This window comes from Prunus avium, chromosome 3 (assembly GCF_965620075.1).
Source record: "Prunus avium chromosome 3, drPruAviu1.hap1.1, whole genome shotgun sequence".
In the NCBI taxonomy this organism is placed as follows: Eukaryota; Viridiplantae; Streptophyta; class Magnoliopsida; order Rosales; family Rosaceae; genus Prunus; species Prunus avium.
Window position 1 is genome coordinate 8,497,956 of NC_142286.1, and position 70,253 is coordinate 8,568,208.

At 37.5% G+C, this 70,253-nt stretch overlaps 7 protein-coding genes, 3 long non-coding RNA genes and 1 other non-coding gene across 14 annotated transcripts in view; 8 read left to right on the forward strand and 3 right to left on the reverse strand.

Moving 5' to 3' along the window:
- The window catches only part of LOC110751641 (3-isopropylmalate dehydrogenase, chloroplastic), a 5,726-nt gene extending 2,615 nt beyond the window's left edge, over positions 1-3,111 (forward strand). The window contains exons 6-11 of the mRNA XM_021952145.2: positions 88-174; positions 1,315-1,431; positions 1,565-1,672; positions 1,817-1,870; positions 1,953-2,105; positions 2,678-3,111. Of these exons, the coding sequence (XP_021807837.1) occupies positions 88-174; positions 1,315-1,431; positions 1,565-1,672; positions 1,817-1,870; positions 1,953-2,105; positions 2,678-2,752 (594 nt within the window). The 3' untranslated portion in view covers positions 2,753-3,111. The remainder of the gene's footprint in view (positions 1-87; positions 175-1,314; positions 1,432-1,564; positions 1,673-1,816; positions 1,871-1,952; positions 2,106-2,677) is intronic.
- Positions 3,112-5,117: 2,006 nt separating this feature from the next.
- On the forward strand, positions 5,118-10,911 carry BRIZ2 (zinc finger (C3HC4-type RING finger) family protein). The gene is made up of 12 exons (XM_021952153.2): positions 5,118-5,434; positions 6,084-6,199; positions 6,297-6,405; positions 6,554-6,668; positions 6,777-6,874; positions 8,318-8,424; positions 8,554-8,788; positions 8,889-8,942; positions 9,049-9,186; positions 9,324-9,388; positions 10,088-10,142; positions 10,306-10,911. Exons 1-12 carry the CDS (start codon positions 5,192-5,194, stop codon positions 10,432-10,434), a joined length of 1,464 nt encoding a protein of 487 aa, XP_021807845.2. The 5' UTR covers positions 5,118-5,191; the 3' UTR covers positions 10,435-10,911.
- Positions 10,912-11,058: 147 nt separating this feature from the next.
- LOC110748754 (RNI-like superfamily protein) lies at positions 11,059-13,978 on the forward strand. 3 transcript variants are annotated; one of them, XM_021948700.2, is made up of 3 exons: positions 11,059-11,450; positions 11,582-11,614; positions 12,296-13,978. In XM_021948700.2, exon 3 carries the CDS (start codon positions 12,336-12,338, stop codon positions 13,740-13,742), a length of 1,407 nt encoding a protein of 468 aa, XP_021804392.1. In that variant the 5' UTR covers positions 11,059-11,450; positions 11,582-11,614; positions 12,296-12,335; the 3' UTR covers positions 13,743-13,978. The 3 variants fall into 3 exon arrangements, with proteins under 3 accessions (XP_021804392.1, XP_088107360.1, XP_021804394.1); XM_088251234.1 differs by having other exon boundaries at positions 11,582-13,978; XM_021948702.2 differs by lacking the exon at positions 11,582-11,614.
- A 1,491-nt stretch (positions 13,979-15,469) lies between these two features.
- WIN1 (HOPW1-1-interacting 1) lies at positions 15,470-18,931 on the forward strand. Its single transcript, XM_021952133.2, has 3 exons — positions 15,470-16,184; positions 17,542-17,976; positions 18,258-18,931. Exons 1-3 carry the CDS (start codon positions 15,798-15,800, stop codon positions 18,789-18,791), a joined length of 1,356 nt encoding a protein of 451 aa, XP_021807825.1. The 5' UTR covers positions 15,470-15,797; the 3' UTR covers positions 18,792-18,931.
- A 1,421-nt stretch (positions 18,932-20,352) lies between these two features.
- On the reverse strand, positions 20,353-23,820 carry LOC110751643 (uncharacterized). The gene is made up of 2 exons (XR_002525890.2): positions 22,760-23,820; positions 20,353-22,296 (listed from the first exon to the last, which is right to left on the reverse strand). It is a non-coding gene; the product is annotated as an uncharacterized LOC110751643 (long non-coding RNA).
- A 58-nt stretch (positions 23,821-23,878) lies between these two features.
- On the forward strand, positions 23,879-24,161 carry LOC148295556 (uncharacterized). The gene is made up of 2 exons (XR_015834622.1): positions 23,879-24,016; positions 24,053-24,161. It is a non-coding gene; the product is annotated as an uncharacterized LOC148295556 (long non-coding RNA).
- A 20,386-nt stretch (positions 24,162-44,547) lies between these two features.
- Positions 44,548-44,654, forward strand: LOC148295557 (small nucleolar RNA R71). The gene has a single exon (XR_015834843.1). It is a non-coding gene; the product is annotated as a small nucleolar RNA R71 (small nucleolar RNA).
- Positions 44,655-48,112: 3,458 nt separating this feature from the next.
- On the reverse strand, positions 48,113-49,401 carry LOC148295558 (uncharacterized). Its single transcript, XM_088250518.1, has 3 exons — positions 49,198-49,401; positions 48,883-49,113; positions 48,113-48,763 (listed from the first exon to the last, which is right to left on the reverse strand). Exons 1-3 carry the CDS (start codon positions 49,399-49,401, stop codon positions 48,113-48,115), a joined length of 1,086 nt encoding a protein of 361 aa, XP_088106644.1.
- Positions 49,402-54,778: 5,377 nt separating this feature from the next.
- LOC110751623 (Integrase-type DNA-binding superfamily protein) lies at positions 54,779-55,716 on the forward strand. The gene has a single exon (XM_021952121.2). It carries the CDS (start codon positions 54,788-54,790, stop codon positions 55,670-55,672), a length of 885 nt encoding a protein of 294 aa, XP_021807813.2. The 5' UTR covers positions 54,779-54,787; the 3' UTR covers positions 55,673-55,716.
- Positions 55,717-65,200: 9,484 nt separating this feature from the next.
- LOC148295559 (LOB domain-containing protein 29-like) lies at positions 65,201-66,026 on the reverse strand. Its single transcript, XM_088249748.1, has 2 exons — positions 65,748-66,026; positions 65,201-65,647 (listed from the first exon to the last, which is right to left on the reverse strand). The coding sequence occupies exons 1-2, from the start codon at positions 66,024-66,026 to the stop codon at positions 65,201-65,203; spliced, it is 726 nt and encodes a 241-aa protein (XP_088105874.1).
- Positions 66,027-67,623: 1,597 nt separating this feature from the next.
- The window catches only part of LOC148295560 (uncharacterized), a 4,551-nt gene continuing 1,921 nt past the window's right edge, over positions 67,624-70,253 (forward strand). The window contains exons 1-3 of one of the 2 annotated variants that reach the window (XR_015834793.1): positions 67,624-68,164; positions 68,368-68,447; positions 68,779-68,856. This is a non-coding gene — a long non-coding RNA (uncharacterized LOC148295560). Of the gene's footprint in view, positions 68,165-68,367; positions 68,448-68,778; positions 68,946-70,253 lie in introns of those variants that run through there. The other variant, XR_015834792.1, reaches the window with a different exon arrangement.

The window sequence follows — 70,253 nt, forward strand, 5'->3', positions numbered from 1 at the left end:
TTCGTTAGTTTTTCCTCCTTTTATGACTTTATAATTGCCAGGTCAGTGTGTCAATGGTTATTTAACATGGAGAAATTTTCTTGGCAGATCGATCGCATTGCTCGTGTTGCATTTGAGACTGCTCGGAAGCGGAAGGGAAAGCTCTGCAGTGTTGATAAAGCAAATGTGTTGGAGGTACTTTTTGTTAGAAGAAATATTTTTTTTCTGCTCATTTCAATTTAAGGTTATTTGGGAAAATTGTGAGAATTTGTTTAAGATTTTTCCCAAAGAGAAACATCAAACATTTTGTTGTGTTTATAACGGCATTACATGCTATGAGAGTAGAGAGTCTTCTCTTCAACATCCTGATGCATAACCAGTATGTTGATTGTGTCTGATCTCTCCCCTAGAGATTACAAGAAATTTGGCATCTTGTCAGCAAAGATGACATGGTTTCTACACATGTGCATTAATGATTTTGTGGGTTGAGTATTTCAGCTTAGTTTTTGGCTTGAGTTGTGAAAAGCATATAAAATACCCAGTTGTGCCTCTTCAGTACTGTTTCGGTACTGTAAATAAAATCCTTTCACTTGTAAAAGAAATTTATTGGTGTTTAACCTGGCTTCTATATGCAGATGATTCTTGACCCGTACACTTTTAACCTTCTTTTAACCTGGATGTTTGTTTATTAAGCGGCACCAAATTTTCATAATGATACACCATATATGGTAGCATCTGTGACACGTCTCTCTCTGTATATTGGCATATGTGGTTGCAAAGGAGGCTAAATAAGTTCTTGTGCCAAATTCATGCCAATCTAAAAACAATGAGTACCGGAGATATTAATATATCTTATAATTATCAAATTACTGCTGAAAATGAGTAATCAAGCCAATGGCCTCTGGGCCTGATAACATCTCCTCCATCTGACAGAGGGTAAAGGGCGATGTCCATTTCCTTTTTAGTTTGTGTGACTGAAATAAAAACGAAAGATAAATGATAATGAGTCTACCATGTGTTGCCCTCTTGTATTGTCTTCATTGATTGATCCAATCAAACAGATTATTGCCATCAATCTGATCATAGCATTTCAAGAGTTACTAGCCAAGTATGCTAATTTTTGGTTCATAATGATCCATTGACACTGTGCAGGCTAAATTTGGATTACTACAAATGTTGCCTGTGATATTTTGGGAAAAAATGCTAGCAAATATTGATAGGCTACTTGACATTATTGTTTCTGATGTATGCCTCTTGCTTTTTCTTCCGTGCAGGCATGCTTAAGATATAGTGTATGTTTATAATATTGATATATTTGATTCAATGGATATCCAGGCATCAATGTTTTGGAGGAAAAGAATCATGGCAATAGCCTTGGAATATCCTGACGTTGAACTCTCACACATGTATGTTGATAATGCTGCAATGCAGCTTGTTCGTGATCCAAAACAGGTTTGTCTAAGTCCGTTAATTATCCTCCTTTAATCCTAATAGGATCAAGAATTTTGGACGAGAGGAACAAAATTCTAGAGCATCCTAAATGATAATTGCTAGTCTCATGATCTTTGCCAATGAAAATTTGCAGTTTGATACGATTGTAACAAACAACATATTTGGCGATATATTATCCGATGAGGCGTCGATGATTACTGGAAGTATTGGGATGCTTCCATCTGCTAGTCTTGGGGAATCGGTAATGCAAACTTTTGTCTCTCAGTGGTTCAAGTTAAGCTTTATATGTGTTAGGAATTTCCTTCTGATGGGGATTTCCAGCTGTGCCTTAGGGTAAGTTTGGATTCCTTTTTATCTGACTATATTAAAATTCCCGTTGGCACAGGGTCCTGGACTTTTTGAACCCATACATGGTTCTGCTCCTGATATTGCTGGACAGGTTGGTTTGCCTACATTATCAATTTTTTTCTCCTTGGAGTAACATGCCATTTAATATGTGGAATACAACGGTATAAATGCAGGATAAAGCAAATCCATTAGCAACAATTCTCAGTGCTGCTATGCTTTTAAAGTACGGTCTAGGGGAAGAAAATGCTGCCAAGAGAATTGAGGCTGCAGTTCTAGATACTTTGAATAAGGGGTTTCGAACGGGTGACATATATTCCGCAGGAACTGTATGTACATTTTTTATTTCTCCCTTCTTTATTTGTTTCTCTCGTTGGTTGGAAAACGTGATAACCACAAATATTGCAATGCTCTTCTCTTTTGTGAAAAACAAAAGAAGCTATGGAATATAGCGTAATTTAGTTGTTGGCATCCCTATTTCCTATCTTCTACCTAAGTCCTCGTCAAATTATGATTTGTTCTCTTAATCTCTTTGCATCCTTGTTAAAAGTCTTTGAGTAAGTAACGCAACTTCTCATGTTGTAATATTTTAAGTCATGGTTTAGCCTCTCTTGATGTTTGGTTTGATCATCTTACAATTGGGTGAGAACCGTTGATTTAACTATCCTGGTTGATAAACCAGCATGCCTTGGGTATGGTGTGCAATAGTTCCTTGAGGTGAAAAAGAAGGGAAAAAAGAAGTGAGAATAATATATATTGTATGTAGTTATGGGCTATTTGAAATTCTTGAGTCTAAATTTCTTTTTCATATATTTGTACAGTAATAGTTGCCTACTGTTCATTGTAAGCTTCTCCTATTTTGATTGATTGACCATTGATGGCTAATATTGGCTTTATACAGAAATTGGTAGGGTGCAAAGAAATGGGTGAAGAGGTATTGAAGTCGGTAGATTCGCTAGTTCTTTCTCCAGTATGAAGTGATGCACGCATTGATCAGCACTGACAACAAGGGCTCAATATCGTTCAGTGCATGATATCTGGAGTGAAGATGTCATTTGGTCAGTTGAAAGCAAATCCAAAGATGTCATCCAGTATGATTTTCTTTTGTTCATAATTTGGAGGGCTTCTTGAGGTGAAATAAGACCATTTTTGTAACTGTCCGAGAGATTTTATTTAATTTTAACCTTTTGACTTAGAATTATGTCCTAGACATTATCCTTGTTTAAAATATGCATATCCATCAAGGGATTGTTGTAACTCGGAAACATTGGTGCCTAGAGTGGGGATTGAAAGACATTACATTTTGAAGCTTGTAAGATCATTTCGTTCTCTTCCTGCTGAAGCTATTTATATTCTCGGTTTTGATCTAGGCGTCGGCGGCTGTTCGTGTGGCTTTTTCCCGACTGGCAATACATATAACTTTTTTTTATAAATTTTTATTATCTCCTTTGAATAGTAATTTTACTAAGTTATCACTTGAAAACTATTTAAAGGATTCATTGTTTATCCATAATGAAAATTACTTTGGAAATGCTCTGGTCGACTTTATCATGACTTGAGGGTCATTTCCTAAAACTAAGATTAAAAAAAATTTAACTTTTGGAGAGATGCTAACAAATATAAATGTTATCATTGATGTATAAGAATCCACCCTTTCACTTAGAAATAAATAAATAAAATGAAATAGCCATTATTTCCTTAAACAAGTCAAATTTACATGCCAAACTTGGTCTTTTTGGGCTTCACTTGATGCGGGCGTAGTGATTTTACTTTGGCCTTTCTCAGGTTTAGGAGTTAGAACATGAGAACTTGCCATAATGTGTCGATTGGGGCATGTTTAGTGTATTGTGGCTTCTTCTTTTTTCTTTGTCCACTTTGGACTTGTATATAAGTTATAAACACTATAAATTACTTCAAAAAATTAAGAGAAGAAAGAATAGTTATATATACAGAAAGGTTTTCGGACAAAGAACCTAGGTATGAAGAAGATTACTGATTTTATTTGTGCTAGTTTCAGTGCAAGCTGACGAGGAAAACTCTCTTTTTTCTCAATTCACCGCATCTCGTTTCCTTTTTGAAACTCCCTCTCGCTTTGACTCTTCCCTTACATGTGACGAGTCTTTTAAATTTCGTAACATTTTTAAAATTCTTGGTACTTTCAAAAGGAAATTTCATAGAGGTAAACCACCTAAAAAACAGGTTCCAGAAAAACATGTTCCTCGTACTATTGTTGAGGTTCCAACAAGTACTCCTATGGTTGAAAATCTTTATGTTACTAAGAATCAATAAAAATGAATTTTGAATAGTGTAGTATTTGTCGATCTTCTACTGAAAATCAGTGCACAAAAACATTGTAATTTATCTATAAAGAACATAGTTTATCTAATGAAACATTCATATTCATGCAAATTGGATATGAAAGTTGCATTTCAAGACTGCATTGTTGTACTTCCACAGTTTTATGTTGGAGTGCAAGTAGCTCTTTCATACTTAATATAAATTTCTCATTTAAGATAACATAAAAAGTTTCTTTTAATTGACCTGCAAATCAATAGTCTCATGTTCGGATTTTCATGGCACCTTGTCAGTGTTTGTGTGAGAAAACCCTTCCTCCCCTTCCTAACTTTGGCAACAAAAAAATGCATATTTATTTGAAAATACCCAAATATTTTGATATTGTACATTATGTCAATTATAAGAAGAACTTCAATTTAGTATCAGATCAAGATTAGTTTGTAAAATACAAGCAGTTTTGAATTACAGGGTAAACTTCAAGTGTATCAAATCTAGACATTCTTTTTTTGGTCTAAACCATGAGGTGGTCCTGGATGGGCCCCAACTATGGGTGGCACCTTTAAGCCTTAACCACAACCCAGACTAATCCCCACTCACACCGGGTCGGCCCGTAAGGAAATCTAGACATTCTTTGAATGTCAGACTCAAAGGTTAAAAAGTGGTTTCAATGTACATCTCTTGTCACTTTAACTTTTTCTATCAAACATTATTCGGACACTTGATAAAAATAAGAACTACATAAACCTTGGATTTTTACATGGAGAATAATTTTTATTAGTTAAATCTAAAAAGGATATGAATGATGTACTCCTACTTTGCAACCGAGTTCAAATTCCCCGTAATTTAGAGTAGATTAAAATAGAATATGGTTTGTATAAGAAAGGATATGAATAATAATAAAATTAATTAAGCAAAGAAGGATAATAAAAAAAATTATAAGGTACAAAAAACAAGCTCTAAACTTTTGAGAAAAAAAAAACATTTAATTTTACATGTAACACATTAAAAAAATCTAAGAAAAAATCTATATATAGATTGGACTCCAGACTACATATATAGATAGAGCGCCAGCCCAAAAATCTCCCGCTAAACTGAAGACTCTGTCATCTCTATTACTTCCATGTCACCGAGTTCGAGCACGGCACATGCCGGAGCCTCGCCCGGCGAGGTTTTCAGGTCGCAGCCGGTCATTATCTCTGGCGATCCCAGTGACTCCTCATATTCGTCGTCTTCCTCAATCTCCAACATCACGCAGGCCTTTCCTTTCTCTTCTGGAAACCCTAGAATCGAAGAGACCAGAGGCATCATGCTTCTCTACCGCGATGACGCCGACGTCGTTTCCACCTCGCCCTCTCACCTCCCCGTAAGCTCATTTCCTTTCATTTCATTTCATCTTGACTGCTCGTTCCGTTGTGTCTTTCGATGTGCTAAGTAATGTTTCGGCCCTAAACTTAGTAAAATTAAAGTGTTAATATCAAATTTAGGGGAATGTTTTGCATTTTCAATTCAATGAAAAAAATGCATGGAAATTGGTAGAATTGGGCGTTTACTGGATTTGTGTTCGTCAATTATGAAGCAAAATTTAAGGAAATTTTAACAGTAAATAAAATGTTTCTCAGCATCCAGTAATGTGGAGATGATTTGCGAAGAAAATGATAGGAAAATAGTTTAAGTAGCACTTATGTTAAAGTTTCTTTAACAATACAAAACATATTCTTGTCCTGTGAACTCCATATTTTGACGACTACAGAGAGCATTAAAAAGATCCCTTTCTAGGGAGGTTATTATTGAAGGGACCAAACTTGTTCCTTTCTAAGAATTGATTTTTTGGCTAGTCAAAGTCTAAATTGATTTTCCCTTGTTCAAGAGGTGTTGAACTTCGGTAACCTCTTCCAACAAATTTATTGTTCCAGAGTCTTTAAAAATGTTAAAGTTTGTTAGATGTAATTGAAGAACCTGGGGTAAAACAAAAACGACAATGCAAGATTGATGTGGATGTCCACTTTATGTAGGTTGGAAGGAAGCCACTTGTTTGTGTGCTTGGAGTGCCGAATCACATGACATATGCAGACTTTTGCCAGTTTTGTGGTTCATTCATTCAGCATATTTTGGAGATGCGGATTGTCAGGTTTCATCTTTGAAAGTATTGTCATTTCTGGTCCTGTATTTCCTTTTGTTGTGTTGTTGAATTTCATCTTGATTTTATTTTCTTGTTTGTGGTTTAGGAATGATGGAATGGAAGATCGTTACAGCATTTTGATTAGGTTTGATAGTCAGGACTCCACAGATGATTTTTACAAGCATTTCAATGGAAGTCGATTTTCGTCGCTTGAGGTTTTCTCCACTAACTCCATACTCTATACCTATAGACATTAGATACATAGACTCTTGACTTGGGAGGACTTGTACAAATTTTCAACGGTTACAACAGTTTTAAGCTTTTATTGTTGTCATCCTATTTATTATCTGGGATTTAATATAGGTGGAGGCTTGTCGCATTCTCTTCACGGTAGATGTTCAATACACTGGTTCAATAGAACATGCACAGGCATCATCGGGAAGCTCAACTGAGCAGCCATCATGTCCAGTCTGTCTTGGTATGCACTTATCTATTGGAAAATATAAGTTGTATATTTATGGTTTACTTTTTGTTTTTCCTTGTGTCTTTAATGTTTGGAGATTTCTTACTTAACCTTATTTTACAGAGAGACTAGACCAAGATATGGGTGGAATTCTCACGACTATCTGCAATCATTCTTTCCATTGTTCTTGCATTTCAAAATGGACGGATTCTTCTTGTCCTGTAAGTAATTTTTGCAAGTGTTTCAACTTTTTTCTCCCTTTAGATTTGTGTATATGTGTATATGTGTGTGAACAGGCATAAATGCATGTACAAGACCATGTTCAGAAGTTAGCTCACTAAATTGATTGGACTCCTTTTTTTTTTCCTTCCCTCTCCCTAGCATGCTCTATCACATGCTTGTTTCTAATATTGTGAGACTCGGGCACCACCTTATGTACAAAGTGATGGAACTCAATCAAAGTGATTGGACTCTAGCATTGTGTTTGATTCATGGAAGTGGAGAAAGATGTCTGTATCCAAATCTCCTCTCCCAGGGTAGTTGGACCAACACTAGGTCACCTGTTGCAACTAGTTGTTTCTTCAAAAGGACTGTAATTGGTGAAAATTTAATCTATGGATCTTAAAGGGGTAGTTTCCAGCTGAAAATAGGACAATCTACTAATGTAGACAATAGTCCATCATATTGCTTTTGGATGAAACGGTTTCTATCTTCGAAGAAAAATATGTTTTTTTTCTTTCTTTTTCTGCACAGCAGCAGTACTGTAGTAGACATGACAGCCATGCTAATGGGAAAATTTGTCTTTGTATTAGTGCCTCTGTAATTAGGCTATCTTTTTTCAGGTCATCTACCCTCTTCAATCTTCTTTACTAAAAGAAAAAACTTAGACCTGCCCACCCTGATTTCACATCTAGAATTGCTTTTGTTGCATCAGACTGTGAACAGTCAAGGAAAAAATCAATTAAGTAATATAGTAGGAAAGTTATAACATACAAACTTGAATTTCAAGGTCATGCATGAATTCTTTGGGAGTTTATCCGTTTATATCACAATATCAATTTTCCACCTGTGCTGGGTGTTTATTCCCCACTTATGGTTTAGCCCTCGTATTATTGATAAATGATTAAGCAAGAAGTGCAGAGGGGATGGAGGCCAAGTACGTGGTTACAAAGAATCATTCACAAAAATCAAAGGGGAGACTAGTGACAGTATAAGAGAGCAAAACATGAACGAAAGGAAAACATGACACTAAGACCCTATAATTCAAAGTTTGAACAGAGCTTAAAAAGAAACCAAAGCCATGATAGAGCAGTTAAAGCCAAAAAAAGAAAGCACGTTAAGGAAACTCTCATATTCTAATGCATTGTCATAATACCTAGTATAAATTTTCTCATTTGTGATAAATAAACCGTACAAATGTGCTTATTGACGGAATACATCTAAGTTCTTTGCATGCGTAAGAGGTGGTGAACCTAGGTTACCAGTTCTCTTTGGTCAACCTGTGGTTAAGCTGCAGTCTATGATTTGGCTACAGCTTTTGTTCTTCAAATTTGTTACGTTCACTTTCCTGCTAGCGTAAGCTAGGTTGCGGCTAAAGAGTTGCAAATGACTTTGCAAGGTAGGTCCTTAATATTCATTGACTTGTCTACCACATGTTATGTCAGGTATGTCGATATTGTCAGCAGCAGCCTGAAAAGTCTAACTGTTTTGTTTGCCAAACTTCTGAGAATTTGTGGATGTGTGTTATCTGTGGCTTTGTTGGCTGTGGGAGGTATATTATTTTCCATGAGACCATTTAATTCTTATTTTTCTTATCACTTTTGTGGGAAAAAAAATCTCTCCCTCTCTCTGTATGCATCTTTATCATACTCTGTTGCATACTCTGAAATATTTGGTGTAGGTATAAAGAAGGACATGCCATAAGACATTGGAAAGATACAGAACATTGTTATTCTCTTGAATTGGAAACGCAGCGTGTGTGGGATTATGCTGGAGACAATTATGTTCACCGCCTAATTCAATCTAAAACTGATGGGAAATTGGTTGAATTGAATTCACCGTATAATGAGTGTGGAAGTTGCGAATGTGTAGATTCTGGATTCAGTGAGGCCCTTTTGAACAGTAAAGTAGAAGCGGTAATAAGTTTACCCTTCATGTTACTTGATAAAGACAGTAACATTGCTATTATGTTATTTGTAGTTTGCATTTCTCACATTTTTGTAACATTATCTGCAGATTGTTAACGAGTACAATGAACTGCTTGCTACTCAACTTGAGAACCAAAAAGTGGTAAGATCATTCTTCTTATTATTTGCTGAAATAGTTTACTATTTAAACTTGTTTGAGCTTGACATGTAATGTTACATTGCACCCGTAATTGCTATGTGGATTGCAGTATTTTGAATTGTTACTGCAAGAAGTTAAAGAAGAAACTGAAAGAGAAATTTCTAATGCTGTTGAGAAGGCTGTACCACTAAAGAAAATGCAGGCCAAGCTGGACAGATGTGTAAAAGAGAAGAAATTTCTTGATGATGTAAGTGTTAACTCTTGTGCTTCTAGAGTAGCTGGTTGAGAAACTCATGTCCTTCTAATTGGGCCACACTTTAGAGTTTGGTATGAGTTATCACCTAGCCAGTAACTATCTAAAGATCTTTTTGCTTCTACATGCAGCTTAATGAAAACCTTTTAAAGAATCAGGAGATTTGGAAAGCAAAGATACTTGAAGCTGAAGAGAGGTATTGGTTTCTCCCTTTCTTTCTTGTTTTCTGAATTTTATTTTCTACATCATCCTAAGTTCATTGACTTGATGTGATAGTAAGTAATTGTATTGATTTGTTTTTACGTTAACCTAAGTGGACACAGATCATCAACTTCAAGCTAATTTTTTCTCTTTGGATTTTATGCCTTATTGTCATCAATAAGGAACAAAAAACTTTCGCATGGTTGGATGTCCTACCGATTTGACTTATACCACCAAGGTTTAAGATTATGGCAATATCAAAATGGAGACGTGGCAAATATTTGAGATGTATCCACTATTAGATGTCTGATCACTTAGGCTTTCTTGTTGCGGTGTACAAATTTTTTTTGGCACTTGTTAAGAGCTTATATAGATTGTAATCCCTTGACCCACTCTTTAAGATTATGCAAATTTTTCCCTTGAAAAGTTGCTCTATTTGTATCATGCTAAAGTAGTCTATGCAACAATTTAAAAAATTAAAAAATTAATCATAAAAAAAAACAATTGATTTATTTATCATTTCCTCATTAAAATGAAATTACCATTTGCTCTTGATTTGTTTTGTTTTGTTTTGTTTTTAACGTTTATAAGAATCTTGTTGAACCATTTTTGTAGATGTTGCAATATAGTGTAAATTTATTTGGTTGTTTTTCTGCTATTATTGCCTAACTGGTCCTAATTCTTGTACTTTCAGGGAGAAAAAGACTTTGAAACTAAAGGATGATAAAATTAGCGACTTAGAAGAGCAGGTGATATAAGATTGTCATTCTTCCTTTCCTTTCACAGAGAGAGGGAAAGAAATTTCATAATAGACAATTTTTAAACCCCGATACCTTCGTATCTGGCTGGCCTTAATATTTAAGCATCCGTGTAAACTAAGGAATTCCTTTGTTAATTTACACCTTTTTGCAGCTTAGGGATTTGATGCTTTATCTTGAGACTGGGAAGACAGTGGAGCAGCCATCGATATCAAATGAAATAAAGGATGGCACTGCCTTGCCAGCATCGATAGAGTTGTCGCGGCCATCAAGTAGCAAATGATATTAAGGACACCACAGTCTCTCTTCAGAAGTTTTCAATGAATGTATGGAAGAGGGCTCAAAGACTAATAACAGGAGGAGGAGAAGCTAAGTTGATGGATGGTTCCCCTCTTGTACTGCTCCTTGAGCTCGTTCTGATTCATCTCGGGTGCCTGTTTGGTTTTTTTTTTTTCGCGGTTGCCAAGTTGTGTATGGTAAGGGGTTATGAGTTGCAAAATTATGGTAATGCTTGATGGTTGTTGAGAATTTATGCATTCAAACCCCCCTAGGTGATGATGATGGATGGTAAAGGGGCGGATACTTGTAAAGATGCTCAAGGTTGTGTAAAAAATGTGTATATTCATATATCATCCAGGGTGGACTCCAAAGCTAGCAGTCGCACATCCCAAAATAATTTTGCATTGCTAAAGTGTAAAAAGCTCTTGAGCAAAACATTTTAAATGCCTAAACTACTTATTCCTGATTTTTCTTTCTTAGAGATGATACTGGGTCAAAGTAGTAAAATCAACTCTTGCAACACCGTTATTTGATTCTTTCAATAACTTATATATATATATATATATATATATATATATATATATATATTTTTTTTTTATGGGATAAGACTTTAATGTCTGGACTCTGGAGTTCCCATGGAGTCCGGAACACACACTTGTTGTCATTGTCTATCCCTTTTCACATGAAAAATGTTTTCTTTATACAAGTGACATTGGGATACGAGGTGATAACTGTTACCGTTAATTTTACCACCTGAACCATTCAGATCTATCTGACACTCTAGGATCTATCTAACACTCTATGATCGTGTGACCAACCTCAGAGGATTTAGATCTTCAAATAGATACATCTCCACTTCGCAATTAATGTCAAATAAAGGTTCCTATACCAACTGAAAAATGAAACACAAATAAATTTGGCATTTTCATAATATCCATCTTCCTCGCCCTTCCTTAATCCTGATCATCATCATCATCATCATCATCATCGTCTTGTCTCTCTGCTCCTGTTCAAATTATGGTATGATTTTTCATGTTTCTGTGCTTTGGCTTCAGCTTTCGACATTATAGCTCTGGGCTGTTTGTCATTTCATCTCTTAATTTCCTTTGAGATTAACTATATCTGATTACCTTTGTTATTGTGGTATGCAGTTTGGTTATTATAGGGATTGGCATGATCAACGGGTAATTGTCAATTTTAATTCTTTTGATTTGTGAAAATTTTGTGGGTTGGTTGTTTTTGGTCTAATGGGAAATGGTGTTTCTTCAATTTCTTTGGATCAAATAGTGGAATTATTATTATTTTTTCTTTTCTTTCTATGGGTTTCCTGAATTATAGGAAATCACTAATTTGTAGGATAGGCCCTCATTTTTGGGTGATGATAGCTTTCTTTATCCTTTCGTGGTTAATTTGATTTCTTTCGGTTGTTTTCTTATTCCTTATTTAGCAAGTGGCCTTTTGGTTTTCTTGGGATTTTATTCTTGAGTTTGTAAATTCTAAGGAGGATACTGAAAGCTTCATTTCATACCATAGAATTGTTAGTTTTATGTAATTTCATAACAGAAACTGTCGTAAAGAACCTAGTTTTGTTGGTATCTGTGCTTTATCGGAATGGCTTCCTTGACGGTAAGGGTGTCTTGATGGAGAGCTTGCATTTTCCTTTCCGGTTCATGAAAAGAGGGTGGCTGCACATGTGAGAAAGTCTCGTGACACTCATTACTGTTTATTCAAGTGTTTAGAACAACGATATCGAGTTGTTTTAAACAGCATCTCTTAAGCTTTTATTGTGAATATTCTTGTTCCAAGTTCCGATTTTCCCATAATCAGACTAAAACTTCTCGTATTGGCTTTTGTTGTAATCTCAGGTGGTGCTAGTCTATTCTCAATAAAGGAAATTACAGAATTATGATGGATTGTTTGCCGGACCAGTTAGTATGGGAGATCTTGAGCAGGGTTAAGAAAACCACTGATAGAAACTCTTTGTCTTTGGTGTGTAAACGCCTGCACGGATTGGATAATGAACAGAGACAATCTCTTCGGGTTGGTTGTGGATTAGACCCTGCAAATGAAGCTTTGACTTCTCTCTGCAGTAGGTTTTCCAACTTGACAAAGGTAGAGATAACTTACGCTGGTTGGATGTCCAAACTAGGAAAGCAGTTGGATGACGAAGGGCTTCTTATTCTTTCCAATTGCTGCCCTTCTATGGTTGATCTCACATTAAGCTACTGCACGTTCATCACTGATTTGGGCCTTGGTAACTTGTCTTCTTGCTCAAAACTTTCAGCTTTGAAGTTGAATTTCACAACAAGAATTACTGGCTGTGGCATATTATCTCTTGTTGCGGGCTGCAAAGTTCTCACTATCCTCCACCTTGTACGATGTCTAAATGTTAGCAGTTTTGAGTGGCTTGAATATCTTGGAAAGCTTGAAACACTTGAAGATCTCTCAATTAAGAATTGTAGAGCTATTGGGGAGGGTGATTTGATTAAGCTAGGTTCTAGTTGGAAAAAACTAAAATGCTTGCAATTTGAGGTAGATGTGAATTACAGATATATGAAAGTTTATGATCGTTCAGCTGTGGATCGCTGGCAAAAGCAGTGGGTCGCATGTGAGAACATGGTGGAACTTAGCTTGGTAAATTGTATCATCAGCCCTGGGAGGGGGCTTGCTTGTGTGCTGGGGAAGTGCAAGAATTTGGAGAAGATTCACTTGGACAAGTGTGTTGGGGTAAGGGACTCTGACATCATAGGCTTAGCCCAAAAATCAAAAAATCTCCGCTCCATTTTCCTTCGAGTTCCATCAGATTTCTCACTTCCTCTTCTGATGAATAATCCACTGAGATTAACCGATGAATGTCTAAAAGCTGTGGCTCAGAACTGTTCGGTGCTTGAATCTGTCAGGATATCGTATTCTGATGGGGATTTCCCTTCATTTTCCTCATTTACATTGGATGGAATCCTTAGTTTGATTCAGAAGTGCCCTTTGCGGGAACTTGCTTTTGACCAAGTGTATTCCTTTAACGATGTTGGAATGGAAGCTCTTTGCTTGGCTCAGTATCTTGAGACCTTGGAGCTGGTCAGATGCCAAGAGATAAGCGACGAGGGGCTGCAGCTTGTGGGGCAGTTTCCCCGGTTGTCCATTCTGCGTTTAATCAAGTGTTTAGGGGTTTCTGATGATGGGTTAAAGCCACTTGTAGGGTCATACAAATTGGAATTGTTGGCTGTGGAAGATTGTCCTCAAATTTCTGAAAGAGGAGTTCTGGGAGCTGCAAAGTCTGTATCTTTCAGACAAGACTTGTCATGGCTGTACTGAAAACTTGTGACTAGATCAGGTAAAAGCAGTATCAAGGGCTTGTTTGGTTTCTGCAGCTTTTCATTTATCCAGTTGTTGTATTAGGTTTAGATGGCTTACTGTAAGTAAACTATTGTGTTGTGAATGTTCTTTTTTTAAATTTAATTCAATGATCTGTAAGAATAAATAATTATATTGATTTATTTGCCTTCACTGATGACCACATAATGAAATGGCAATTGTGAGATTCATATTTATTTTTGCAAGCTTCTGATTCATTGAAACAGCTACCACAGTGCATGATAATGCTAAATTCATCTATAAGAGGAGTTTTTGTCAATTGCTGTCAGTGTAATGTCCATTATAGACCTATTCTAATAATAAATGAAAGAATTAATAATTCATTACTCATATCTGATCTCTCTTTTTAATTTTTTATGATCCTTTTCATTACAAAAACAATATATCAAGGATGATGATCCCTTACATTTCATGATTGAACAAACAAAAATTTTGACGTTACAACGTGTGTATAAGGACATTGCTTGCCTCCTTTCAGGAAAGAAGACATATTCTATACTTCCTACAAATAATAGTTTAACATATAAACAAAAATAATTTATCATAATCACAAAAACAAAATTTTATGCATGTATATCAAACTGTGAGTAGTAACAAAGTAGCAGGTTTCTCACATGAACTACAATAACCAAGTACGGATGTATTTGGTTTTTTTATAAACAAAGTAAAGATAAGGCTGTAAGAGCAGCTCCAGCGAGGAGCTGGGACACGGGCTGGGGGGAAAAAAAGAAAAAATGGTGTTCCAGCGGTGAGCCCAAGTCCGGGCAGGGAGTGGGTCCCAGCAAGTCGGGCTGGCCCGAAGGCCAGTTCAGCCCGAGGTCCCAAACGAGGGTTGCTGACGTCAGCAACAAATTTTTTTTAAAAAAATCGAAAAAAATAGAAAACAAAAACAAAAAAATTCAGATTTTTAAAAAATAAATACTTAGTCATATTTTTCACTTCCCACATCAAAAATCTTTTTAAAAATTTTTGTCCAAATTAATTATTGAGGTAAAAAAATTTGTGAAAAAAATAAAAAAATGAATTGTAATTACCCTTAGCCATGACAACGGGTGGAAACACAAAATATTATTTGCAAAGGCAACCACTATTCACGTGAATAGTGCCTGCCCTAACTCCCCCCTTACCATGGCTAAGGGCAAATGGGTGGAGTTGCTCTAAGAGCATTTCTACCCCAGCAACCTAGCCCAAGTAAAAGGCCCCCTAGGCCTCAAAAACCATTTCCAGCGATGCAATCCAGCCTAGGCAGATGGTGGGCTCCACTGAGCCTGGGTAGGGTCGAAAGCAAGAACAGCCCAAGCTGTTGCCTGAAGGCGATGACGTCAATGCTGATGTCATCAATGCAAAAAAAAATTTTAATAAAAAAATTCCAAATTTTTATTTTATTTTATACATAGCTAGCAATTTTTTATTTTTAATCACATATAAATAGTAATTGTCCTTGGATTGCCATGACAATGGATGGAAAAGCAAAATAAAAAAGGGTATGACACCATGAAAGGAAGTACTCTAAAAGGACGCGCACACTTTCTTGACCAACCGAATAAATAAGCCATGTCTCCGTAATTTGCATTTTTTGGTTAATGGTCCATACGAACTTAAACGTAAATGGAAATTCGACCACTCAGACAATGAGACGAATTAGTACCCGAATAAGACCCGCTCCTTGTCCCTTTTTCTCTCCCTCTCTCTCTCAAAACCAGACAAATACCATTTACTTTGAAAGCATAACGTTCAACTGAAAATTCCAGATGCCTGAGCTCAAAGTTATCAACCTGCTTAAGCCCCACGCCGCCTCATACGACGTCGCTTTCGTCCCCCTACATTCAAATTCCTTCGAATCAAATCATTATCCACCTCTCACTCATAATCACAAGCATCGGAATCAAATTTATTCCTCAATTATAACTTCGTCCCAATCTCCCCCTCTCCCAGAAACCGCTATATAAACCCGCGGTTCTATTTTCCAAAAACAAAACGAAGCGCACAATCAAAATGCTTTCTCTCCACCTTCTCAAACCCCCAATATTCGCCGGAGCGCGAAGCACTCGCGCCCCAGCCAATGCGGCCGCGCCACGTGCGTGCCTTAGCGTGGACGTGCGAGCGGCCGATCAATCGAAGCCAGGGGTGGCGGTGGGGAGCCAGGAGGTGATGGAGGCGGAGGGGAGGGTTCTGGTGGGGACGTACAAAAGGCCGCCCGTGGTGTTGTACAGTGGCAAAGGGTGTAAATTGTACGATCCTGAAGGGCGAGAGTATTTGGATTTGTATTCTGGGATTGCTGTGAACGCTCTTGGACACGGGGATCCTGATTGGATACGGGCTGTCACAGAGCAAGCACGTACGCTCACCCACGTCAGCAACGCCTACTATTCCATCCCTCAGGTCACAAATGAATTTTTCACTGCAATTATATATCTACTGTCATTTTTTTTATTAAGACCCAAAAAAGAAAAAAAAAATAGGGCCAACCTGTATACATAGGTTAAGCTATTTGCACATAAGTTTGAGTAGATGTGTCAAACAGGCCGGTCCGGTCCATTTAAATTCATGCCTTTAACGTATTTGTGCCGGATCCGGCAGGCTCATTTAATTTATCAGGTCGTACCGTGTTGGTCAATTTAGTAAAACTATTAATTCCAGCCAAGCCCAAAGTCCAAGTTCATATTGAAACAGGCCGGATCAAACTTGGGCCGTACTCAGGCCCAAGAACCAGCTCATTTAATTTGAAATTCTCTCTTTTCATTTTGGAAGCAGGGACTCTGTTAATTGCTAAGAAAATTTGAAACAATTCAAAATTCGAATAACAAGTTTATTGCGAAATAGCACTTAATAAAACAAAGGCTTTATTTAGTCAACCCAACAAGACAATTCGTGAAGGTAACCCACAACAGATATCACCATTATTTATTCTAATGCACCCCAAATCTAAACTTGTTCATCATCACCACCACCTAACAAGTTCATGAAATTCAATATTTACCCGAGATTACCCCTATAGAGCCTATGATAAACCTTTCCTGGAAAAAACACAAACAAACAAACAAATAAACAAGCATTTGGCTTCATTGAGCAGCAAATCGGCAAACCAAGGGAGGAAGAACCACTTGACCAAAAAAAAAAGGGAGGAAGAACCAAAAAGGAGGCATATTAACATCTTAGGGGGAAAAAAAGGGGGGGTAAAATTTAACCTTTCGTTGTGATCTTTGTATAATGATATACTAAAATAACTGCATAGTATTTGGCAACCGAGAAAAATGTGGGGAAATGAATAAGATAGTTGGTTTAGCTGCAACAAAGAAAAAGGCTACCTTTTGTTTACACAAAACACAATATACAATATAAAGCAGAGATTAAAACGGGCCATGATTGAAGCGGGCTCAGGCCAAGTCCGGCTCATGTCGGGCCACAGGTCGATCCAGTCTTTTGGACTTCATTTTTTGATTCCAGCTCGGCTTAAGCTTTCGTGCCATGCCGAGTACGGCTCATTAATATTTGTGCTTGTGCTATGCCGTGCCTCATTTAAACAGGCTGGACTCGTGCCGCGCTGGACCTGCCCGTCCCGTTTGACACATAAAGTAGATATCACTTTGTCAAAAAAAAAAAGGGGGCCAGCCAGAGGGCACTTTTTAATGACACACGCGTTTTGCTTTTATGTGCTATTGAAGCTACCATCGCTTGTAAATGTATTTTTATTCCTCGTGAAATTTGCTCACGAATATGGCAGTTGTTCTTACTTTAGGTGGAGCTAGCAAAACGTCTGGTGGCTTGCTCCTTTGCTGATCGTGTCTTTTTCTCCAACTCTGGCACAGAAGCAAATGAAGCTGCCATAAAATTTGCAAGAAAGTTTCAAAGATTCTCATTTCCTGAAAAGAAAGAGCCTGCAACAGAATTCATTTCTTTCACCAACAGCTTCCATGGGAGAACGATGGGAGCCGTTGCTTTGACGAGTAAGGAGCATTATCGGTCACCATTTGAGCCTGTCATGCCTGGAGTTACTTTCTTGGAGTATGGCGATATACAAGCTGCAACAAAACTAATTCATTCTGGCAAAATTGCTGCTGTGTTTCTTGAACCTCTCCAGGGCGAAGGTGGCATACTTAGCGCAACTAAAGAATTCTTGCAATCCTTGCGTGGTGCTTGTGACGATTCGGGGTCCCTACTGGTCTTTGATGAGGTAGGAACTTCAATGGAAAACTTCAGCTTGTCTCAATAATCATTTAAGTTGGTGCTCGGAGAAACTGGTACTTGTGAATATATGAAGCTAGTTTTAAGTCCCAAAAAACATGTCTAACTTAACTTCACTTTCTGATGAAGATTGCTATGGAAATTGTTGTTTATTTATATTTTCTAAATTAGTTTCTGATATTTCATATATGTATACTTTTGGGGATACATATCCTATCCTATTCTATTCTGATTCTGAAAAGCTCCTTCTGATGTTTTAACTACTCCCAGGTTCAATGCGGCTTAGGCCGAACTGGTTATCTCTGGGCACATGAAGCTTATGGTGTATTCCCAGACATAATGACGCTGGCCAAGCCTCTTGCAGGAGGGCTCCCCATAGGCGCTGTTTTAGTTACAGAAAAAGTCGCAGCTTCAATAAAATATGGAGAACATGGAAGCACATTTGCTGGAGGGCCGCTTATATGCAATGCCGCACTTTCTGTTTTGAACAAAATCTCAAAGACTGAGTTTCTATCCAGCGTCTCAAACAAAGGTCAGTACTTCAAAGAATTGTTAACAAAGAAGCTGGGAAAAAATCCACATGTGAGAGAAGTACGTGGTTCGGGACTTATCGTTGGGGTAGAGCTAGATGTTTCTGCTTCACCACTTGTCGATGCCTGTCGAAATTTGGGTCTTCTAATAATAACAGCAGGAAAAGGAAATGTTCTCAGGCTTGTGCCCCCTTTGATTATCTCTAAGCAAGAATTGGAGCATGCAGCTGAGGTCTTGCTTGAATGTTTGCCGGTCCTCGATGGCTCTAATTGAAGTTGAATTACCTATTACCATTTAGCTTCATGTATTTTTTTGTCGAAAATTTAGGTTTATATATGACATGTACATTATTGCTGGGTTTTATGCATGTCTCTGTTTTGCGCAGTCCGATCGTTAAGCTATGCATCTTTATATACGTAGAGCTATATGTAATGGTTATTATGGTGGTAGGTATTCTCATGAGGATTTACATCTTAGCTGTTAGATTTGGTATGGATGGATATGGTCCATCTCTTTGATTCTTATTTGTCAGAAACTAGTTCATAAGTACATAGTAATTACAAGCATGAACATTGAAATGATCAAATAGTCCCACAACACTACTAGAAAGACAAACACAAAAAGACACAGCTGCCAGCCACAACCCTAATTCAGCACATCAGCTCCTTCCCCTAATATCGCTTGTTATCTTTTTTCTTTTTTCTTTTTTTTATACTGAATATAACACTTGTATCTATTTTTTTTTTTTAAAACAAAGAAAAACAAAAAATCAGTGGGGGTATAGCACAATTTGTTGAGCTTCCACCTCCACCCATTAATTTGCACAAAGGTTCTAAACCCCCACGCACCCATTGAATATTTGTGTAAACCCCTTCCTCCAACCTCTTGTACTAAAAAAAGAAAAACCAATCACACGCACACCCCAGTACATGAGAAAGCAAATTTATACACAGAGGGTGTGGTGAGGGGCAAGTTAAAAAACAAACAACGGAGAATCCACTCCAACCCATATTGATGAGTTCTTATAGTCAACTTTAGAATATAAGTATGAACATGCATGAAGGAGCTGAAGTTGGTAATTTGCCACGATCAAAACTTATTGAAACTAATAATATTAGGCAAAATTTGATGTAGAATTTGGATATCAACATGCATGTAGAAACTATCCCAAAATTTCGAGTAAGATGTAACCGAACATCATTAATGGAACGAAACACAAAATGAAAGTGCAAGAGTACCATGGAGGAGAGAAGCTCTTACAATATCCAAAATTGGTATTCTTAAAGGAAGTTGAGAAGAGGGAAGAGAAGCAGAAGGAATCTCTTCCTCATTGGCTAGCCCAGCAACTAGCACAAGTAAAACTAATCCCATCATTATCTTCATAATTAGTGTCATCGTTTATAGTGTTTATATATATCCACCTCGTATACACCTACCAACAAGACAAAGCATAACATATGGGCTTTTTATTCCGCTACTACAATATTTAGCAATAGTCACTAATTTTTTTCGAACTAAATTAAGCCGACACATCGGATAATTAACACACGAACTGCAACTAAGGGTTCCAAGTTCCAACTTGCATAGATACTAGTTAGGAGAGGAGGGCTTGGTAAGTTGTTATTACTTCCAATGCTGAGCCGCAGCGGATTTGTATACTTCAACCGCAAGTGGATATAGGGTGCAAAGAAAGAAACATATACGAATCCTTTATGGGTAGAAGCTGAAGATATAGACCCAATTGACAAACCGTGTGTAGCTGACATACAAAATTGTTAACCATAGCGAATGGAATCTAGGGTTTGAGCTTAGACAGAGAAAGTAAAAGAGAAAGAGAAAGGAAAGAGCTCTGTATATTTCTGTTATCTCTAATCTGTTACAATGCTTCTTAGCTTAAGCAGAACCTAAGCTCGTCTTTATATAACTACCTACCTTTCTTCTCCTCTAAGAATCTAACTAACATTCACGTGACAGACACGTGACCACTCCAACTCATTCAGTACACCTCAGCAACAATACTGTTAACAGCCCCCCTCAAGCTCAGCTGGGGGAGAGCCAAGGTTGACATTGGAGCAATGTTTAGTGAATATCGGACTGTGAAGCCCTTTGGTCAAGATGTCTGCAACTTGTTCATCGGTGGGAACATATTGAACAAGGAGATCTTTATTCTAAACATGCTCTCGAATGAAGTGAAAGTCTACATCCAAGTGTTTAATGCGAGAATGAAAGACGGGGTTGGCACTGAGGGCTAGAGCAGACAAGTTATCAGTGTGTAGCAGAGGTGCTTCAGGAATTATCATATGCAAATCACACAAGACTTGCCGTATCCAAGAGATTTCAGCAGCACAGTGAGCAAGTGCTCGATATTCTGCTTATGTAGAGCTTCGAGAGACAGAGGCTTGCTTCTTGGAGGACCAAGAGATCGAATTGGAACCAAGAAACACAACATAACCTGTGGTGGATCTGCGTGTATTGGGGTTGCCAGCCCAATCTGCATCATAATATCCAGATAAGACATGGTCCCTGGAGAAAAGGTGACACCAAAAGGCAATGTTCCTTGAAAGTACCTGATGATGCGCTTAACAAGACCAAAGTGAACATCTGTAGGACTGTGCATAAACTGACAGACTGTGTTAACAGCAAAAGCAATGTCGGGTCTCGTGAATGTCAAGTATTGCAAAGCACCTACAAGACTTCGAAAAAGTGTAGGATCGGAAAGAGGGATACCTTCATCCCTTAAGACCTGATGGTGGAGTTTAGAAGGGGTGCTACATGGCCTACATGTATCCATAGACGCCTTTTTTGATGAGATCTTTAGCATACTTGTGCTAATTAACAAAGATCTTACCCCCTGGCTGATAGTGTACCTCAAGACCGAGAAAGTAACGAAGCCTTCCCAAATCTTTAAGTTCAAACACTTCACCAAGTGCTTGAATAACAGAGGCCACTAATGTTGGATTTGAACTTGTGATTATAATGTCGTCGACATACAGTAATAAAATGACAACATTAGAGGCAGTTTTCTTCACAAACAAACTTGAATCAGAATGTGAGATTAAGAACCCTAAGGTAGGTAAATAGCTTGTGAATTTAGCATTCCATGCACGAGGTGCTTGTTTTAGTTCGTAAAGAGATTTCTGAAGCTTGCACACATAATTAGGATTTTGGGAGTTGATAAAACCCTGGGGTTGCTTCATAAATACCTCTTCTTGAAGATCATCGTGAAGGAATGCATTTTTCACGTCCAACTGCCGTAATTCCCACTGAAAGTTGACATCCTAGCTAAGAATGAGACGTACTATTGTATGGTGTACCACAGGACTAAAAGTTTCATCATAATCCAAGCCATATTCTTGGCTGAATCCCTGAGCAACCAATCTGGCTTTATAGCGAGAGATAGTGCCATCTGCATGCCTTTTGATTTTAAAAATCCATTTACAGCCTACAATGTTTGTATCTGGAGGAGGAGGAACAAGAGTCCAAGTACCTTGCTGATCAAGAGCTTGAATTTCTTCGGTCATGGCTTGTTACCAGGCTGGTTGACCAATAGCTTGCCTAAAATGAGAAGGAGTATCTGGTTCTGTAATGGTAGCTAGCTGTGTATGAAAACTAGAGAACTCTGGAAATTGCTTAGGTTGCACAATACCAGATTTGGACCGAGTTTGCATAGAATGAGTGTTCCTAGAGCTTGCAGTGTGTAGCTGCGTAGGAGACTGTGGTTCACAATGCATCTGTGAAGATGAAGTGGTAGGAGGAAGTAGCACCTCTAACTATGCATCTGTGAAAATAAGGAGCATTTGATCATCATGGATGCGAGACATGACAAAAGATGAAGAATTGGAGGATGGACTTGATGTGGCAGACAAAAAGGAATCAGATGAATGACAGGGGTTGTGGCATAGATGACATAACAATAGCAACTGGTGACTTCTGAGCAGAGACAGTTTGTGAAGATGCAGCTGGAGATGAACATGGATGATTCTTAAAGGGAAATATGTCTTCATTATGTATAACATGTCTAGAAATGAGAATCTTCTGAGTTTGCAGATCATAACATAAAACACCTTTATACCCCATAGAGTATCCTAAGAACACACACTGGTGAGAACGTGGTTCAAGTTTGTGAGTATTATATGGGCAAAGTAAAGGATAAACTGCTGATCTAAAGACCTTGAGAGAAAGGAGATCTGGATGAGTACCAAAGAGCTTATAATAAGGAGGGAGCATAGTGAGAACCTTACTTGGCATGCGATTGATCAAAAACGTTGCATGAGTCACAGCATAATACCAAAAGGGAAGAGATAATCCTGCTGCAGTGAGTAAGGCAAGAGTAGTCTCAATGAGATGTCTATTTTTGCGTTCGGCCAGTCCATTTTGCTGTGGGGTGTATGGGCAAGAGAGTTGATGCAGAATGCCTTTAGAGGCTAGAAAATCTTTAAACATGCGACTAATGTATTCACCACCACCATCGGATTGCAAAAACTGAACTTGAGCTTGATAATGCGCCACAATATATGCATGAAAATGTATGAAACACATAGGCAACTTCTGATTAATTAATCAAGGGAAATACCCACATGTAACGCATACAGTCATCGATAATAGTGAGAAAATATCTATAACCACCTAGAGCTGTGACAGCTGAAGGACCCCAAATGTCTGTGTGCAGCTTAGTAAATGGTTTAAGACTAGTGATAGAAGAAGAAGAAAATGGAAGCTTGTGCATCTTTCCTTGTAAACATGAATCACACATCTCAAGAATGGAATGGAATCTACAGACAAGGGAATATGAGAAATCTTTAACATGTGATGAAGAACATCATTGGAAACATGGCCTAGTCTAAGATGCCACAGCTTGGTTTTGACGTGTTGGCCCAATAGTGCAAGGGACCTTGAACCTGCTGGTGAAGCAATAGGCAACTTGGTTTGGACTTTATTGTTGACTGCATCTTTATTAGCTAGAACAGGTACTAAAGAAGCTGATTGTGACTTGTGAAACTGGGAAAGTGGAGGATGAAGCTGTTGAGGATGAATATGTGGAATAGGATATAGCCCTTTGTCACTCTAACCTATGTACAGAATCTTGTTGGTTTGCTTGTCCTGCACATAGATGTGATACTCATCAAATACAACAATGCAGTTGTTATCCTTACAGAGTTGATACACAGAAAGAAGATTGGTTGCAAGTTGAGGAACATGATAAACTTGTTTTAAGTGTAAAGTGCCAAGTAAATCTGATAAAGTGGAATATCCAATATGATCTATTTGCAGACCTTCCCCATTGCCTATAGTGATCTTATCCTCAGAAGAATAAGGAGCAGAAGCTTGCAATCGATGAACATTGGGTGTCATGTGATGAGACGCTCCACTTTCAGCTATCTAGAGATCATTTGGAGTAAAAGGAGAGGAAAGATTGGTAGTCATAGCCTGAAGAGATTGTGGAGGAGGAGAGCCTTGATAAGCAAAATTGGCTCTGTGATAGCAGTTCAAAGCTATATGTCCTTTCTTCCCGCAGATTTGGCACTCAAGAATAGGTGGGGAAGAGGTATCTGGAACCCTGTAGTAACAGTTTGGTGCAATGTGTCCTCTCTTATTGCATATTTGACACTCAGGAATAGCTTAGGATTTGGGGGCAGAAGAGAACCGGGGTGAAAAACCACCTATGTGGTTGCTGTGGTTATAGAACCAACCAGTGTTGGAGCCTCTACCACGAGGAACAAAGTGATTGGAAGAGCCTAAGTGATTAGTCTGATAAGAGGCAGAAGATGAGTCTAATGGCTGATAACATCCATGCGAAGAATTGTCTGAGGACTTTACTCCAGTAAATCCCATAGGAAAAGAAGACTGAGAGTGAGCAGTGATAGTACCAACTGTAGAGGAAGTACCCTGAGACTGAGAGGCATCTTGAGAATGAGAGGATGATTCATGTTCAAATGGACTGACGCTCATCATACCAGTCATAGAGTGATTCAGTGCTAACGTTCTGGATTCAATGTTTTTCTCAACAGACAGTAATTGAGCTCTGAACTCCTTGAGAGCAATAGGTGTTTCTCGGGCAATTAGCACGGTTTTGATCATATCAAACTCCTGTGGTAAACCATTCAAGGCTGCAATAATGATGTCGTCATCAGAGAGTTTAAAACCTGCTGCAGATAATTGGTCTCGAATGTGTTTGAGACGAAGTAAAAACTTCTCTATATAATCACCACCCTTGTGGATAGTGTGCAACTTAGTTTTGAGTTGATTAACTCGAGCCCTTGAGACAGAAGCATATCAATGTTTGAGGCTTAACCATGCATCCCTGGTAGACTTGCATCCAATGACATACTCTATTGCCTCACCAGACATAGTTGCAATAAGCAAACTAAACAAAGATTTATCAGTTTGAATCCAGTGACGATAATCCTCAGTTAATTCAGTAGTCACTCCTTCAGACTCAGTAATGACATATTTTAGGGGACACACAAAAATGTGCCATCAAAATGACCGTATAGGTCGTATCCTTGAAGAACAGACTCCAATTGATAATTCCACTTCACAAAATTATCATCATTCAACTTAATAGTCAAAACACCTAGTAAGGTCTCAATTTTCGGAACAGTAATAGTCATGGCAGAGTAGCTTCAATACGCAGAGAGAGGAGCTTAGTGCTTTAACGAATTCAAGAAAATAGAAAAATAGCTTCGTGCTTCGTGCTTCAAGGAAATAGATCAAGTGCTTCGTGCTTCAAGGACGCAGAGAAATCAGCTTCGTGCTTCAAGAAAAGTACAGAATATGCTTCGTGCTTCTAATGAAATTGCATCATGCGTAAACAACAATTGAATACATAATCAACATACTAGAGAGAAATCCATCATCGTGTCAAGAAGAACAGTGCACAAAGGAAGTTAGCGAAGAACACTTGCATAATCGCCAGAAATAGAATCAGACTGGAAAGAAGCGTGTGCATCCAACGAACTGCCATTCATGTAATTGCGAGCCGGAATCTCAGAAATTGATTGTGATATAGTGGAGCGAAAGCGAAAAGGATCAGGAATCAAAGAACCTGGCTCTAATACCATGTTAACCATAGAGAATGGAATCTAGGGTTTGAGCTTAGACAGAGAAAGTAAAAGAGAAAGAGAAAAGAAAGAGCTCTGTATATTTCTGTTATCTCTAATATGTTACAATGCTTCTTAGCTTAAGCATAACCTAAGCTCGTCTTTATATAACTAACTAACTTTCTTCTCCTCTAAGAATCTAACTAACATTCAAGTGATAGACACGTGACCACTCCAACTCATTCAGTACACCTCAGCAACAATACTGTTAACAAAAACAAGGTTAGCCGTATCTCCAGAATAAATGGAAAATTAGCCACAAGAAACCCAATCACGATAGTAGCTGACAAAAACGCCGCTGTGTTGTAGCAAAGAAAGCCTATGAATAAATTTCCGTGAGAAGCTAAAACTGCTTGACCCGCCCGGATGATTGTTCGGCGGAGTACTGTCAGCTTCTTGCCACATCCCACCGGGAGGGGTCACTCCTGCCACGAGGTCGCAGCGAGAATCACGGTAGCCACCACCAAGAAAGCGCTCCTCACGTTTTCTGTTGAGTCCCCTTTCTTGTACCAAAAGTCATCCAGCCATTCCAACCACGTATAAGAGCCATCATTTGCAGATGCTTGCGCAGCCGCATCCATTCTCTAGGCTAATTAATCTCGTTAATTTAACCCCAAACTAATAAATAACAAGATGCAAAGACTACATACATACAAGAATAAAAAAAGAATATTAAAATAATTTGACACGTGTCAAAATCACATTGGTTGTAAAGAGGAAATCCTCCTCAATCTTGAGGAGCCATTACTACAAAAAAACGAAATAGACAACGTGGATTCACTGTCATTGTGATGCTTTGAAACCGTCATTAAATCAACCAACATTTTTTCACCCTCGTTGTTTATCTGTAAAGACGACGGTTGTTGCATTCCTAAAAGGACACAAATTAATGTGCAAACAACCAATTAAAAATACCCGCAAGTGCACGAATCTATAGAAGTATAGATTATGTAAGTACGGGGTCGATCCCACGAAGAACTTGTCGGCTTCCTATAAGTTCTAATTTGAGTACGTAAAGAACACTTAATTGACACACCACAAATGCACAAATGCAAAATGGAAACTAAAAATAAGTAAGGAAGTGTAAAAGAAATGAAACAACACAAGAAAACTAAAGAAAAACACAAACAGCACTTTCTATCGCCCTTTTATCACCTATTTATCACCTGTGAACAGTGCTGTGAATAGTATCGTGAACAGTGAAAAATGAACAGTGATGACCGGTCGCATGAACAGTGACGACGGTCGTTTTTGGCAGAGTCGAAACTCAAATTTGGACGTGATGAGCGACCGGTCGTTAGGTGAAAGCGACCGGTCGTTTTGCACAGAGTCGAAATTCTCTGCTTTTCAGTTTCGACCTCTGTCCAGTGTTTTGCCTATAATTTTCCAACCGTTTGTCCAAAATTCACGTTCTTTATACGGTTGGATTCAGCACAGAAAATGAAAGAACACAGCGCGGACCAAAAGTCCAAAACAATTACAGAAACAAATAAAATTCAGTAACAAAGACACATAACGTGTCGAACACACAACTCACACACACATTGGGGGGGGGGGGGGTTTGGTTTGGTTCAAGTGACCTATTTCTATTGCATGAAAGTAAATGAACTTTGAATTTAAATGAGAATAGCAGGGATGAAGTATCAAAGAGTGGAATTAAAATGTAACAAACACTAGGGTTTCGGAATCCACCCTAAACAATTCTACCAATGTTCATGGATACTCAAGTGATGAACTCTAAACGTGTTGTTGAAGATGTTCGCAATCAAGACCAGTACGAGTGGCTCAAGACGCATTGATTCTCTCTAATGTACGTAAAGTGCAGTACGAGTGCTACAATACTTGTGCCTTCCCTATAATCGAATCTAGGTGTGCTTAGTACTTTGATTCAATTACAAGAAAAACCCATTAAGTTCAAAGAGAATATGAACATCACAAGAACCCTAATAGCATGGTGTTTACATTAGGTATTCAAGAAACCAATTCACATGGATGATTCTTACTTCATCCATTTATTGCTTAGGATAACATGAAGATACACATAATCCCAACAATCTCAAGAAGCATGCTTTCAAAGGTGATCAATCAAAGAAGAACATACATCAAGGATAGATTAATTTGGTGAATTGGAATTCATCAACAATATCTAGAAATTCATACACTCAAGCATCAAAACAATAAGGTAATCATGTTTAGGGCTTCAACCTAAGCCCTAGCTATGGAGTTTAGTTCCTCATACTTATTTCAAATACAAACTCAAAACAAAACTAGAAAGAAGTTACAGATTTTGTGAACATGGGAGCTCAAGGTCTTCAATGGTGGAAATCTCTTCCACTTCTTGCTTTGTTGCCCTTGTCTTCCTCCTTGAGCTCCCTAGCTCCAAGCTTCATCTCCAGCTCCAAAATCTCTGCAAATTGTGGAATGATGGAATGACTTTCTTTCCCACGTTCAAGAGCCTCTCCAATATCAGATTGCACTCCTTTTGCTTCCCTCTCTCCTCCTTTCCAGCTTTTACTTTTAATATTCTAATGCAAAGTCTTCACCCATTGTCTTCTTGTCCCCTTGCAAATGATGAAGCCTTGTCCTCACAAAGATGCCAAAAGCTTCAGAAAATATCTCATCTACTAAGGTAAATTCTTGTTACCAAGTGTTATGGTAACAAGAATAATCAAGATGACACAATGGAGGTAAAAGCTGGCCAATTCCGGATTTCCAGAGCTGTGGTAACATGCTGGATTGGTTGGATAGGCAATACTTGTCCAATGGAGCTCAAATTTGGATATGTTGTAGTTAACATCCATTGGAACAAGTCTCATGAAGATCATGACCTCATCCGAGCACCAGAGCATGTTGATCCCAGGCCAAGAAGTTGACCTACGAAAATGAACAAAAACAAAGTTTATAATCAATAATGCACTTTTAGCTCATTTTCATTCCAACCAAGGTAAAATCTAAGAAAACACAAAAAGGAAGTAAAAAGCTATAAAATGTCAAGAACTAACTCAAAATAGTGGGTGAATAACATGAAAAATCATGTGTAAAAATGAACCGAACAAACTTCCCAAACTTATGTTTTGCTAGTCCTCGAGCAAAACAGAAACTAAAACAAGACTCGAAACAAACTTTCCGAACACTTTCCAAAGAGAGAGCGACTCATGCAAACGACTCAAAAGTTTTCACAAGAAAAACTCAGTTTAGACATTAGTCACAAGGCGGCAAAGTTCAGAACACAACATGCTCAAGTGTAGTAGTGTGATGGCCAAATGAAACTCATTCTCCAATTTCAGTTTTCACACAACTTCAAAAATCATACCAAGCACAAATGTAACTTCAAATCTCACCAAAGTTGTCCTCTCACAAATGAATCACTCGGAAGAGGGTTACAATGCATCACTCAATAGTAAATATGAGAATAGAGTTAAACCATAAGGGACTTAACTCAAAATTAGCAAGACGAAAAACATGCATGAATATGATCTCAAGAAGGATGCTAAACACTTAAAAGCTGAAAAATGTGTGCAAATCAACCACATGACATTTAGGATCAATTTAGGTCTTTATTATAGGTTGTAATGGGGCTAAGGGTGTAAGGTGAGTAAGAAATGAAGGATATGGATACAACAAAGTCCAAGGAACTCACAATGTAAGAGCATATAATCGTTGACTAAAAGACTTTGAAACATCACGCTTGAGATTTTCACTCATTTTTTGGTGATCAAATAGACCACAAAGCCTTATACCTCCACTAATTACGATTCACACTCCTTCCTTCCATTTGAACAACCAAGAAACATGGAATTGAATTTGAAACCATTGCCACTTAACCACGACTTTTCTCTTTTCTTTCACCCTTTTAGTGAAGTACTCTCTTTTTTTTTCTTTTTTTTTTTGAAAGTAATAACCCTTCCCAAACTTAGCATGAAAAACACATCTAAATTAAAGCTCACGAGTTCCTTAGAAAGGTAAATTCTTGTTTTTCAGGCTAAGGCTAGAAGTAATAACTGGTTACTTGAAAGAAAAGGCATACATATAGGCTCAAGGTGGTTAACAATGGAAAATCATGCTTAAGCATGCATAGGGTTAGCTTGAAAGGCACAAACGGTCCAAAGAGGGCCTTAATATCATTTCTCAAATGTCATGTAATCAAATTGCACAAGAATGAGTAACTTTTAAGTGCTCAACCAAATCAATGAATAATGAGATCAAACAACAACTCAGATAACAAGAAAAGTAAGAATATGTGTATAACACTCATGAATTGAAGTACAAGGCTCAAAGCTCACATTATATGGTTATACAAGTCTAATTCATGCTTGATACAATTCTTTGGATCATGCAAGTCCCTCAACTAGAGAATTATGAAACAAATGGCAAGTGCGTAGAGGGTTTCAAACATATCATGCTAGAACGATGCCATTTAGTGAATAACAAATTTTTTTTTTAAAGCATTTTCAATCAAGTCATTTAAACATTCATCACAATCTCATCATATATGTCCGGAAAGTGACTTAAGAACAAAAAAGACTCAAAACAGAAAAGAAAACAAAATAAAAGAAAGTAAGAATTTAAGTGAAACGAAAAAGACTTGCTATCCCTTCCCAAACTTAGAAACAAACATTGTCCTCAATGTTAAAGAATTCAGGCATCAACAACGTTATAACAAGAATTAAAGGGAATAAAGCAAGTAAATACAAGAACAAACACGAAAAACAACTACAACACGGTTGCAAAAACAAAAACAAAAACGAAACCAAACAGAAACAAATAAAACAGTAAGCCCTAACAACAGTCTTACACATGCAGAAATCCAACTCAATGAAACGCACAAACCAAATGAAAGCCCAACCCAAACGAAAGCCCAAAAGCGAAGAAAGTAAATAAAACAAAGAAACCAAGTCAGAAGCACAAAGAGCGAGGACTCAGTAAAATAGAAAAAGTGGGCCCTGAAGTCTCGGCACCTGTGAGTCACGGGATACAAAGTGAGAGACGTGTCTCGGGCAGAGGTCCCTCTCACATTCCCAAGCCAGAATTATTGGCTTCGTAGGAAGGCGAGACGACTTTTGTTTCTCAAAAATGCTGAAAGGCGGAACTGTAATTAAAGGGGTTGGGGACCAGGTGAGGTGACCTAAGGGGATAGGCCGTAAGGGCTACGCAAAATGCAGAAGCGCAGTGGCTAGGGTTACGTAAAAACTAACTCTATAAAAGAAGAAGAGAAAGAGTTGGGGAAGAACACACAAACTCAGAAACACACAAAAGAGAAAAGAAAGACAAAAGAAAGTAAGAGTTGAAATGGCGTCTTCCTACCCATTCTCGTTGGATCTCAACCTAGCTCCACCGACTCAGACTCGGGGCCAAGCAGTGGCACCAGTGTGGATGCCCTACTTTGCCTCTGCACGGGGGCACGTGACAGTGAATGACTCGATACTGCTGGACAACGATGTTGCCCTTGGAGTTGCTAGAAATCTAGTAACTCCCAAGGATATACGGGTGCTGGGATCAAGGGATGACAACCGGGTCGTGAGCGATGCTCTGGCACTAAGCGTGCAAAGCACCGCAACAGTCGCAAGTGTGGGTCATCGCCTACTTGCGAAGTCCCATGAGGTAGAGGTGCTGAGAGGTCAGTTGGCGGCGTAGCGAAGTATGGTGGAAGAATGCCAGAGTATTATTAAAAGCTTAAAAAGGGAAAGGGCAAGGATAGTGGAGGTGAATCGACACCAGCTGGAGGCGTTGCGGGAAGAGAACCAAAATCTCTCAAAGATGGTAAGTGTTTACGCCCATGACATGAGAAAGCAGCTGGAGAACCTGGACCAACCGGGTAAACGCAAGAAAACAGATCGCGAAAGTAGGTACGCTCAAGCTAAGAGTGCGATCTTTGGGAACTCGAGTGATGAGCCCCAAGAGGCTGTGCGTGAAGCCCCGGAAGAGGATAGCCATAGGGCTAAACTCAAAGGTCCAATGGCCGAGACACCGAGCACTGTGAAAGAATAATTGCTAATGTATTATTAGTGTGCCTGTTTGTCTTTGCCCTTTCCGTGTATTTTATTTTTTTATTTTTTTATTTTTAAATTTTAAATTTCTCGTTTTCGGAAATAAAAAGAAAAGAAAGTTGCAAAAGACAAAGAAGAAAAACAAAACGCACTTCCCCAAACCGGAATAAAAGGAATGCGACAAACGAAAAAAGACACAAATCACACTTCCCCAACTGAAATAAAACAAAAACGACAAACTGAAAAGAAATCAAAACATAATGCACCAGAAAACAGGGAGGAAAAGAAAGCAAAGCGAAAGTAGAAATGCTTCCCCTTTCAACTGGACGCAACCGCAAATTGCGCAGGAAATGCAAAGTGGTGTCGGCTCCCTTATGCTCTTTCAAGAATATTGATTAGGGCTGAGACAAAAAAAAATAGGGAGAAGTAAATTGATTGTTAAGAAAATGAATGCAACTACAATTCCAAAGTTTAAGTATCATAATTCTATAAATACAAGCACAAGTTGGAGCCCAATTCAAACAACAGTAACAATAGCTCACATGTTAAGGATCCTTAAGCAGTCAAAATCTACGCAACCAAACTATGTAGCCGCAACAATTTATAATCATGGAAGACAGAGGTAAATATGATGGCAGAGAATGAGAGAAGACAAACAAGCCATATTTGCAGAGTGCTTGCCTTACTTGCCTTACAATGGATGATTGCTGGAAAAGAGCTATAGATGCAAATCAACTGGAAAATAAATATGGTCAAGGATATATAAAATGAAATCATAGTAAAATGAATATAAGAGAAATATTGGAAAATTTCAAGAGATATGAAATCGTACTAGTGGGGGTTATGTACTAAATGAGTCTGTGTTCCTCATCACAATCGAGCTACCAATTTGAGAAAGGCAATAATTTGAATGTTGGTTATGTATGTGTCATCAATCAACACAAAGACACATACATCACCAACATTCAAATTATTACCTCGCACGAGAGCCAAGGCTTGAAGTGACGACGACAGCCAAGGGCCTGAAGTGACGACGGTAGCCAAGGGCCTGAAGTGGCCTAAGAGATCGATTTTGACGAGGCTTTCTAGATCGTGACCACGAAATTGGAGAGCTAACCGGACCAAGTCGCTAAGGTTGATGAGCAAGTTGAGCGCATCTAACCAGCTTTGATTCTCATATCCAAAACCTCCCCTTCCATCTTGTGGATTTGCAAAGACCTCAATCTCTCAACTCCTTTGTTGATATCGATTTTCTGATGATTTTGTAGGGAGAGGAGTGCTCAAGATATGTGAGAGGGTGTGTTTCAGAGAGTTTCATGAGGGTGTTAGAGTTGAGGAGGGTTTCATGTGGGGAAAGATAAGGTTTTCAGAGACACGGGGGAAATCTGAAAATTTTAGGTCAAGCACGAATTCACTTAAGCGGCATTTTTTTGTTTAGCGTGTTTTAAGAGAGGACACTTGTTCGTGAAAATCGTCGTCTTTTAAAAATCAACCCAATGCTAGTAGTGTATAAGATGAGATATCATGAGGGTTTTGGAAAAACCGTCATCTTTAAAAACACAACGACGGTTTTAAGATGCACCGTTGTATATTTCGTGTCGTGTTTAACTATTTTGTAGTAGTGAGCCAAGATTTTTCCCATTATTATAATAGGTTAAACAACTATAGTATTATAAATGATCTCAAACTCACACTTTGACACACGCAAAATATATATTTTCAAGTTCCACGTAAAATTGAAATTAGTCACCAAACAACTATTGTTCAGTTTTCAGTTTTCAGTTTTTTTAAAAAAAAATTGAAACTAGTTACTAAACAAGTTTTCCCTTTTAAAAAAATCAATACTGAAAATTGAAAATTGAAAACTAAACTGTTATCCAACAGGCCTTCGCCAATTGGATAGGATCCCTTCGGAACACCCAAATTTTTGTTAATGTTCTGCTATTCAAGTTGAGTTTGTGGATTGGTCAGTTAGAGAAAAATGAAGGAATAGAGAATAGCTTATTGAAAAAATGCTCTGCTTACTCACAAAGTATGTGTGTAAGAATTTGTATATTCTCTATCTGTAAGAATGAGCTCACACGACATGTACTACATGACTATTAGCTCTTAGCTGGATTCACACAAGCTACAATGAATCTCAGCCATCCATCTAGCTCAATTCTAGGATTACTACTAGTGGCTATTTTCAGCCTTATACAATTGAAGCCTTACACTTGTCATTCTCTAGGACTAAGTGAATACACAATTAACACTCTAGGCTTATATGAAATCAAACTCATTACTTACAATTCTACACTCCCCTTTAAGTTTTGAGCTGATTTCACACCAAGCTTGTCCTTGAGATAGCAGAATCGATCTTTAGCCAATGACTTTGTGAAGATATCTGCCAACTGCTCATTTGTAGGACAATAAATCAAATTAAAAATTCCTTCTTGCAAGGCATCCTTGATGAAGTGATATCTTCGATCAATGTGCTTAGTTTTCTGGTGGAACACAGGGTTCTTTGTGATGGCAATTGCAGCTGTATTGTCACAATGTAACGGTGTAGCTTCAGCTCGAAATTCACCAAAGTCTTCCAATACAAATATGAGCCAAATTGCCTGTGCATTTGCTTCTGATGCACTGATGTATTCTGCATCTGCAATAGAAAGAGCAACACAGTTTTGTTTGACTAATGCCCAAGCAAAAACACCACTGCCAAAAGAGAAAGCATATCCTGAAGTGCTTTTACTGTCATCCACTGAACCACCCCAGTCACTGTCACAGTAGCCAATTAACATTGCATTCCTTCCTTTCAGATACTCCAACCCATAATCAAGTGTCCCTTGAACATACCTGAGGACTCTTTTGACAGTTCCATAATACTTATTAGTAGGACAATGTATAAATCTAGCAAGTAGACTAGATGCATACATTATATCAAGTCTTGTAGCTGTGAGGTATAGCAAACTTCCCACAATCTTCCTATATTGCTCTTCATTTGTTGGACCACTTCCATCATCTTTGCTCAACTTCTCAGTTGTAACCAGAGGTATAGAAACAGGTTTACATTCACTTAGGCCAAATTTACTCAACAGAGATGCTACATATTTTCTTTGATGAAGAAAAATGCTAGTGTGAGTTTGAATGACTCCCATTCCTAGAAAGTGATGCAAGAGCCCCGAGTCTGTCATTTCATATTTCACCATCATATCTTGCTTGAACTCCTCTAACATTGACTGACAATTCCCTGTATAAACAATATCATCTACATAGATGGACACTATCAGAATTTCTGCTTCTCCTCTAGTTTAGGTATAGAGAGTGGCCTCACTTTGACTTTTGGAAAATCCACACTGAGTAAAGTAGGTGTCAATTTCACCATACCAAGCTCTTGTTGCCTGTTTTAGGCCATAAAGAGCTTTATGAAGCTTGTAAACCTTGTCTTCACTCCCCTTGACCACAAAATCATCAGGTTGATCTACATAAACCTCCTCTTTCAAAACACCATTTAGAAAGGCAGATTTAACATCTAACTGATACAATTTCCAATTTTTATGTGCTGCCAATGCAACTAGGGTACGAATTGTATTAAGTCTAGCCACTGGTGCAAAGGTCTCATTGTAGTCAACACCTAGTTTCTAAGCATAACCTTTGGCAACCAGCCTTGCCTTGTTCTTCTGTACTGAACCATCAAGGTTTAGCTTGATTTTGAACACCCACTTAACTCCAATTATAGGCTTATTAGCTGGTCTGTCTACCAGCTCCCATGTTTCATTTTTCTCAATCATTGACAGTTCATCCTTCATTACTTTCATCCAAGATTCATCTTTAGTAGCTTCATCAAAATTTTCTGGTTCCATAATGCAAAGATTGCATTGAGCTAGAACATCATCCAGATTTCCCCATTTTAATGGAGTGTGATCAAAAGCTTAAGTATCTCTCATGCTGCTGCTTATATCACTTGTCCTTGGTGACTGGAAGTGATCATAACTTCCAGAGGTGTCATTGGTGATGAATCATTAGACAGATCAAATTGTTCTTCATGATTGGTCACAGTTACTTGTTTCTCATACATTTGTTTCCAATTGTTGTTAATATTATGTTAACTCGCAATTGTACGGGGCAATTAGTAGTATAGCAAGACAAGTACGAGGTCGTACCCACGAAGACTGAGAAGTTAAAACTAGTTATGTACTTAGATTACCAAATTCAAGAAAGTAGGAGGTTATGTCTAAAACAGAATTTAAAACAAGAGTGGTTGTGATTGTTGAACAAAAGAAGCAAAATGAAATTGCAAACAAAAACAAGTAAACAAATGTAACAAAGAGTGGTTTTAAGAGTTGGAAAACAGATTTTGAGACTAGGGCATTCGAATCACCATAACAATTCAATTCTGGGTTATAAAGATTCAAGTAACAAGTCTAATTCAGATTCAAAGATTGATTCTAGCTAAAGTATGATTAGGCCATGGTGTTTGGTCCTAACCTTGTGTTCCTAATTCCCTAATTTGATCATTTGTTGTCTAACCTAAAATTAAGCATTAGGAACCCATTAAGCATAGAAGAACATTTTAAACAACCAAGTATGTATCTAATCCCTGTTGTCGAATGTCCATACATACTCTTCCTATTCATAGTTCAATTCGAATTAAAGCATGGTGTATACTCTTAATTCAAACCAAGATAGTTAACAAACAAGTTCTAATGGTGATCAATCATTCAAACAAGCATGTTAACTTATAAGCATAATGAATAAGAACATGAATCATGAATCAAACTTGAAACTCCAAACTTATAAACCCAGAATATTCATGTTAGGTTACATCGAAGCCCTAGTTATGGATTTAGCTACTCATAATGGAAAAGAGACTTGAACAGAAATGAGAAAACATAATGAATACAATAAGAGTAGAAAAACCCTTTTTCTGAAGTTCTTGTGGTGTCCAAGGCTTCTCCAAGTGCTTCTCCACTTCTAATGCTTCTCCAAGAGCTTCCCCACTTCTAGAAAGATGTATGAAGGATATGGAGGTGATTTGGGATGAGTTTGAGTGAGTGGTGATGGCTAAGGAAGATGAAATTCGTAGGGAAATGGAAGAGAGGTTTGCTGGAGTTGTTTTGGTGATTGTTGGAGTGTTTGGGATTTTGAGAGTGTTTGAGGATGGTTGGAGTGAATTGTGGGGGTTGTGAATCTCAGGATTTGTTGTGTCTTGAATGTGGAATGGATGTGGTATTTATAGGGAGAGGGGAGTGACAAATCTGAATTCAATATGGCTAATGCATACAACACTTGCATTATAAAAGATGAATTGGTTGATGCACTTCACTAATGCATACAACACTTGCATTATAAAATCTGAATTGGTTGATGCACTTCACCAATAGATCCCACCAGCAGCCCTAGCTCATCTTCATGTCACCATGACCAAGCTTCCAACCAGAAATGATAGCTCATACCTAGCTCACCATGACCAAGCATCCAACCAGCACATGCTGAGGTCAGCATAACCAGCAACTTCAAGGGCTTACAACTTGGGCTTCTCTTAATCAAATTAGGACTTTAAGCACTCGAAATTGAAGTTCAGAATGTCTTCTTTCCAGACATATGTCATTTGGGCCAATCCAAGGTCGGAGGAGGAAGTTAAGGCCAAAACAAATTGCTAACTCATTTTGCGCGCTGATAAAATCCATCCTGAGCATGGCTCTGTGTTTGCTAGGTAACAGACTCCATATTTATCCAATGGGGTTGAATTTTGGATATGTTATAGTACACACCCATTGGAACAACTTTCATGAAGAATGCTGCCTCATCCGAGCTATGTAGGTTGCTGAAACAAAGCTTGCAATATGACCTACGGAACTGGACTGGCAGGGGGCTGTAGCCAAAATGAGTTTGTCTTTTAAGCTCTTCTTCCATTCATCCAAATTAGGCCTTAACATGCTTGAATTGCATGAATTATGCTCTCTTGCTCTATTGGCCTACAAAACACACAAAGGGAGAGAAATAACTTAGAATTATAGGAACTAAGCAAAAGAAGTAAGTAAATTGGGCATGTATATGTATGAAATTATGAGCTTAACACACCCCCAAACTTAGATTTTGCTAGTCCTCGAGCAAAACAAAAGAGAAACAAAGATAAAAACAAAACAAGAAGTTAACTAGACCACTTTCGTAGGTAACTCGATTGCATTGAGCGTATGCAACAAGCCTTTAAACCTCTAGGCATCCCTAGTAGGAGGAGTTGTGTCTCCTGAGGGTTTAACAGATACGATACCCACAAACGTTTTTCTAACTCTACAAAACAAAATGGTTAGAAAAACAACTTTGAAATCAACTAATGAAAATGAAAGAAAGTTTTAGTCATACCTCCAACACCATAGAGTTGCCAAGATAGGTCATCAATCAGTGTGTACAAGTGGAAGCTATAGCTCAAAGGCACACAGTTTCAAAGCAAGCACACTCAAACCTTGAATAGAGAACATGCTTCGACTCTAATTCTCACAGATAACACTCAATCACTCAGAACCTATGTTTTAATTCTCTCAAGAAAGCATAAGTGAGTGTATGAAATAGAAGCACAAATTTGGTTAGATCTCATGAAAGGAATTAAATACTAAGAATAGAGATACACACATACTTACCAGCACCCATGAATACATCCTCAAAGATCAGCTAGGTCTTTCACAATGTTGTAATGAAAGGCTAAGGTTTAGGGGAAATGGAAGAATTGGAAGGAAAAACAAATAACTTAAGAACATACCAAGGTTGCATGCTTCATTAATCTGCAAGGCATCATTGATTTAGATTGGCATGGCAGCAAACTTCATGGTATCTCCTGGCATAGACTTTATTTTTCACACTTAGATCAAATCGAAACACTTTCATCTTCGTTGATTTGATCTGCATCTTCATTAACTTCATTGCACAGATTCACATCATCTTTATTTAGGTACATGGCTGCAACTTCCTTGCTTCAAACTTTATCTTGGCACACCTTGGTATATTTCTAAGCTATAGGGTATGGCTACAATAGGTCAAGTATCTCAGATTGAGATACAAAGGTAGGGAAATGATGAGGGTGATAGAAGAAAAGGCTTTAAGTGTTTGGCTTCAAGAGGGTTGATGGAACACACATATAGGTAGGGTGAAAAGAAAGCACATAGAATGGTTATGCACACATAGCCTAGCATCACTTCAATGAGTTCATTCATGAATGAGAGCAAGCACATGATATCTGCAAAAGAGAATCATCCTTAGTATTCAATCAAAATGGAATAATGAGATCAATTAGAGTGAATTGAAGAAAATAAGTATGGATGAGAAATAGAACACTTTAAACCCTCTCAAGAAAGCAATTAGGCTCGATATAGCTCACTAGGGTAGTCTCCACTATTTTCCTTCAAGAATTTGAGCGTGGTACTTTAGCCACCAGAATTCTAAGAGCAAAAGCTTTGTGAAGTGCAAAATTCTGATATGAAAACCTCAAATAGCAGCTCCATAGCATTGATTGTATGACATTCTTTAAAAAAAATAAAAATAAAAAATAAAAAAAATAAAAAAAATAAAAAAAAAATTGTGACAAGAGAACGAAAATTGAAAACACAAATGGATAAGAAAATTGAAATTGAAAACCTTCCCCCCAGACCTGAATTGAACATTGTCCTCAATGTGAAAGCATACAAAAGATGATTGAGAACAAACAAATGATAAAGGGAAAAGTTTAGAAGAAGGTTTAGGAAAAATAAAAAATAAAAAAAAATGAATATATAAGCAACTCATGGATGACCAGTTAAGGGCCTCAGAAAACACAGCCAGGGGATCCGGGAAGGTTGGAGGGGTCACAATGGTCCCGCTTAAAACCCAAACTTCTTAGACACCGAAGGTGTCGCCTAAAGAACTCCTAGACACTGTATTGACGGAAGTGCTCACTGGAGTTACCATAAGTTAGCTCATATGAAAAATCTTTTTAAATTTTTAAATTTTTTTATTTTTTTTAAATTTTTATAAATAAAAAAAAAAACAGAAATTTAAAATAATAACAAGTAAAGAGAAAGGATTGAAATGCTCCCCCTTGATGCGATTAGGTCGATTGCTACCAAGCACCTTCTTCTTGAACACATGGGTTGCCTCCCAAGAAGCGCCTTAGTTACTGTCTTGGCAAGACATTGTGCAATCAGCTAAGTTGATGGTACGAAGGGAAGTTGATCTACCACATGGCCAGTTTGGATGCCAGCTGAAACTCCCTCATAGAATGGCTTTAAACGTTGTCCATTTACTTTGAAAGTCGAGCCATCTTTAGGGTTTTGAATCTCCACAGCTCCATAGGGAGAAACATTGACCACGGTGAATGGGCCTTGCCATCTAGACTTCAATTTTCCTGGAAAGAGACGCAAACGTGAGTTAAACAAAAGAACTGACATACCTTTGGAGAACTCTTTCCGTTGAATGTTTCTGTCATGGTAACTCTTGGTTCGTTCTTTGTAAAGCTTTGCATTCTCATAAGACTCATGTCTAATTTCTTCCAATTCATTCAGCTGAAACTTTCTTGCATGGCCTGCCTTGTCTAGATCAAAATTTAACTTCTTGATGGCCCAAAAAGCATTGTGTTCAAGCTCCATTGGCAGGTGACAAGCTTTCCCAAACACAAGACGATAAGGGCTCATTCCAATGGGAGTCTTATATGCTGTCCTATAAGCCCATAATGCATCATTGAGCTTGGCTGCCCAATCTTTCCTTGTATTGTTCACCACCTTCTCCAGGATGTGCTTAATTTCTCTATTGCTTATTTCCACTTGACCAGAAGTTTGCGGATGATATGGTGTAGAGACTCGATGGGTGATGTTGTACTTCTTCATGAGTGCTTCGAATGGCTTGTTACAGAAGTGGCTGCCTCCATCACTAATGACAGCCCTTGGAGTACCAAACCTTGTGAAAATATTATCCTTCAAGAACTTCAGCACCACCTTATAATCATTGGTTTTGGTGGCTATGGCTTCCACCCATTTAGACACATAATCAACAGCAACAAGTATGTAAGTATAACCAAAGGAAGATGGGAATGGTCCCATGAAATCAATACCCCACACATCGAAGAGCTCCACAACAAGTATGTTATTCAATGGCATTTCATTCCTGCGACTTATGTTCCCCATCTTTTGGCACCTATCACACTTAACACAAAAATTAAATGCATCTTTAAATAGAGTGGGCCAAAAGAAACCAGATTGCAGAATTTTAAGTGCTGTTTTCTTAGCTCCAAAGTGACCTCCACAGGCCAATTCGTGGCTATGCCTAAGTATGCTTTCTTGCTCTTCTTCTGGAACACATCTTCTGATGAGTTGATCCGGGCAATGCTTGAATAAGAAAGGTTCATCCCATACATAATGTTTCACCATGGAAAAGAACTTCTTCTTATCCTGAGAAGTTAGATCATTTCTAAGAACACCACAAGCAAGATAATTAACAAAATCAGCATACCATGGCTCTTTGACTTGGGAAGCATATAGTTGTTCATCAGGGAAAGTCTCATTCAAGGGTAGCACAGCTCCTCCTTTTTCTTCAACCACAATTCTGCTCAAATGATCAGCTACCACATTCTCACATCCCTTCTTATCTCGAATCTCCAAATCGAATTCTTGCAGCAAGAGAATCCATCTAATCAAGCGTGGTTTGGCATCCTTCTTAGTGAGCAAGTATCTAAGGGCTGCATGGTCAGAATAAACAATTACTTTAGAACCAACAAGGTAAGAACGAAATTTTTCTAAAGCAAAAACCACAGCAAGCAACTCCTTCTCTGTTGTGGAGTAGTTGATTTGAGCATCATTCAAGGTCCGGCTAGCATAATGAATCACATGGGGCAGCTTGTTCTTCTTTTGACCTAAAACTGCACCAATAGCAAAGTCAGAGGCATCACACATTATTTCAAATGGTAAAGACCAATCCGGAGCTATGATAATAGGGGCTGAAGTTAGCTCCCTCTTCAAGGTAGAAAAAGCTTCCATGCAAGCTTCATTAAACTCAAAAACAGCATCCTTAGCAAGGAGATTACACAATGGCCTTGTAATGCTTGAGAAATTTTTGATGAACCTTCTATAGAATCCAGCATGACCTAGAAAGCTTCTAATTCCTTTAACAGAGGTAGGGGGTGGAAGATTTGAGATGAGGTCGATCTTGGCTTTATCCACTTCGATTCCCTTGCTTGAAATCACATGGCCTAGTACAATGCCTTGTCTCACCATGAAGTGACACTTCTCCCAATTCAAAATCAGATTTGTTTCCTGGCATCTTTTAAGCACTAGAGACAAGTGGTGAAGACAATTATCAAAAGAGGAACCAAAAACTGAAAAATCATCCATAAATACCTCAATGAATCGTTCCACCATATCTGAAAAGATTGACATCATGCATCTTTGGAAAGTTGCTGGGGCATTACATAAACCGAATGGCATCCTTCTATAAGCAAACGTACCAAATGGGCATGTGAATGTGGTTTTCTCTTGGTCTTCCGGAGCAATGGGAATTTGATTATAACCTGAAAAACCATCAAGAAAACAATAGTAAGCATGGCCAGATAAACGTTCAAGCATTTGATCAATAAAAGGTAAGGGGAAATGATCTTTTCTAGTGGATGTGTTCAACTTCCTGTAATCAATGCAAACTCTCCAACCAGTGACAGTTCGTGTAGGAACTAGCTCATTCTTCTCATTCTTCACAACGGTGATTCCGGACTTCTTTGGAACAACTTGCACAGGGCTCACCCACTTAGAATCTGAAATTGGGTAGATGATTCCTACATCGAGTAGCTTTAAAACTTCAGCTCTAACCACCTCTTTCATGTTGGGATTTAGCCTCCTTTGGGCATCACGAGATGGTTTGCTGTCTTCTTCCATTAAAATCCGGTGCATGCACATGCTTGGACTAATTCCTTTGATGTCTGCTATGGTCCACCCAATGGCTGTTTTATGCTCTTTTAGAACTTTAATTAAGCTCTCTTCTTCATGTGAGGAGAGACCTGCAGCAATTATAACAGGGAGAGTTTCGTTAGCACCCAAATATGTATATTTAAGATTATTGGGAAGAGGTTTAAGTTCTAGCTTTGGTGGGATGACAATGGATGGCTCCAATTTCGTGGATGATGGTCCAAGAGGCTCGATTGGTGGCCTAAAGGATGGTGGGTATGGCGGAAACACTTCTAAGGCAGCCACCACTTCTTGGAACTCCGGTTCACAAAGATCTTCCTCTTCTTGTGTTAAGACAGCTTCTAGAGCATCATTAGACTTTCTCTGCAAAATTTTGGAAGAAACCTCATGATCCACAACATCAATTGAAAAGCAAGAATCAAGAGAGATAGAAGGTTGAGATAGAGCATTAAGCATTTTAAATTCAACAGTTTCACCCAAAACAGTCATGGAGAGAGTGCTATCTTTCACTTTGATGATTGTGTCTGCAGTGGCCATGAATGGCCTGCCTAGGAGAATGGGATCAACACGATCTCCATTTGGATTGTCTTCCATGTCCATCACTACAAAATCAGCAGGGAGAATTAGTGTATTAACTTGAACTAGAATATCTTCTACAATACCTTTTGGATATTTTATAGAATGATCAGCTAGTTCAAGTCGCATTGAAGTCTTCTTCATCCCTTCTAAGCCAAGCTCTTGATAAACTGAATATGGCAAAACATTGATGCTTGCTCCCAAGTCCAACATGGCTCTTCCAACCTTCTTGCCTCCAATGTTAATGGGAATGTCAAAGCTGCCAGGATCATCTAGTTTTGGTGGAAGCTTCCTTTGCAATACAGCACTTACATTCTGGTCGAGCTTTACTCCTTCATTTGGAGCGAAATTGAGCTTGTGAGTTTTCAAGTCCTTGATGAATTTTCCATATGCAGGAATCTGTTCAATAAGATCAAGCAAAGGCAAATTGATATTAACTTTACTCAAAATATCATAAATCTCTTTAAAAGCCTTATCTTGCTTTGCTTTCTTAAGACGGCCTGGAAATGGAATCTGTGGAACATATGGAGCGGGTGGCACGTATCTATCTTCTTGAAGATGTGGTGGCACAAATTTGTCATCCCTTTTATGCAATTGGAATTGATCGGATTTCTGAGAATCTGATTTGGCCTTAGGAGCAGATTGAGAAGTTTTGAGTTGTTCTCCTTCCGTGGCCATGGTCTCCTCCTCTTCATTTTCTACAATCACAACATCATTTGAAAGATTAGAATCATCTTTATTATCAATGATCTTACCTGATCTGAGCACATGAATGGCCTTGGCTTCTGGGTTCTTTGGATTGATCTCAGTTTGGCTTGGCCATTTCCCAGGCACTCTTTGAGTTATTTCAGCAGCTATTTGGCCTAATTGGACTTCCAATTTGGAGATGGCAGCTTGTGTAGTTTGCTGAAAATTGGATTGGTTGATTGCCATCTGCTTCACTATATCTTCCAATGATGATGATGATTGTTGTGGCCTTTGGAATGAAGGGGGATTTGCTTGATTCTGGGTATTTCTCCATGAAAAGTTTGGATGATTCCTCCAACCTGGATTATAACTTTGAGAGTATGGATCATTTCTTGGACCTTGGTTGTAGGAATTTACCAACTTAGCTTGCTCTTGCACAAATTCTGGATATCCAGCCCCAAGTGGACAAGCTGTGGTAGCATGGTCATGAGATTCACAAATGCTACACACTTCCTTCGGAGGGCTTCTTGAGTTTAATGCAAGAAGAGCATCTAGCTTTTGTTCCAGTTTTGAAATCTGCACACTAGAAGCATCATTAGAACCACTAATAACACGTTTACCTCTTGTATCCGTATGTTGGGTCTCCATTGCTATCTCCTCAAAGAGTTCGTACGTTTCTTCTGGAGTTTTGGTTTTAAAAGAACCACCTGCAGTGACTATATTATGACTAGAAGGGGTTAGTCCTTTATAAAACATACGCATTTGAAGCTTCAATGGAATCCCATGATGAGGACATTGGTTGAGCAACCCATTGAATTTCTCCCATGCTTCACAAAACGATTCATCATCTTGCTGTGCAAATAACAAGATCTTGTCCCTAAGCATGTCGGTCTTTTGCGTGGAGAAGTATTTTTCCAGGAACTTCTTTTGAATGGCAGACCATGTAGTGAGTGAACCAGGCTTCAAAGAATTCAACCAATACTTCGCCTTATCCTTTAAAGTGTATGGAAACACTCTCATTCGAAGTTGATCTTCTGTCACACCTGTCAAGGGAAAAGAACTCACAACATTAAAAATATCCTTTATATGAGTCAATGGATCTTCATTAGGTAAACCATAAAAGGAAGGCAGCATATTAAGATGAGAAGATTTAAGCTCATAATTTCGAGCTACAGTGGGCAGCAAAATGCTTGAAGGAGATGCTGGAATTGTTGGGATATCAAGTTCTCCCATGAACTCAATGGCAGCCATCATTTCTTCTTCTTCTTGGTCTGAACTTGCTTCCGAATTTGAAAGTGAAGAACCGGGAAGTTCAGTGTGGAGAGCAAGACTTGTAAATGTAGCAAGAGCTTGCTCTTTTGCAGTTGACAACTCCCTTTCTAGACGATTCTGAATTTCAGAGGTCACTCGTCTGGGTTGCAATGATGGTCCTGCGTTCAAAGATCTAGAACGTTGGAACGAAGACCTCACTTGTTCAAGTAATGGATTTTTAGACATAAACTACCTGAAACAGAAAATTAGATTAATTAGAAACACTAAAAAGAATAGGGTAACCTTGGGCACATAACTAGGGAAGAACTTTCGTTCAGTCCCCGGCAACGGCGCCAAAATTTGTTGTTAATATTATGTTAACTCGCAATTGTACGGGGCAATTAGTAGTATAGCAAGACAAGTACGAGGTCGTACCCACGAAGACTGAGAAGTTAAAACTAGTTATGTACTTAGATTACCAAATTCAAGAAAGTAGGAGGTTATGTCTAAAACAGAATTTAAAACAAGAGTGGTTGTGATTGTTGAACAAAAGAAGCAAAATGAAATTGCAAACAAAAACAAGTAAACAAATGTAACAAAGAGTGGTTTTAAGAGTTGGAAAACAGATTTTGAGACTAGGGCATTCGAATCACCATAACAATTCAATTCTGGGTTATAAAGATTCAAGTAACAAGTCTAATTCAGATTCAAAGATTGATTCTAGCTAAAGTATGATTAGGCCATGGTGTTTGGTCCTAACCTTGTGTTCCTAATTCCCTAATTTGATCATTTGTTGTCTAACCTAAAATTAAGCATTAGGAACCCATTAAGCATAGAAGAACATTTTAAACAACCAAGTATGTATCTAATCCCTGTTGTCGAATGTCCATACATACTCTTCCTATTCATAGTTCAATTCGAATTAAAGCATGGTGTATACTCTTAATTCAAACCAAGATAGTTAACAAACAAGTTCTAATGGTGATCAATCATTCAAACAAGCATGTTAACTTATAAGCATAATGAATAAGAACATGAATCATGAATCAAACTTGAAACTCCAAACTTATAAACCCAGAATATTCATGTTAGGTTACATCGAAGCCCTAGTTATGGATTTAGCTACTCATAATGGAAAAGAGACTTGAACAGAAATGAGAAAACATAATGAATACAATAAGAGTAGAAAAACCCTTTTTCTGAAGTTCTTGTGGTGTCCAAGGCTTCTCCAAGTGCTTCTCCACTTCTAATGCTTCTCCAAGAGCTTCCCCACTTCTAGAAAGATGTATGAAGGATATGGAGGTGATTTGGGATGAGTTTGAGTGAGTGGTGATGGCTAAGGAAGATGAAATTCGTAGGGAAATGGAAGAGAGGTTTGCTGGAGTTGTTTTGGTGATTGTTGGAGTGTTTGGGATTTTGAGAGTGTTTGAGGATGGTTGGAGTGAATTGTGGGGGTTGTGAATCTCAGGATTTGTTGTGTCTTGAATGTGGAATGGATGTGGTATTTATAGGGAGAGGGGAGTGACAAATCTGAATTCAATATGGCTAATGCATACAACACTTGCATTATAAAAGATGAATTGGTTGATGCACTTCACTAATGCATACAACACTTGCATTATAAAATCTGAATTGGTTGATGCACTTCACCAATAGATCCCACCAGCAGCCCTAGCTCATCTTCATGTCACCATGACCAAGCTTCCAACCAGAAATGATAGCTCATACCTAGCTCACCATGACCAAGCATCCAACCAGCACATGCTGAGGTCAGCATAACCAGCAACTTCAAGGGCTTACAACTTGGGCTTCTCTTAATCAAATTAGGACTTTAAGCACTCGAAATTGAAGTTCAGAATGTCTTCTTTCCAGACATATGTCATTTGGGCCAATCCAAGGTCGGAGGAGGAAGTTAAGGCCAAAACAAATTGCTAACTCATTTTGCGCGCTGATAAAATCCATCCTGAGCATGGCTCTGTGTTTGCTAGGTAACAGACTCCATATTTATCCAATGGGGTTGAATTTTGGATATGTTATAGTACACACCCATTGGAACAACTTTCATGAAGAATGCTGCCTCATCCGAGCTATGTAGGTTGCTGAAACAAAGCTTGCAATATGACCTACGGAACTGGACTGGCAGGGGGCTGTAGCCAAAATGAGTTTGTCTTTTAAGCTCTTCTTCCATTCATCCAAATTAGGCCTTAACATGCTTGAATTGCATGAATTATGCTCTCTTGCTCTATTGGCCTACAAAACACACAAAGGGAGAGAAATAACTTAGAATTATAGGAACTAAGCAAAAGAAGTAAGTAAATTGGGCATGTATATGTATGAAATTATGAGCTTAACACCAATCCCAAGCTGCATTCTCATCAAACACAACATCTCTTGAGAGTAGAATCTTCTTAGTAGTAGGATCATACACTCTATAACCTTTTTCACAGATTGCATACCCCACAAAAATACCCTTGGTGCTTTTTGCATATAATTTCTGCCTTACTTCACTTGGTATGTGTACATAACACACACAACCAAATATTTTAAGGTGTGCAAGTCCTGGTTTTCTGCCACTATATGCCTCAAATGGGGTTTTATCTCCAAGTGCTCTAGTAGGACACCTATTTAGTAAGTAGACAGTTGTGTGCACAGCTTCTACCCACAGATAGTAAGGCAATCCTTTTCTCATGAAGCATTGCTTTTGCCATTTCAACCACAGTCCTATTTTTCCTCTCCACCACTCCATTTTGTTGTGGAGTATAGGCCATAGAGAGTTGTCTTTGAATCCCTTCAGCTTCACATAACTTGTTGAATTCACTGGATGTGAACTCTCCTCCTCTGTCACTTCTCAAACACTTCACTTTAAAACCACTATGTAACTCCACCATTGACTTGAATTTTTTAAAACAAGTCAAGGCATCTGACTTGTATCTGAGGAAATAAACCCAAACCATCCTTGTGCAGTCGTCTATAAGAAGCATAAAGTACTTGTTCCCATCAGTAGATTCATTTTGCATAGGTCCACACAGATCCACATGAACTAACTCTAAAGGATTGTTTGCTCTCCATGCCTGACCTTTTGGAAACCATTCTCAATGCTGCTTTCCAAGCTGACATCCTTCACAAACTCCATCAACCTCTTCCATGAATGGCAGTCCATGCACCATCTCCTTTTCTTTGAGTTGACTTAGCCCTTTTAGATGCAGATGACCCAACCTTTTGTGCCATGTCCAAGTAGAGTTAGATACACTTGCCTTCAGTGCAATATGATCATTGGGTAAAAGTGCCAAAGGATAACACCTATTCCTTTTCATCTCTACTTTGATTACAAGACACTCCAGTGAAGGACCTTCAAAGATGTTGCACAATTTTCCTCCAAATAACAGATAATAACCATGCTTATCCATCTGGCCCACACTTAGTAAATTCTCTTTCAATCCAGGAAGGTACATCACTTCCTTGATATACTTTCTGCCTTTGGTAGTATCAACTGCCAATGTGCCCATTCCTGCTACATTCACAAGCTCACCATTTGGCATTTGTACCTTGCCTACCACATTTGTTCTGATATTTGTCAGCAATCTCTTATTTCCAGTCATGTGGTTGCTACAACCACTGTCTATATACCACTCTCCAGTAACATTTGTGGCAACAATAGTATTGTTGGCATAAATAGATTTCCAGTCACTTCCATTTGATTTGCACAATTTGCTTTCTGCACATTCTTGCTTGCAATACACTTTCTAGCCCAATGTCCAAATTTGTCACAATTGTAACACTTAGGCTTTCCCTTATATCTGCATTCACCAAAATGGAACTTAGAACACACTTTGCATTGTGGTTTTGAACCTTCTTGACTCACTGATGATGATGAGTTCTGTGCAAAGCTAGTGTGTTGAGGCTTGGAATTTGATGATCCCCATGACTTGCCTTTCGGATTCCAATTTTTCTGAGACTTGGATTGATCAGATTGAGAACCTCCCTTGTTCTGGCTTTTAGGATTCATAGAAAAAGAGGCAAATGCCTTCTTAGCTGTATCAGTATTATGCCGCTCAAATCGTTGCTCTTGACTATTTAGAATGGCAATGACTTCCTATAAATCTACAGTTTCTAGACTTTTTGTATTCTCAATCACCAAACAAATAGGATCATAAACCTTATGTAAGCTTATTAGAACCTTTTGAACAAGCCTTTCATTAGATAGAGATTCACCATATGTTTGCATTTGATTAATCAGCTCATTCAAACGAGTAAGATATACAGACAGAGATTCATTTTCATGCATCCTAGTGTACTCAAACTCACGTCTAAGGTTTTGAAGCTTTACCGATCTGACATGGTCACCACCATGATATTCTCCATATAGCAGATTCCATGCCATCTTAGCTAAATCGGCATTAGCAATACGAGGGAAGATCTTATCAGAAATAGAATTCTAAATAATTCCTAGAGCTTTTGCATCCTTCATAAGAATCGCAGCCATCTTCTCGTCATCTTCCTCTATAGATGTTTCCTTAGCTGTCTTCTTCTTCTTTGATTCTGGAATCGTAATTCCTTTCTCCACCAAAGTCCACAACCCATATGACTAAGATGGTTATCATCTTGATTCTCTAGAACTCATAGTTCTCACCGAAGAAGATCAGAGTTCTTACTTATGAGCCTCCAGATCCAAAAATTGCTAATCTCAGATAACCAAAAACAACTTGTTTCATATATCAATTGAGCTCCAATCGATCGCCACGAACTTGAGTGAGCACCGATTTAGCTCGATTTCACAATGTTGAAGAAATGCCCAGATTCAATCGATCCAACCTGGCTCTGAGGCCATGTTAGTGTTTTGCTATTCAAGCTGAGTTTGTGGATTGGTCAATTAGAGAAAAATAAAGGAATAGAGAATAGCTAATTGAAAAAATGCTCTGCTTACTCACAAAGTATGTGTGTAAGAATTTGTATATTCTCTATATGTAAGAATGAGCTCACATGGCATGTACTACATGACTATTAGCTCTTAGCTGGATTCACACAAGCTACAATGAATCTCAGCCATCCATCTAGCTCAATTCTAGGATTACTACTAGTGGATATTTTCAGCCTTACTGAAGCTTTACACTTGTCATTACTAAGTGAATACACAATTAACACTCTAGGCTTATATGAAATCAAACTCATTACTTACAATTCTACAATTTTGATTGGGCTTGGTTGGGCCTATTTGTCGTTAAAGGGGTATTTTGTGGCCTTTATCTATGTAGTATGCATCCACATCATTCCCAAATTTAATTTATAGCACTTCTTGCACGGATTCAATCCTTTCTTAGGATAATTAGTTAATTGCGGTTTGTTAATTTGTAGGTAACTTTAGGATTTTTGTTGAGAACCTAAAATCTTCTTCTGTTTAAGAAACACTAGAAGAAACGCTTCACAGATATGCACACCTAAGGCTCGGCTGCATAACACTCACTCCGCCAACTATGAAATTAGTGACCCAATAAATACGAGTTTGATCCAATAACGCCTCCTTAACGAAGCCAAATAGTTTGTTGGCGAGATGGGCGGGATAATGAAGCTCAAATCACTCATGTTGACACACACCATGTGTCAACCCAAAACCAGATTGGTCGCTATTCATCCCGAGTTGTCTCATTACTAGCTACTTTGACCAAAAAAGAAACAAAGCTATAGGGAATATTCACAAGTGCCTCTACAAAGTTGACCCAAAAAAGAGAAACTTGGGCAATTTCACATTTCCCATAAGCCATGAAACTTTCAAAGTCACTTGCACACAAGTTTACACAAAATAATCCAAAGTAGGAAATCATAAAGATATCATGATAGCACACTTTCTTTGTCTTCTTTCTTCTTGGGATTTTCTCACTGACTCTCTCTCTCTCTCTTTCTCGAAACCCAAGTGAGAAAATGTTCCACTTCTCTCTCTCATAGCAATACAAAAAACTCTCAGTCCAAAGAGTGTAAAACACTAAAACCCTCGCGTGCTTCACCCCTCCTCTCTCTTGGGAAAACAATCTTTTCCTTTCTCTATACACATCTCTCTCTCTCTCTCTCTCTCTCTCTCTCTCTCTCTCTCTCAAACACATAACATAGAGTGAGCCTATAGGGTCATATATATAGACAGACATTCTCTTTTGTTCCCACCAAATGTTTCTGCAAATATCAAAACATCGATAAGTTCATTACACACCATCACCTTGGGTATTGCCCAAAACAAGCCAACAATTTATATTCAATAGATTCACATTTCGTCTGTATGCCTGAGTGTGTGTCAGAGAGAAGATTAACGAGAAGGAGAAGATTGACTTCAAACTTCAAAGTTTACTTTCAAATAAACTAATCTGTTTTTTCTGGGTAGGATAATATAGTCCACCTTATGGACCACCGATCAATTTTTCGTATCCACGGTTTTCTACAAGGCCTCTGAAGTTGGTTTGTTTATTGCAAAAGTTAAGACCAAAATGAGAACATTGATTTGCATTATTTTATAATTCCAAAGCTCATGTTCTCACGTGACCTTTGCGTGCTCATTGTGCACACGTTTGAAAAGGTAGAAAAGATTGGGACCTTGGTTGGAAGGCTTCAACTGAGAAACGTAATTAGGTTTGGACCTTTGCGTGCCCAAAGTGCAGATTTTAATGCAACTCCATTGCTATTTTTGTTGCATCAACTCCATGTTGTCCATGCATGCATATCCTCACAGGCACGCAGCTTTAGGTGATTGGATTAGGGTTTAGGTGAGGTGACCAAACCTTGTTGGGAAAAACCTAAATTTTCGTGGATTTATATGCATAGAAATTATAGTTTTTTTTTTCTAGGTGGTTGGATTATGGTTCAGGTCAGGCGATAGAATCTTGTTGGGAAGAGCCTCAAGTCTTGTGTGTATATATGCATTGACTGCAAATTAGACATTCATATCCTACGCGTAACATATTTGTAAAAATACAGAAAAGAAAAATATTCATGAGACTGCAATACCATGTTATATATAATATGCTCAGGGGTGGAGCTAAAATGTTTAGACTGTTGGGGCCAGAATTTTAAATTGAATTGTAAATGACTTGACCTTCTTAAATTTGGGGGATCTTAAGATTCTACAAATTGTTAATTGGGCTATAGAAGCTAATGTAGACATTTTTCTAATCAAACTCCATCAACTAACGTTTTCAGTTAAAGTGGACATGATTGTAGAAAGTTCTCGTGTGATAAACGAAACGTGTGGTGCCTTTTTAAAATTATGTCCCAAATATCTCAAGGGTCTTAGTAAAATTGAACCTTCTTTCTTTCATTAAAAAAACCCTGCACAATTCTTCAAATGATGTCCAAGTCAAATGATGCATATTTTTTGAATCAATACGAACCTATTTTGACACCTAACTTCACTTATTATTATTTATTTCTATACAAGCGTTATTGAAAGATGAGATAATCGAACTTAGGACATCTGGTGTAAGGATAAATGTCATTTTAATATCTCTGATGTAGGAGAAAGATTTCTATAAAACAGAAATAGAATCATTTTTTTATTAACAGTTAATAACGCTATGACATGAGAATAATAGCACCTTGACATGAAATAACATTATTGGCCGAGGATAACTTTTGCTATTCCGATTGCAACTACGTTTTTGTAAGGTAAATGTCATTTGAGCCATGAAGGCCACTAAAACCGTATTCCGATTGCAACTACGTTTTTGTAAGGTAAATGTCATTTGAGCCATGAAGGCCACTAAAACCGTGTTCATCTACGTGTTCTTATTGCATGCCATATATAATTTGGCCCCAGCCATCAATTTGCTTTGCTTTTATCTGTGGGCCAGGAGCATATCTCTGACTACATATATGTAATGATAACTACAGAATTTATATTTATATTATGGAGGATTAAATTTCATGTACAAATATAGCAGTTGCACTAGCACCTCATGACCGTACGATCTGCTGACATCACATAACATCGCAAGGCTACAATTAAAGAGAGTTTTCGAGAATTTTTCCAACCCCTAAAATCGAAAATTAATTATAATAGGAAAATATGAAAACGTTTTAGTGGGTACCAAGTAACCTTTGACTGACATGACGAAATCATATCAATCGTCAACTTGAATATTTATTTATTTTTACACCAGATCACTGATCACGGTATCTTCTTCTTGCATGCTGGTTCTTCACCTGCATCCTCACGGTCACTTTCGTGCACCTGCGTAACATCGGAACTTGTCTTCTGTTAAGGCAAGCAATCGAGAAATAATATCACAAATTAGATGTAATCAGTCGAACAATCTTTTCTTGACCACAATGTGACGCATTTCTCGCCCTCCGATACTAAATCCAACGGCCATTAACTGCCCTTCATCCAAAGTCTCGAGATCATGAACTCTTAAAACCCATCAAATCATTATGTACGTGATGAACACTCATTGACTCCATGCAATGGACTACGTATCTTGTGTGGGTATATAATATAAAACTTGAAACCTTCAATATCAATGTATAAAATCTTGAAAACTACTTGGTGTCAAATTGTGTGCCAATTTTGAAAAATAAGAGCTATTCTTAACTTTTTATGTCGATTGAATTTAATTATTATATTTTCAAAAGACAAATTGGGCTTAGAAGAATTCTATTGACACTTCTAGCATGCTCTCTACACTCTTTACACTCCCTAAACTTATAGTAAGTGAAGGTGTACGAGTATAACAAGTGTAGAGAGCAATTTGGGTGCCAACACAGTTTCTTTCTCCTATATTTTTAGTTAGAATGATTTTAACTTTAACATAGTATTAAAGTGAGACTATTTATCCACAAGTCAACAACAATTCAACCACACAAATCTCTGTGATGTAATATAATTCATCATCAATTCAACCACATACTAGATACATGAACTTCACTTCTAAATATATAAAGTTTTGAGCAAGAGCGAACCTATGAAGGGGCTCAACTGGGCTTTAGCCCAGTGCTGGTTTTGTACTTTAGTCTTTAGCCCAAAAATTCCTGAGTTTGCCATTGATTTTGAGCTAAATCATTTTTTATCAACTGGTTTTGGACTATTTTTTGTGACTGAGAACAAATACATATAATCTAGTTTTGTGGACATAGTTAGATGTTCATTAACAAATAGACATCTTTGTATCCATTACATAATTACATTATTTGCCTTTGCTGTTTCTCGTAATGTAAACTACTTACATAAGAAAAGAAATAGATAAAGAAAACAATGCAACGGAAATAAGGAAGTGTTTCACCTCCTTGTGCATAAGCAAAAGTAGTTCCTTCTTGCAAAATATTGGGGCAACATGTATGAAGTTTACACTTCATTTTTTTCAAATCTTTGTTTATGTAAATAAAACAAAACAAGTACCTGAGCGAATTATTTAATGGAGTAATTTGCGGACCAAGCAATAGAGGCTACTCCGTAATTCTACATTTCCATGATGACTCAACACATTTTATAAGGAACTTAAATTACTCAGCCAGCCCCTTGACCACACAAGTCCAATATCAGTATGGTAGTGGTACTATCGACATTTTAAAAGGTGTATCCCCGTCCTGCCAAGCATAGACAATGACGTAAATCTGAGGGATTACGGTCTCATCGAACTTGACAGCAATATCTTAATAAAATCTGGGTTTTTTAAATATTAAAAATGGTTTATTTATTATTTTATTTTGTATATATAAATTCTTAAGCTGTGGGTTTTGGGCTCACAAAACCTCCTTTAATGACTCTAACGTTTTCTCCGTTCACCACAACTATGAACAGTAAGGCAATGGCCACCGTTCCGTTCTGTCATAACCCGTTAACGTTTCAAGCACCCGAAACGTTTCGGTTTCTGTCCGAGGCGAATTCTCTTTACGAGTCTCTTCTTAGCGAAACCCACTTCTCGGTTTCTCCTGTTTCGTTCCCAAACCAGCTTAACATCTTCAACCCACCATGTCATACCAATGTTTCGGCTGAAATCCCGATTTGTGGTGTCAGTGGTAAAGAATCGGAGTCCAAAACCGAAACTCCTCCGGTTCTTGACGGAATCGCCGCCGTGGTCGGCCAACATGTCCTCTATGGAAGCGAAAAGACTTGTAACGTCCCAACTAACGGCGAAAAGACACAAATTTCGGAATTCAGTTACTTTTCGGAGCGTATCGGTTCAGCCGAAACTTCCAAAAAGGATGCCGACAACATAAAGGGTATCGGAAACCTTTCGGTGCAAAAGAACTACAGGGGAGTGAGGAAGCGTCCATGGGGAAGGTGGTCGGCGGAGATAAGAGACCGAATCGGACGGTGCCGGCACTGGCTGGGAACGTTCGACACGGCGGAGGAGGCGGCGCGTGCGTACGACGCGGCGGCGAGGAGGCTGAGAGGTGCAAAGGCTCGGACCAACTTTGAAATCCCATCAGTGTTTCCGCTCTCCTCACCTTGCTCATCATCTTCTTCTTCAGATGCAAAGAGAGTGAGTAGTGGTAAAAATAATATGAAGGGTTTGAAGAGCAAGAGAAAATGTTCAGTGGTGACTTGTGTGGCTCATTTGTTTAGTGAGGCTCCAACCCATCTTAGAAGCCAAGTTATGGAGATGAAAGAAAATGTGGAGCTTGATTTGAAGCTGGGAGTTGGAGTGAGTGATATTGGTAAAACAAGCCCATAATGGAAATTATGTGTTCTAACTGTTCTTTAGTTAACTTTCTATTTTGGGTTTTTTTTTTTCTTTTTTGGGTTCTAAGTCATGCATGGGTCGGAACTTGGATGTGCATGACAATGTAAGCAAGCAAATGGCTTTGGTGGATTTTGTAGCCAATATATAAAGTATTAAGATTTCAAGTTTTCCAAGAATATTTTCATGTTTGTGACCTGGGTTTTTAGTGTTGAAGAAATCTTCTGAGGCTTGACCTTGTTTAAGATTCTTCATGTGGTATATTTACAGATACATTCAAGCAACAGTCTGATAAGTTTCTGATTTTGCAGGATTTTATCTTGTATCCGTACTGAATGCTGAGCATTAGCATACATTTTTGTTGAGCAGATGATGATGATGTATGCTGAGACTTTGAGTATTTCCTGGCCTTAACTCGGAGTACAATTAGAACCAACCATATAGGTGACCTTTTTCTAATGCACTGCACTCACTGAGATCTCAGGATCAGAAAAAGGACCCGCAACCAAGTACAATTATAACCAATAAAGTCTAGCTAAAAACCAAACCCTAGCTGCACTGTTTTACATGAAACTGACACCATTTTTTTACTGTTGCCCTCCGCTCCATGTTTACATATCTTTTTTATTTGGGAATCCAAAAGGTTTAAATTGGAATGCGAGCAACAGTATATATGTATATGATGCCTAGCCAAGTGGAGGAGAATTAGTCTTGACTTGAAGATCAGTGATTTTATGTTCGAATCACCATGGCACCATGGCAATTTGTTTGCGAAAAATCCCTCCTTTCTAACTCTGGTAACAAGAAAAAACAGCGTATATGTATATCCCGCCTTTTATTATTCACAAGTTGCACAAAACAAGTATATAACAAATGGAACTTATATGTCACATCATCACTATTTTACATTGCACATAAAATCAAATATCAGGTCTTAATTTTGTGCAAAAGCCAACTTTTTTCTTCAAAAAAAAAATCTATGGTTTTAAGAAGACCCCCATGAAAGACGGGTGTGGTGGTGGAGGAGTGAAAGAAACAGAAAACGTAAACCATGGAGATTTTCTCATTCTGGCTTCAACAGGGAAAAAGACAGAGTTAAACTGATACTCCTTCATTTACTTTTCTTTTTTACTGCCACCGAGGAAATGACCTGGGGGACGCAGGTAGAGAGAGAGAGAGAGCAAAAACACAGCAGGTTTCCATTTTCTATCAGATGCGGATTATACGTCACCTCTCCAAATCGTATTACTGTCATATTGGAAATCTAAACCAGTTTAGTTCAGCAAGCGTCAGTGACATTAATAGGCAATGGACAGTGATAGTACATTGACTGATTGGCGATAGCATACCATGCCATATTATATTATATTTCTTTTTAATTTTTAACAATAGAAACTTTAATTAATAATTTAACATAAAGAAATAATTAGATGTACACCTAAAACTAAAACACCCATTATGACATTTTTTTTTGGATAAACTGTTGAATTGCCCTATGAACTTGTACATAATTATCAATTTACCCATTGACCTTCTTTTTTAGTGAATTAAGGGCTCGAATTAAATTTTATTATCAATGTTTCCGCAACCGTCAAAATTCTCACATTTCATCCATTAATCCGTCCATTTGACTCACGTTCATTCTCTTTTAAGAGTTATTTTGGTCATTCAGCATGGAAATTCGCCGAGACGGTTTCTAATACAAAGCATTTCATCCACTAAAAATTTCCTGGGAACAACCACATTCGAATTACTCGAAAACTTACTTGAAGACGACGAAGAAGAAGGGGAAGTAGATTTTCCCAGAAATTTGAAGTTTCTCGAGTATCTCATCAACCCACCAATGATGGGTTTGTAATTTTCCTTGGCGCTTTCTCTCTCTTTCTCTTTTTCATTCTCTAACAAACCCACTTCTCTGCAGCTTCTCTGCCTATCAAAGTTTGAATTTTTTCGCTTGATATGATCTTTGAGCCTGTTGTTTCCAAGGAGATCGGCTAGAGTGTCGAGGTGTTAACTTAGAGCCTGTTGTAATTTTACTTTTATTTTGACTTAACAGTGTTAACTTAGAGTTAAGTTAGTGTCAAGGTGTGAACAAATTAGCTAAGGAACTTAAGTCTAGAATAAGTGGGTTGTGTGACCTTAGAAATCATTTTATAAACGGGTAAATTTGTCTTTAAAATTTTGAAGATAAAGTGGGTGGGGAAATATGACAAGGAGGTAGAAATAGCAACACTCATTTTTTTTTTTCTCTAATACAGAGATTAAATGGGGAATACAATGTTGGATGAGCTTGACCGCATGTATTACTTTTGAGTACGAGGTTAACTTCAAGAACCATTAGTGACAAAAAATTAAAACTAAAATTAAGGCGCAACTTGATAATTTCATAAACTTCAAGAACGTGTTGTAATAAAAAAAACCCTTAAATAATACATAAATAGTAAAATCTTAGAAGAAATAGATTTGAACTCTGAAAGTGATTTATTTTATTTTATTTTATTTTATTTTTGGTTTACCAAGGTATCCTCAGGCATGGCCCAAGCCTAATCCTCCGAGATACTGTCGGGCGCATATGCAGGGACCTCTCCGAAGAAAGTTTTCTGCATCCACAAGGGCTCGAACCCGAGACTACTTGCTTAAGAGGTGATTTATTTATTCATACAAGAGGTGCCTTTTCAACCAATAGAAAGGGTGTGTTTGTTTTTTGGCCATAAGACCATCTCCAACCCATTGGGTGGAAACTCAAATTTTGAGTTTAGCCTCCAAAAATCTTCTCCAACCCATGTATTTGGGAGGGTGAAAATTTGAGAAAACTCAAAACTGGACTGGAATTCCAGACTGATTTCCGCCTGGACTGATAAATTTGTGGGCCCCAAATCTACTTTAATTTAATTTTTTTATTTTTGCTGGAAGCCCACGTGATGGGCAATGCATGCTGGGCTCGCTGACAAGTGGGAAAATCTGATTTCCTTTTCCTTTATTAATAGCCAACGGCTACTTTTTCAACAAATATGTTATGCTTTTTCTTTTTTTTTAATATTCCAACAGCTATAAAAATATGTTGTACTTGTTTTTATTTTAAAGTGAAATTCTATTATGTTTTGGAATTTTAATTTTTTTAGGTTAAAATGTTTAGAAAATTAAATCACGAGTATTAAAACAAAAATAATATCAAGAAAAATTAACAAGAAAAAAAATTTAAGGGTTAATCATTCTTAAACAATTTAATAAAGTTGCGGACTCAAATTATGAGTCTGCAAGGTTGGAGGAAAAAAAATTTTGAGTCCTAAAAATACATGAATAGTTGTATTTTGGAAGGTGAAAATTTGAGTTTAGCCCCAACATGGTTGGAGATGGTCTAACATAATGAAATGTAGTATATTAGAGAAATTCATATTAGACAAGCATTATCAACGCAAACTGTTATCTGTACATTAAAAAAAGTGCTTAATTTTTTTTTTAATAGGAATTAGTCTTTCTTTAGAAATACAAATTAAAATTAAAATTGTTTGTTGTAAGTATGGTGGATGCCTTAAATAAAGTTTGTTTTTTTGGTCGAAAGCCTTAAATCAAGTTGGTGATTAAAGCAAGAAAAGAAACCTCTCATCGCACTGGGCCAAAATCTATGGGTCGTCCCTTATTGATTTCTCATTAACAGTCCAACACCAAATATCAAGCCTAAATCATAAATACAAAACTTCAAGGCCCAAACAATATGTTACAATATTTTCGTAGTTTTAACACTATTAGCAAGGTTTTTCCTTAAGGGGGAAACCAAAAGAAAAAACTGTAGGAAGTAAAGCAATCACTGTTTGCTCTAATAGTGATACACTATGTAATCATCATATTTAAGGACTCGTTTGGGAGTAATTCTAATCACTTTTGGGGAGAATCACATGAGAGGTGCTTCTTCATATATATATAATCATTTTTAGTGATTTTAAGTGATTATGAGGAGAAGCAATGTGCTTATTCATCAAAACACTTAAAATAATATGGAGAAATGAATATTTGCCAATCCTGAATCACTCACAAACGAGCCTTAAGTCTTCTTGCCGTATTTGTAGCAAGTCTTCAAAGTGCGATCCACATGAGTTGCATCTGCATCATTAAAAATGGCCATAAAAAGCAGATAGAAAATTGCAAATAGGAACACGTACTTTTTATGAACTCCTAGTCAGGTAACATGTTGTATAAATTTTATGTACTTGAATTATAGGTGAAATACAGGCATTTAGAGTAGGAACTCGGAAACTTTTAATCAATGTTTCCACTATTTACATACAGAATAAAAGCTAATAGCTCTAAATCGATAAGAACATATGGTCAGGTTAAGTCTAGCAACAGGTATATATTCTGGACCTGAATTTAAAAGCACCAAAAATATATAGATGCATATGTGCATGAAATATAAAAATGTTTACCAGATTGGAGATTTTTCTTCAAGGCTTCTGTACAATCAGAAGTGCAGTCATAGATAACGTCTGATGCTAAATATTTGTAGTAACTGCATTCGATTTCACACAACTCGAAACAGAACTCGTAATCATGGACGGGGAACACCACATGGGTATTTCTCTTCGCATTCTGCGTCGCATATTGATAAGCAGGTAAAATTGACAATTCTTGTTGAAGATAGATTTTCAGAGGGAGATGTAAGGGGAGGAGAGGGAGTAGCCCTAGTGGTAGAGGAATTGGCTTGCACAGCAGTAGGCGCTAAAGTAATAGACATCACAATACTCATAATAATAAGGGCACAGATGATGATACTTCTGTCCATGACCGTGCTCTCTAATTTAAAGTTCATTAATTTTGTATAACTTGGAAGGTTGAAATGTTGAGTGCAGCATCTCACAAGTACTTATATATATAGCACCCCATGAGTTTTAACTCAAGTAGCATTGGGGGTGAAGTCTCATTGTAAGAAATGTTTAGTTTAAGGGTAAGTTAGAGATATATGTCCCAAAACATAAGGTTGTATCGCATTAATTAGGTCGAACAAGTGCCGTTTTCACTTTCATTTTTTGTTTTCTTTGGCTACAAGGGAGGCTAGGGAGAGAGGATAGGGCGTAGCGTGATGCTCTCAACCAATGTACTACAAATCTCGATAGTGATGTTTTTATTCTGCATAAGGGAAATGTTGGCTAGTATGTGTTAACAAGAAGAAGAGAATGAGATTTAAGAGAGAGAATGTAAGAAAGAATATAGCTTTGTATTTCTGTATTTCAGATTCTAATGAATTGAATAGTAATACACAGCTTTAATACAAATGCTTATCTCCTAATATCACGCTAATAGACTTAACAACTACAGCTACTCTCACTAACAGACTTAACAGAGAGCACGTGAGCTGCACATGATGAACTAACAAACTCATGGTTAACATTTTACCTACCCAGCTGAACTCCTCAATCTAAGATGAAGACAGTGTTGTAAGAAAATGGGACTGTGTAACCCCTTTGTAAATACATTTGCTATCTGTTCTTCAGTAGGTATATACTGCACAATAAGATCCTTTCTTTGTACCTTCTCTCTCACAAAGTGAAAGTCAATATCCAAATGCTTAATACGAGAATGGTATACTGGGTTTGAACTTAAAGCCAGAGTTGATAGGTTGTCACAGTACATAATAGGAGCATCAGGCAGAAACATCTTCAAATCCAAGAGAACTTGTCGAATCCATGCCAAGTCAGCAGCTCTGTTTGCTAGGGCCCTGTATTCTGCCTCTGTTGAACTCCTAGATACAGAACCTTGCTTCTTGGACTGCCAGGAGATGGGATTACTACCCAAGAATACTACACATCCGGTTGTAGACCTTCTAGTGTTAATATCCCCTGCCCAGTCTGCATCACTGTATGCATTAAGCTGCCAAGGACCTTTTGTAAAACTGATTCCATACTCCAATGTACCCTGTACATATATGAGAATACGCTTCACCAAAAAATAGTGAACCTCAGTAGGATTATTCATATATTGACACACATGATTCACAGCATAGGCTAGATCAAGTCTTGTAAATGTTAGATACTGTAGAGCACCTACTAAACTGCGAAACATAGTAGGATCTGCCAAGGGCTCACCATCAGTCTGTAACACTTGAGTGTGTGGCTTACGAGGTGTTGCACAGGCCCTACATGAACTCATGCCGGCTTTATGTAGTAGATCTTTGGCATACTTAGTTCACTACAAGAAAAAATACAATTGGCGACAAACACCTTTCGTCGCCAATGGTTCTATTTTGGTCACCATGGGCCATGCATGACCAAACTACTTTGTCGCCCTGGGTCGTCGGTGAAAGTGCGTGGTAGAATATGTTTACCCACGAAATTGACATTTGGTCATGTATGTTGTCATACGACCAATTCATTTTGTCGCAAATTTTGAAAATAGTTGTCGCTAATGCGTCGTCTGAGTGCCCCCATATTTGGCGGTTAATTTGAATATTTTGCGACGAGAAAATCCAAATCGTCGCCGATTATCAATTCCAACCACAGTCCATCGTCGCTAATAGAAAACTCATCCGTCGCCAATAGCATGTTCATACTATACAACTTTGCGACCATATTGGTCGTCGCTCTAATACAAAGTTTGGTAGTTTTTAGTTTCATTTTTAAATAGTTATTTTTGGTGAAAAATATGTATTACATATTTTGTCTGTATTATTAAAAATTATTTTACTGTTTCATATGTGTATGTATTAAAAATAGACGTCATATGACAACACTAAAAAAATTAAGGTTTTGTGGGCATTTGGGAACAAGAAATAAATATGGTATAAAAAAACCAAATATGAATGTAATATTACATTAAATATATACATAAGTTTTCCCATATTTAAATACATAATTGAAATTATCATCATATTTCCAAATACAAACTCAAATTAGCCTGTATACACATGCTAATTAACCTACACACAACACTACTGCAATAAGTTGGAAAAAATTCACTTGCAGGGATATGAGACTGGTCTTGAAGATGATATCCCTGGAGTTAGAATTGAGGGATGGTAACTGAATTGTTCAAGTTGATGGCCATTCTTATATGTGTACCAGGAAACTAAGCTTTTGTCACATCTGCAATCAACATATCAACAACCAATTAATTTATCAAAATCACTAATTGATAATTCATACAAGCAAGAATACTAAAATCAATTTCAAATCCCCATTTGATAATTCAACAAAATGAAAATAAATTGCAACTCATAAACCGATAAGCCCCGATTTCAAATCCCTAATTGATAAACCTCAATTGCAAATACTTAATTCATACTCTATACGATAAATAACCCCTAAAATTTCAACATAAAAAAATTGAGAGAAGAAAAGAACTAATAAAAAGCAAGCGGAGGGAATGTCTGTGGGTACGTACGTATTACTTTAGTCCAAAAAAACAAATATGTGTCATCTACATCCTTATTCTTCTTGGCACCTATGAAGAGTGAAAAGCAAATGAAAAAAAAATATGACCCGTGATGCAATTGCAAAACATGATGCAAAGCCTTGTGAATAAGAAAGAAATTGAGTTTTATATATATATATATATACACGTCACAATTCATAGGTTAATCTCATGCAATCACATTTCTTACTTTGTTAATTTGATCAACATTTCTATAGGTATTAATATAACAAAATTGATATATATATATATATATATATATATATATATATATATATATATATATATATATATATAACGGGCGTATTAGAAAACGAAAATGAAATCCTTTCACAAGATAGTTAGGGTTTCAACAGTGCAAAACATATTGCTACTAACAAGTAGAGAGAGAGAGAGAGAACCATATATTCTAGTTGAAATTTGAGCTAAAAGTAAGATGAATCTCAAGGTTTGATTCATTTTTCAGACTAACTAATCTTGATTTGGAGACAACTAGAAAGAGCATATCAAGATGTTGAAAGCACATTCTACTACACTGGAAAGATTCAAGTGCTAGCTTTTCCCTTACAACTGGAAAGATGCTAGCTTTTCCCTTACAAATAGAGAATAATATATAGATATATATATATATGCATGTTTTTCAAGAAATCATGGAACAAAATTTGGGAAAGACAAGATTTTGAAAAAGGAGATAGTCAAGACCAGAGTATATAGGTTTCCTAGCTTTCATCAAGTACCAATGACATATATACACAAGAAAAGAAAGACTTTTAGATTCCATTGGGATCAGGGGCATTTCTAAATTTGAGGTACCTCTCCCTCATCCTAATTATAATATTATACTCCAAAATATGAGACAATATTGCAGTCATTATTAACTTCTTCCACATCCATTTTGCTTAGATAGTTTTCAGAAGGAAAAGGAAAATAAAGATAGAAAACAAGGAATTTATCAGCTGGAGATGGCACATTCAGTGTGAGTAGAGAATTGTGCTAGCTAGGTGCAGCTAGTTGCACCTATTAAATCTTCGACCGTTAAATTCCTATTTGATCTCATTGTTTAAGCAATTCTATTGGAGAGAGAGAGAGAGAGAGAGAGAGAGAGAGAATTTTCTCTAGTCTAGCTAGTTAGTCCAGTAGGTGATCAGATCAAATTAAACAATAGAATATAATTGCACCTCACAAGATAGTTAATTTTTGAAATGCAACAAACTAGGTTTATATATGAAGGGGTATTCACAAAGCAAACTGCTAGGTCAAAAATCTAGGTCTACATTAAGTCCAATAAACAAAGAAAGATAGCTCAATCAGGATATCATGAGATCTATCCAGTCCTGTCAGAGACTCAGAGAAATGAAACTATTATTCTTCTAGTACTAACATAAAAAATTACACTAGCTTAAATATATATATATATATAACCATGTCTCCTTCTATATCTCCTCCTTCCTCCCCGATGCTCTCTACCACACTAGGCATGCCGCATGCGCAATTTAAAGTTCCATTACTCTTCCATCCAGATCCAGATAATTAAATAGATATACATAATACATTTTTTTTTTGAAAAGAAACATTATCATTCAAAGAAGAAAGAACGAACACAGAACAAGATGGCCAAGGAGGCCACCAAAAAAAGAAAAAACGAAAAAACCTCTACCCTACAACACAGCTGCTTTCCAGTCTATAGCTAGGTGGAGAAGCTGAAACCCAATCTCCCTAAACTCCGTTGTGACAGAGTGAGAGTACATTACAGAGTGAGAGTACGTACCCGACGCCTTCATGCCCAAGAACTCGAGGGAAGTAGAGGCTGTGATAAAAGAAAGATGAAAATAATAATCAATCCACCCCTTTTTGTTTAAATTATTATTTCAGATCACAAATAAGTAATAATATTACTATTACTATATACTAACAATTGGGTGGCCTTTGGAAATCAAGATGTCAGTGTGACAAAGACTGGCGTAGAGCATCTATAGGTAGGGTTTCCACTTGTATTAACATTTCTAGGGTTCAATATAATCCCCAGCTTAACTATAAAGCGCATCCTGAAATTTCAAACTGAATAACTGATGATATATAGAATGCTTGCACCAATATACTCATCGATGGGCAGTCACCTCATGAATGCTGGTGAATGTAGCTGAAAACCATTGATTGAAGCTCATCAGCATCCTGAAAACCCCATTGCCTGTTGCAATTTGTTTGCATGCCAAAAGAAGACATGGAATGAGAAGTGCCCTCTTCGAAGCTGCCATATAAGACATTTTCTTTTGGGATATTCACTGAATTTTCATAACTCCCATTAACAGAGTTATTTGAATTCATAATTCCATTCTCGTAGTATGATGTAGTTCCAGGATTATTGATGTGGGTTGAATTGAATTGTGGCATGGAGTTGGATGAATTTTCTAACTCATGAAACCAACTTTGAGCTTCCTCTAGATCTGTGTGAGAAGGAAGTTTCCCATAAAATTTCTCATTAGGGTTTGCTACAGCAGAGCCATTGACAAAGCTTTGAGCTGCTTGATCCATGAGGAAAGCTAACTGTGCTTGTAAGTTGACCACCTGAAAAGTTTAAACCAAAAGCATATACTCATCAGTTACTTCAACATACAATCTGAACAAAAACCCAATCTGAACATACAAAGGGTTCTAAATGATTAACCTGCTGTTGGAGAGCAAAAATATGTGAAACACAGCCATATATGGGATCTTCAAGCCTGGCATGAGCTTCATATGACATCGTCACTGCGGCCTGGCATCGATCGCTCAACGGAAGGTTAACTAAAAGCCTCGACATATTGCTTGCGCCAAAAACCTTATGGATGGCAGAAAAATCGATAGCTCCCCGTTCATGGCAGAAATAAGGCGCAAAAATACACCCTCTCGCACATTTTCTTCTCAAGAACCTGCAGGCTCCACAGGGAGAACCAGAAGCAGCCATGGTGTTGATGATCTTTTTTAATTGGGAGGGTTTTTTGTTTTTTGTTGGTGATTTTTGCTCTATTAGCGATATTTGTGCTCAGCATTATCACCACCTTGTTTTAATGATGATTTGCTGGGGGCTGCTGAGCCCCAGCTGATCTGTGTTCCGTTTTTTCCTCTTGGCTTTTCCCAATCTTTTCAACAAAAGAAAAAAAAGAGTGGAGTTGATTATAAAATAATAATTAATGAATTGCATTAGGTCCCCTTAACGGGGAACATACTTCATTATTTTTTCCCCTTTACCTTCCATCTCAAAAGTTTTCCCCATAGTTTAATTACTTCATAATTGTTGTTTCTGTTTTTGGGCTTTACCCCTCCTTAGCACCAAATAAAAAAATAAAATAAAAAATTCTATACTCCCATTCTCATATTAGATTCCATTCTACATCCTTATACGACAAAAAGAGCTGAACCACAAACCAACGCCATTTCTATCAATTTTAGCTTCATTCTTTTTTTTTTTTTTTTTTTTTTTTTGATATACAGAAGGGACAAAGCCCCAGGAACAAACACCTAAGAGACCTTAGAACAAATCAAACGGGATCTGGGAATCCCAATCAAGTCCTCATCCAACAGGTCACTTGCCCACGGGTGAGTACACGATCATAACCCTTTGGGTGAAGAGATATTAATTTATTCCAAAAGCCTTTGATGAAGATATATTAATTCATTTTGGCAAAAAAGGAAATAGTGTTTAATATTCACTTTGACAAAAAAGAAAATGGGGTTTAATGATTAGGAAAGAAAAAACAATGACATTGTCTCATCTTTTATCCCATCAAATAGGTCTATGTATCATTTATCCCTTACCCTACCTAGGTCTATGCATCATCATTTCATCAAATTAATTTAATTAAAATTAAATAGGACACATACATGCTAACATGCATGTAGCAAAAAATCAAACGGGTTACGGATATTGTAGCAATGTGGATCTTTTCTTTGAATAAATCATTGCACCACTTCATTATTTAGAATTTTTTATTTTTTTAAAATTGTATTGTTGTTTATTGGCGTGGTTCTCTTTTAAGTTCATTGTTAATTTTATTATGAAAAAAGAAAGTAACACAAGTATAAGCACAACCATCAAGAAATAAAGTGAGAGAGAAAATTTTCCTTTTTATCGCACTTGTCCTTCATAATATTAACTTGACATTTTTGGAGTTATATATTTGTAGCTTAAATGGTCCCCCTCGCTTATGTCAGTTGTATTATTAAAAAGGTATGGAAGAAGGTGTTTTTAGAGGTCAGAGTTACCTCCCTAAAAGAAAAGTTGTGGAAAAAGCTTCAAGGGTGGAAAGGTAAGCTGTTGAGTGGGGCTGGCAGGGAGATTTTGATTAAGGCCGTGGCTCCCCTCTTTTTGCTCTGTCCCTCCATCATCTTCCTGTTTCACCCAAAATCATAATATACATACCATCATTATAAGCTCAGCACTTTCCAGTCAAACAAGAAAAACTGAGTACTCATATGTACAGATGGTTTTGTGGGGTTCATGGTAAAGAAACTTTTACATTATAGTGAGTTCAGCTAGAAGACTTTAAAATTAAAAAAGGCTATACAATTATGAATTTAAAGATTTTAAGTCAAAGGAAAACAATAATATCGTTACTTTCTCCCAGATTACTTTTATTATCATGTATTGGTTAGACATGAAGGAATAAAAATATATAAGGCATGCAGAACAAAATTTTAAGAAGACAAGGCCAATTCCCATATCTTCAAAGAAGAAGCATCTTTTCTGGTGACCCAACTTTTCAGTTCCATAGCTCTCAAACCAATCGAAGCTGCTGCATGAGCTGCTCGATTTGCACATCTAGGCACATATGGTGAATTTAGGGAATGGATGCCCTGCAAGTTGAAACTCAAATCTCTTTTCAAGGTCCCTTCTCCTACCCACCCACTACAATCCACCTTCTCTTTCTTACAACCCAGCAAAATACCCGACATTATACCACCTATTCAAATCTGCCGATCTCTCTCTCTTAAGCTCAACCCCAAATCTCATCGATCCACACAACCCAACGTTAGGCATCTCCTCCCTCTGTCTCTGAGGCCAAACGAAAATTCAATCCCAAGCGTGCAAAATTGTGCATCCCGGTAAAATGAGTTTGTTTTCCTCGATTCTCTGTTGCTTCTCTCACTTCCAAAAAAAAAAAAAGAGTTTGAAGGTGTTTTTTTTAACAGAAATTTTTTATTTTCCTATCAATTTTCTCTGTTCTGTCCACAATTATGGTTCCAAGAATTTTTTTGTTCTTTCAATTTTTCTACCTTCAACTTATTATACTATAATGTACCTGCAGTCTTGGTTAGTAGAAAGGTCTCTCCACCTTTTGCCTTTAGCGACGCCGACCACACATTCATCTCGCAATCCCTCCACAAGGTATTTTGCTTTTTTTTTCTTAGCCCAGCAAAAAAAATTAAAAGAAAGAAAAGGAAACTATCTCTACCCACTATCCAAAACAAAGAGAACAGAGAAGGGAAAGAAAGAGGACGAAGAAGAAGAGAGAAAACAAACAAGAGGGAAATAGAGAAAAGTCTTGATCTTAGGAGGGATGTGGGGTTTCTAAGATAGCATGGCTTTTTTATATCTCGTGGCTTTTTTTGTCATTCTATATACTCATTATTATGTATAAAAGTTTACCAATTGCTCACAATTCTCTTCAAATATAGTTTATCAAATGCCTAACTGATTTTTTTCATTATTCTTGCAGCACATCAAAAGCAGTTTTTTTCAATATCAAACTAGCTCAAAACTGAGGCAGGAGTAAAGTCTGACAAACAGAAAAAAGGTAACAAATACAACTTGGAAAGAAGAAAAGTGAGCATGGGTATCCAATAATAAATTTTTTTTTGGTCATAATCCAATGATGCATTTGTGTACCAGACTACCAGTGATAATAACAGTATCTTGAAACTTTGAAATAAGAGTAGAGGCTATTTCAAATTCTCTAATTAACAAGGAAATTCCAACAGCATAAGCATAACTACTAAACAAACATATATGTAAATGTAAATAAATTCAAGACACAAAAGAAGACTTGGTGAGAAATCTGAGGCACTAGAAAATTGGAAGAAACTAGCAGATTCCATCTCCATGTGGATTGAGTTTTCAGTTTTGGGGTTTGGTTTTTTCTTGGTACCAAAAAAGTGGCTGTGCCCTTTATATACTTGAAGAAAAAAAGGAGGGTGTTTGAACTTTGAACAAAAGCCAAAAGAATTACAAAGGGCACATATTGTAATAAAATAAAAATAATTTAAAAATAAGCAGCTGAAAGCTACGATTTGTGGTGAGGGAGGATGTTTTTAGGATTGCAGCACCAAAATCTAGTGCAAATTAATTGTTCTTTCTATATTGCAAGGACCCGTATATTTACACTCGTGGGTCAAATAAGGCACGGCGGCTGGATTTGACCAAGAAAACACAATTACAAATCGTAGCTTTTTTTTGGTAACTGATATTTCATAAAACAAGCCAAAAGGTAAATCACAATAGTACAACAACAAGCTGTTTAATCTTTCCCATCCCAAAAACAACACGCAGAACCTCATACTTAATTACTAATTAAAGCATTAATGTGAAAGAATATTTGCTTTTCCTACCTTTAGTATTATCACCCCAAAAGAATATTTTTAATGTCAAAGAAAATTTTGTCGACAACTTAACTTTCTTTCATAAAAGTTGAAAGCTCAATGCCACTTTCTTTCTTGAAAGTTGAAAGCACTTGAAAGTTGAAAGCCCATGTACGCAACTTTCTCTCTTGAAAGTTGAAAGCTCATGACAAAGAAATGTTTTTAATGTAACTTTGTCTTTAATCATGCAATAACTTTTCTTTCTTTAAGATTGAGTAGTTTTCTTTCTTTCTTTCAAACCAAAGAAGTTTTTCTAAACAGACGATTCTACTTTTCTCTCACTTAAACATATACACCAAATTATCCTTATAAAATACAAAATCAAATAACTTAATTTTAAAGTTACAAACGAACATTGAAACTACATAATAAAATAGCAAATAACGTTACAAAATAATAAGAAATTAGTTTAAACACTTCAAAGAACCAAAAATTGCAGCATAGAGGCCTAGTAATCTTCAATCCAAATCTGATTTGTGTACTGTAGCCAAAGAAAAACAAAGTTAAAGAATAAATATCAAGTACATGGGCATGTTATTTGAGATTAAGGAAGGTT

Excerpts from the sequence above, each read along its gene's own strand:
- LOC110751623 (XM_021952121.2), top strand. The coding sequence starts at position 54,788 with ATGAACAGTAAGGCAATGGCCACCGTTCCGTTCTGTCATAACCCGTTA.
- WIN1 (XM_021952133.2), top strand. The coding sequence starts at position 15,798 with ATGCTTTCTCTCCACCTTCTCAAACCCCCAATATTCGCCGGAGCGCGA. Across the intron at positions 16,185-17,541 it reads CCTACTATTCCATCCCTCAG|GTGGAGCTAGCAAAACGTCT; the intron begins GTCACAAATGAA and ends TTCTTACTTTAG. Across the intron at positions 17,977-18,257 it reads CCCTACTGGTCTTTGATGAG|GTTCAATGCGGCTTAGGCCG; the intron begins GTAGGAACTTCA and ends AACTACTCCCAG.
- LOC148295559 (XM_088249748.1), bottom strand. The coding sequence starts at position 66,026 with ATGGCTGCTTCTGGTTCTCCCTGTGGAGCCTGCAGGTTCTTGAGAAGA. Across the intron at positions 65,648-65,747 it reads TTTTTGCTCTCCAACAGCAG|GTGGTCAACTTACAAGCACA; the intron begins GTTAATCATTTA and ends TAAACTTTTCAG.
- LOC148295558 (XM_088250518.1), bottom strand. The coding sequence starts at position 49,401 with ATGGCATGGAATCTGCTATATGGAGAATATCATGGTGGTGACCATGTC. Across the intron at positions 49,114-49,197 it reads ATGAAAGGCTTGTTCAAAAG|GAAGTCATTGCCATTCTAAA; the intron begins GTTCTAATAAGC and ends GTAGATTTATAG. Across the intron at positions 48,764-48,882 it reads CACAGAACTCATCATCATCA|AAAGTGTATTGCAAGCAAGA; the intron begins GTGAGTCAAGAA and ends ACATTGGGCTAG.
- LOC110748754 (XM_088251234.1), top strand. The coding sequence starts at position 12,336 with ATGATGGATTGTTTGCCGGACCAGTTAGTATGGGAGATCTTGAGCAGG.
- BRIZ2 (XM_021952153.2), top strand. The coding sequence starts at position 5,192 with ATGTCACCGAGTTCGAGCACGGCACATGCCGGAGCCTCGCCCGGCGAG. Across the intron at positions 5,435-6,083 it reads CCTCGCCCTCTCACCTCCCC|GTTGGAAGGAAGCCACTTGT; the intron begins GTAAGCTCATTT and ends CACTTTATGTAG. Across the intron at positions 6,669-6,776 it reads ATCATGTCCAGTCTGTCTTG|AGAGACTAGACCAAGATATG; the intron begins GTATGCACTTAT and ends CTTATTTTACAG.